The sequence below is a fragment of the Thalassophryne amazonica genome, chromosome 15 (genome assembly GCF_902500255.1).
Source record: "Thalassophryne amazonica chromosome 15, fThaAma1.1, whole genome shotgun sequence".
Lineage (NCBI taxonomy): Eukaryota > Metazoa > Chordata > Actinopteri > Batrachoidiformes > Batrachoididae > Thalassophryne > Thalassophryne amazonica.
In genome coordinates, this window is record NC_047117.1 from 58,827,189 (window position 1) to 58,899,277 (window position 72,089).

Here is a 72,089-nt window from a genome sequence, read left to right on the forward strand (position 1 = left end):
ACTCAACTGTGTGGTCTTCAGTCTAGTATGGACATGCTAGCCAGCATGATGGAGCATATGGAAAGGGAACAGCTAGGGCTGGCCACCACCACCCTGAATGTGGGCAAGAATTCTCTGGGGGCCCTGTACAACCTGGCCAAGCAGCACAAGGAGCTGGAAAGATCCATCAGAGAACTGCACGACTGTCTGAAAGCCAGAATTCCTGATCCTTCCCCCACTACCCCTGAAAGGCCAACCTCCCCATATTCCCCAACTTCTCCCAAAACTTCAGACGCTGAGTAAATGCTGAGGAGCGCGGACTGACGTAATGGCACTGAACACGGACTATGATCTTGGTTCTTGAGTTTGAATTGCGGACTGGTTTCAGAAATCTGAGTGTAAATAAAACAAAGAAGGATATATGTTAGTAACGAAGGTCGGGTAAATGTCTGTCCTTACCATCATCTGCGTAACACAGATAAAGCTAAATGCATACACATAGATATCACATTGCAAAGTTATAAAAAGGGGACCCTTACACGGCGTGTTTGTAGATTTAGTAGTAAAGATGCACCATAGGGACCCCTTTTTCTTAAATTATAGCATGCCTCAAGAGACATGCATCGCCTAAATTTGGCGTCTGGCCAAAAAGGGCATTAGAAAACAAGCTGAAAAAGAAGAAAAACAAAGTGAAGAATGTTGAGAAATGGCCTATAATGAAAACCATTATATGATTGACTAAGGCAAATGACTTAAGGACGGACATAAAGGGAAACCATTTATTGTGTTTATCATTTAACTAGATATAGCTGCGCAACCTTAGAATAGTTTCTTGATTGGTTGACTACATAGTGGTAACGTAGGGGTTATTTGATGCATTTAAAAAAAAATAAAATAAATGTGTGACGCTTTAACAAAATAATATGTAGAACCACGTATAATGGGTTGGAGCCTCTGGTTGAGTGAGACAATAGATGCCAGAAGATGATTGGTTGCACTAATGTCAATGTAAAGCCTTTACTTTGCCATGATTAAGAGGTTGCTGTAACTTGTTTTATGTGGCCATTTTAAGTGCCTTGAATTACACCAAAACTCAATGTTTGAATGTCACCTTGCGTTGATATAATCCGGCTAATTGCTCACCTTGTGTCTTAGTATGTAGGTTCACCTGCACTTCAATATATTTACCGTGTGAAGTATCACTGATATTCATATCCGCACCAGAGTTATCAGTAAGTCGAGTGATGTGTTTTTCTTTTTTATTGCAATGCACAAATGAGGATGTCTTGTCAGTAAACAACCCAAGAGTATAGTTGATGTAATGGGACTCTTTTGAGTCCCAGAGGAGGGACTGTAGAAGAATTTTTAGGTCCTTATTCGAACTATGATGAACTATCAAGTGTCCTGATCCGAACTGTATGTCCTCTGGTTGAACTAGCAGGTGTTCAACCCAAAAAAAAGGGCTCTATTAGTCATTCAGTCTGTCAGGGGCTTTCCAAGGCCTTTTAGGTGCTTTCCCGCAGGCCACGTGCAGGGGCCTTAGGCCAGCTGCACGTGTGACTGAGGCCACGTGCGGGGGGGGGCCTCAGGCCAGCTGCACCTGTGGCTGAAGGTCTTTTAAAAAAATCAGTTGTAAATCCTTCATGTTTTAATGGGAGCGTTTGTCACATTGAAATAATGGCCTAACACCTGCTTAGGGTTCACTAGAGGACGCTTCCAATAGAAAACCATGTCTTGGGAATGAAATAAATAAAAAAGTTGAAGGAGGAGCGATGCCCGCGGGTCTCCAATAAATAGACGAGCGCGGTTGTCATATTCAGTCTCTCTAGAGGACTCAGTTTGTCTAAGCTCTGTGTCGAAGGCTTAAATAAACTTAAAAACTCTGTGCATTTTATCTTGCTTAAGGCTGAATTATTCTAAAGTGTTGTGTCCTTTTCTAGCATATCACTTGCAATTAGTTTGTGTTATCTAAAAGACGTCATCCTGAGAAGCCTAAAGACGAGCCACGACAATTCTTTGCGATTGGTAGCGATAGGGGATTTGATTTATAAAGAAAGTGTGATTTAATTTGTTTCCATGTTCTAACTAAGTTAGCTATGATCGGGTTTTTACTGAATTGTGACTGGTCTATTGGAATTGGGGATAGAACTATGGCAGCAGCAGAAAATGGTTGGCAGTCATCTTGTTCTATGATCAGCCAGGTAGGAGTAGTATCAGGAACTTTGGTAAAAAAAAAAAGCATATGTTCTTAATGGTACATGCCCAGTGATACATAATAAAATTTGGAAGGGCTAGGCCCCCTAATAATTTAGGTTTTGTCAGATATTTTTTTAGTTATTCTAGGAGTTTTGTAATTCCATAAGAAGGGTTGAATAATACTGTCAATTTTTTTTTTTTAAATGATTTGGTAAAGAATATAGGAATATTTTGAAAGATATAAAATTTGTGATAGAAAAATAATTTTTATAGCATTTATTCTTCCTAGTAGTGAGATTGGTAGTGTTTTCCAAAATTCAATCTTGTTCTTTAGTTCTTCCAATAGAGGTGAAAAATTTGCCTGAATGAGGAATGAACATTGTCTTGTGACCTCTATGCCTAAATATGTAAATTCATCCGTTGAAATTTTAAAAGGAAACTGGTTTAGAGTTGCTTTAGGGATGGGTTGGGCAGGCATCATTATGCTTTTCGTCCAATTGATACGATAACCAGAAAATTTGCTAAATAAATGTATTTTATCTAGGACCGCTGGAATTGAACATTTTGGATTTGTGCAATATAAAAGAATATCATCTGCGTATAAAGGAAATTTTATTTATTGTGTTTTGGTTTTATAGCCATGTATTTTAGGATCTAGACGAATGCTTTGTGTGAGTGGTTCGATTGCTAATGCAAATATGAGGGTGGATAACGGGCAGCCTTGCCGAGTTCCTCTGTACAGATGAAAGGAGGTGGATAGGTTGTTATTTATGCATATTCGAGCTGTCGGGTTTGTGTATAGGAGTTTCACCCAATCTATAAATTTGTCACCAAGATTAAATCATTTATGTACTTCAAACAAGTAGTACCATTCAATCTGATCGAACACTTTTTCAGCGTCGAGAGTAAGAATAGCAAGTTCTTTGTATGTGTTCCTGTCCGTATATAAAATATCAAACAATCTGTGAAGATTTGAAGCTGAGCTCCTGTTAGGCATGAAGCCAGTTTGATCATGGTGTATTAGTTTATCCATTAAGGGTGATAGTCTGTTGGCAAGAATTTTAGCATATAATTTCCCATCTGTATTTAGAAGTGAGATGGGTCGATATGAACCCACCTCCAACTCATGTGTTCCTTTCTTGTGTATTACTGTAATTATTGCTTCTGTTAGCATTGTTGGTAATGTTCCATCTACTTGTGCTTGTTTATACATTCTATGCAGGAATGGTGAAAGGATATTACTAAATATTTTATAAAGTTCAACTGGTATTCCATCTGGGCCTGGTGTTTTGCCACTCTTAAGAGAACTGATGGCTTTTTGTATTTCAATTTGGTGAAAGTCTGAATTTAGAAAGTTCAAATCTTCATCTGATAATTTTGGTAGATGACAATTAAAAAAGCTTTCATAAGTCTAAAAAGCTTTCATAATTGGGGGGTCAATGTTGCACTTTGATGTGTACAAATCAGAGTAAAACTTTAAAAATTTTTCATTAATGTCTTTTGGCCTAGTCAATATATTATCTATATTATCTTTAATTTTATGAATAGCCCTATCTGCTTCTGCTTTTCTGAGTTGGTATGCTAATAATTTGTGCAATTTATCTCCAAATTCGAAGTATTTTCGCTTGGTGTATAAAAAGGTTGTCGTTAATTTTTTTTGACTGTATTTCGTTAAGTTCGTATTTTAAATTTGTGATTTTGCTATGGGTAGGGTTTGATGCATTTTCTCGGTCCAAGTTCTGAATTTGTTCTTCGAGTTTCTTACTTTGAATTGTATCTTTTTTCTTTTTTGCAACTTCATAGGAGATGACACAACCTCTCAAATATGCCTTAAAGGCTTGCCATAGGACACATGGAGTAACATCCGGAGTGTCGTTCATTTCAAAGTACAAATTTATTTTTGTTTCGATATAATCACAGAATTCAGTTTCAGTTAACAACTGAAGATTTAGTCTCCAGGATCTACATGGCGGATCCATTCCGTCCAATAGGAGATTAAATGAAAGAGGGTTGTGTTCTGAAATTGATGCAACGTGATATTTTATATCTGATGTAAATGGTATTAATTGTGCATCCAGAAGAAAATAATCAATTCTACTATACGAGTTATGTACCTGTGAAAAAAAGGAGTACTCTCTACCAGATGGATTTGTGAAGCGCCATTGATCTACAATATTCATGGTTTTGAGATAAGAATTCAGGAGAAGACTACAATTATGGAATTTTCTTGTTTGATGATCTGTCAAGATAGGGGTCCAAAAGGGTATTAAAATCGCCTCCTATTATTAATTTTGTTTGTGATAAATCAGAGATTAAGCCAAAAACCTTTATTAAGAATGCAGGGTTATCTGAATTTGGTGCATATAGATTGATCAAGGTTACAGGTACATTGAAAATGTCTCCAATAACAATTACATAGCGGCCATCTTTATCAAGAATTGTATTCCGTTGGGTAAAGGGTACGCCTTTTTTATTAATATGGCTGTGCCCCTTGCTTTGGCAGAGAAAGATGAATGGTATATATCTCTCACCCATTTTGCTCTTAGCTTATTGTGACAATTATTCTTCAGCAGAGGTGTCAAGTAACGAAGTACAAATACTTCATTACTGTACTTAAGTACACTTTTTAGGTATCTATACCTTACTCCATTACTTATTTTTCTGCCTACTTCTGACTTCTACTCATTACATTTTGACACAAGTATCTGTACTTTCTATTCCTTACATTTTTAAAACAAACAGCCTCGTTACTCTTGGCTTCAGTTTAATGTTTATACATATATATATATATATATATATATATATATTTGTTTTTTTTGTTTTTTTTTTCCACGTCATGTGCACCTGTAATCAACTTTTCTGCAGCACGGCTTTGCTTTGAACCGTGAACCAATCGAAGCAGTGGTTCGCAGATTGAAGCAATGCTTCGACCTATTGCTTCGTTTATTCTTTCTTTCTTTCGCTTAATTTTCCCCCGCTAAAACCCTAAAGAGCATACTTCTGTGAGTATTATTTACCATTTATATGTTAAACCGACCTGTTATGGTCTTCTAAAACAGTTGATAGATGTATTTTATAACTTAAAAATGGGAGCGACGCTAACGCGTTAGCATGTCTATGGCATTTTCAATGTTAAAACTTAGCATTAAGCAATTGCAGCTGTCATCACGTTCGGGTGCATTTGTTTTCAAATTGTAATATTTCTTAAATTTATTTTTGTTTATATATTAATAATCTAATGATTATTATATACAATTTTAGAGAAAGAGGCAAAAAGAACCTGAATAGAAACACAACAGAAAATATAAAAGCAACTAACAATGAACATACATAAATAAATACATACATACAGAAATAAATAAGTGTTTCCTGTGAACACCTAGTGACTCTTACACCTCCACTTCATCCCTGTCTTTTTTAATGACAGTTTGTTTCGGTCAAACCATATTTTCAATTTGTTAATTTCTTCAGTGATTTCCTCCAGAACTATCTGCCAAACTAGAAAACTGCTGCATCCTAGTAAGAGCAGAATACTACTGGAATGAATTTGAATAAGGAAAGTTGTGTTTTTTTTGTTTGTTTGTTTTGTTTTTGTTGTGAAGGTGTAGGAACACGGACCCACAACAAGGGGCGCTAAATGAACGGACAATGGATAAGCCAAACAGTAACAATTTAATGTTGTGAAATGCACAACAGAATACAGACAAACACAGTTTTGGTACCACAGACAATTAAATGTTGAGTGACGTGTGGGCAAGCTTGAGGATAGGAGACGTCCGTCTAGAACTGAGCCGGATCCCACAGAGCCTTCACCGCCAACGGATCTGAAGAACACCGGAGCCGCCAAGTCCTGGAGCCCCAGGTGGCCACCGTCTCCAGCTGTCAGACTGGGTGCTGCTGGCAGAGAACAGAAACAGTTTTGATGAGTGTGAGTTCGCACACTCAGTAATTCCACCGTCTGTGTTCTTTTGGGAGGGAGCACCTCCACCTCCAATCACACACTCATGCAGCTCCTGTCTAACCACTTATCTGGTTGGAGTGTGAAGCAAAGCCGTCGCTGATCACACCAAACGCCAATTCCCCAGATAAGGCAACACCACAAGAAAACGATTGCAAAAAGAGTTCAGAGTATTTGTCAGAGTTGAATACAGCAGAGAAGTTACCTCCAAGGTAGCTGATTTCTCGGTGGGGAGGTGGAGTTGCAGTCCGGCCTTTATGGTGGTGGTGGTATGATGTGAATGAGTGACAGCTGGTGCTGATGAAGGTAACAGCTGTCACTCCCGGTTGCTATGACGCCCTCTCGTGGTTGAAGCCCGCACTTCAAGCAGGGCGCCATCTGGTGGTGGTGGACCAGCAGTACCTCCTCTTCAGCGGCCCACACAACAGAACCCCCCCCTCAACGGGCGCCTCCTGGCGCCCGACCAGGCTTGTCCGGATGCCGCCGGTAGAAGTCGGCCAGGAGGGCCGGGTCCAGGATGAAGCTCTTCTTCACCCAGGAGCATTCTTCGGGTCCATACCCCTCCCAGTCCACCAAATACTGGAACCCCCGGCCCTTCCGACGGACGTCCAGGAGCCGGCGCACAGTCCAAGCCGGCTCCCCGTCAATGATCCGGGCAGGCGGCGGCGCCGGTCCGGGGGCACAGAGGGGAGAGGAGTGGCAGGGTTTGAGTCTTGACACATGGAAAACCGGATGTAGCCGCAGTGAAGCTGAAGCTGCCAGCTTCACTGCGGCTGGGCTGAGGACTTTTAGGATGGTGAAGGGTCCGATATATCTGTCCTTTAGCTTTTGGGATTCCACTTGTAGAGGAATGTCTTTCGTGGATAGCCAAACTGCCTGCCCGGGCTGATACGTAAGGGGCCGGGGCACGCCGGTGGTCTGCATGGGCCTTGGCCCTCGTCCGGGCTTTGAGCAGGGCAGAGTGGGCGGTACGCCACACCCAACGGCACCTCCTCAGATGGGCCTGGACCGAGGGCACCCCAACCTCTCACTCCACCAATGGAAATAATGGGGGCTGGTACCCCAAACATATCTCGAATGGGGAGAGGCCGGTGGCAGATGACACTTGGCTATTATGAGCGTACTCAATCCAGGCCAGATGGTCACTCCAGGCCGTCGGGTGCACGGAGGTCACGCAGCGGACGGCCTGCTCCAACTCCTGTTTCATCCGCTCTGCCTGCCCGTTCGTCTGGGGGTGGTACCCGGACGAGAGGCTTACTGTGGCCCCCAGTTCCGGGTCCGGGTTCTGTGTCAGGGCCTCAAGGACAGTCTTCTCCACATCCCAGGTGAGGGTGGCCACGACAGTGGACTCGGGGATGATGGTTTCGGTCGGGTCTGACAGCTCGGTCCTGACTTCCTCTTCGTGCACCCGGGACAGGGCGTCAGACCGTTGGTTCTTTGTCCCGGGGCGGTATGTGATCCGAAAGTCAAAACGCCCGAAGAACAGTGACCAGCGGGCTTGCCTGGGGTTCAGACGCTTGGCGGTCCAGATGTACTCCAGGTTCCGATGGTCAGTGAAAACCGTGAATGGCTCCGAAGCTCCTTCCAACAGGTGTCTCCACTCCTCCAGAGCCTCCTTCACCACAAGAAGTTCCCGATTTCCGACGTCATAGTTCCTTTCAGCCGGGGTCAACCTGCGGGAAAAATAGGCACAAGGGTGGAGAACCTTGTCGGACTCCCTGCTCTAGGACAGCACGGCTCCTATCCCTGAGTCAGACGCGTCCACTTCGACTATAAACTGGCGACTAGGATCGGGCTGCACCAGAACTGGCGCAGTCGAGAACCGGTGTTTCAACTCCCTAAACGCGGCTTTGCACCGATCCGACCAGGTGAAGGGGACTTTTGTGGAGGTCAGGGCTGTCAGGGGACTAACCACCTGACTATAGCCCTTGATTAACCTCCGGTAAAAATTAGCTAAACCGAGGAACTGTTGCAGTTTCCTATGGTTTGGTGGTTGGGGCCAGTCTCTCACCGCCGCTACCTTGGACGGATCGGGTGCGACGGAGTTTGAGGAGATGATGAACCCCAGGAAGGACAAAGAAGTACGGTGGAACTCGCCCTTCTCACCCTTCACAAAAAGCCGGTTCTCCAACAACCGCTGCAGGACCTGACGTACATGCGTAACATGAGTCTCAGGATCCGGGGAAAAGATGAGTATACTGTCTAGATATACGAAGACAAACCGATGCAGGAAGTCCCGCAAGACATCATTTACCAAAGCTTGGAACGTTGTGGGGGCTTAGTGAGGCCGAACGGCATGACCAGGTACTCAAAATGACCTAACGGGGTGTTAAATGCCGTCTTCCATTCGTCTCTTTTCCGGATCCGAACCAGGTGGTACGCATTCCTAAGATCCAGTTTTGTGAAAATTTGGGCTCCATGCAGGGGCGTGAACACTGAATCTAACAGGGGCAGAGGGTATCGGTTGCGAACCGTGATCTCATTCAGCCCCCTGTAATCAATGCATGGACGGAGTCCGCCGTCTTTCTTGCCCACAAAAAAGAAACCAGCACCCATCGGGGAGGTGGAGTTCCGGATCAGCCCGGCAGCTAACGAGTCCCGGATGTAGGTCTCCATTGATTCGCGTTCCGGACGTGAGAGGTTGTACAGCCTGCTGGACGGGTACTCACCGCCCGGTATCAAATCAATGGCACAACCATACGGACCGTGCGGGGGAAGGGTGAGCGCTAGATCTTTGCTGAAAACGTCAGCAAGATCGTGGTACTCACATGGCACCGGCATCAGATTGGGGCGAGACTTTAACCTCCTCACTAGCTGTCACACCAGGTGGAACCGAGGATCCGAGACACTCCCGGTGGCAGGTTTCGCTCCACTGAGCCACAACCCCAGACGGCCAATCAATCCGGGGATTGTGCTTTATCATCCAAGGATAACCCAAAATCACACGGGAGGTAGAAGGTGTTACATAAAACACAATCTCCTCCCTGTGATTACCAGACACCACCAATGTCACTGGTTGTGTCTGGTGTGTGATTAATGGAAGAAGGGTGCCATCTAGTGCCCGTACCTTCAATGGTGAAGGTAGAGCCACTAGAGGGAGCCCGACTTCCCTTGCCCATCTGCTGTCCAGCAGATTCCCTTCCGACACCGTGTCTACCAGTGCTGGGGCGTGAAGAGTCAGATCCCCACTCAGGATCTTAACTGGGATGCGTGCCGATTTGCGGGGTTTCCTTGTGTGCGTGTTATGGCCCACCCTTAGCCCAGTTACTAAGGGCGGGCGTTGTCGTTTAACCGCTTGGGGCAGTTCCTCTGTAGGTGCTGACTCGAGCCACAGAAAAAACACTCCCCGCGGGCCAGCCTCCGTTGTCTGTTATTTGATTTAACTTTGGCCCTGCTCGTGTCCATAGCCTCATCAGCAGGGGGAGCTGTTGCCACATGGGAGTCACGGGCTGTGGAGCGTGGGGAAGGCGGCACCCTTTCGGACCCGGAAGGAAGAGGGACGGCTCATGCCCAGCCACGCCCCCCGCCCTGCTCCCGACGGTGTTCCTCTAATCGGTTATCTAATCGTATAACCAGATCAACAAGCCCATCGAAATCCCGCGGTTCATCCTTAGCCAGTAAATGCTCCTTCAGGACCGGAGACAGTCCATTTACGAAGGCGGCGCGGAGTGCAACGTTGTTCCAGCCGGACCTCGCAGCCATGATGTGGAAGTCGACTGCATACTCCGCTGCACTCCGACGCCCCTGTCTGATTGACAGCAGCAAGTTTGATGCGGATTCGCCTCTATGGGGGTGATCAAAAACGTGCTTGAACTCCCTCACAAACCCAGTATACGTCGTTAGGAGCCATGAATTCTGCTCCCAGAGCGCCGTAGCCCAGGCGCGTGCCTCTCCTCGAAGCAAGTTTATTATGTAAGCCACCCGGCTGGCGTCTGACTCGTACATGACGGGACGCTGTGAAAAGACGAGCGAGCACTGCATTAAGAAGTCCACGCACGTCTCGATACAGCCTCCGTATGGCTCCAGAGGGCTTATGTAAGCTTCAGGGGATGGTGGGGGGGTTCATTGAACGACCAGCAGAATGTCTGTCTCAGGCCTCCGGTCAGCAGGAGGAGGTGCTGCAGCAGCGCCCGGAGCCTGCGCTTCCACCCGGGTGGTGAGAGCCTCCATCCTCCGATTGAGAATCACATTCTGCTCGATGACTAAGTCCAGCTGAGCAGTGAAAGCGGTCAAGATTTGCTGCAGCTCACCTAACACGCCTCCTGCTGACGCCTGTTCACCTCGCTCTTCCATTGGCTGTTCAAGCGATGGTTGACGCCCCTCGGGATCCATGACACTGGCCGAGAAATCCTGTTGTGAAGGTGTAGGAACACGGACCCACAACAGGGGGCGCTAAATGAACGGACAATGGATAAGCCAAACAGTAACAATTTAATGTTGTGAAATGCACAACGGAATACAGACAAACACAGTTTTGGTACCACAGACAATTAAATGTTGAGTGACGTGTGGGCAGGCTTGAGAATAGGAGACATCCGTCTAGAACCGAGCCGGATCCCACACAGCCTTCACCGCCAACGGATCTGAAGAACACCGGAGCCGCCAAGTCCTGGAGCCCCAGGTGACCACCGTCTCTAGCTGTCAGACCAGGTACTGCTGGCAGAGAACAGAAACAGTTTTGATGAGTGTGAGTTCGCACACTCAGTAATTCCACCGTCTGTGTTCTTTTGGGAGGGAGCACCTCCACCTCCAATCACACACTCGTGCAGCTCCTGTCTAACCACTTATCTGGTTGGAGTGTGAACCGAAGCCGTCGCTGATCACACCAAATGCCAATTCCCCAGATAAGGCAACACCACAGCAAAACGGCTGCAAAAAGAGTTCAGACTATTTGTCAGAGTTGAATACAGCAGAGAAGTTACCTCCAAGGTAGCTGATTTCTCGGCGGGGAGGTGGAGTTGCAGTCCGGCCTTTATGGTGGTGGTGGTATGATGTGAATGAGTGACAGCTGGTGCTGATGACGGGTGACAGCTGTCACTCCCGGTTGCTATGACGCCCTCTCCTGCTTGAAGCCCGCACTTCAAGCAGAGCGCCATCTGGTGGTGGTGGGCCAGCAGTACCTCCTCTTCAGCGGCCCACACAACAGTTTTGTTTGTTTTTTTTCCTTCACTAAATGGATGCTGCACTCACTGCAGTTTATTGTCTGGAATAGTCCCAGATTGCATTTCAGAGCTTCTAGAATTGAAACATTTTCATGCAGGTGGTGTTGGGGGGTAATTTTGGGTTTGGGGTCTTGGGCCACATGTAGAACGAATCAGTTTTTAAATTAAGCTTTCAATTCATATAGTGGCATCTAACTTTTTTTTTTTTTTTTTTTTTTTTTTGAAGGTTACTTTATAATTTTATACTTTAAGTAGGTTTTGGAGCACATACTTTTTCCACTTTTACTTGAGTAAAGAGGTCAAGTTGATACTTCAACTTTTACCAGAGTGTTTTTAAACTGCAGTATCTATACTTCTACTTAAGTAACAAATGTGTGTACTTTTGACACCACTGTTCTTCAGATGGGTTTCTTGTAAGAAAGTAATATTGGACTGTAACGATTTTAGATGAACTTTTCCTCTTTTTACAGGGTTGTTACAGCCACGTATATTCCAGCTTGTGAATGTCAATCCCCTTTTAACAGCTTGTATGGTCATTGTACGTCATATTGTAAGTAAATTGGCATAAGAAAAATATAGTTGTTTAGCTGCACTTGAGGTCTATGTGAAAGTAGTTCTTTAGAATATATGTTCCACATTAACATGAACAAAAATACTGATAACAACAAATTATTGAACTTAAACATCTCAGGCTAACATAAATGTAGCCGCAGGAAGGAGAAAACTTGCAGGAAGTAAAGAAAATAAACAAAACAAAAAAGACTTCCCTGTCTGAGTAACTTAACCTACTAAGACTGTTACTCATTTAACCGATAGCTTGTCTCTTCATTCAAAGCCATTTCTTTTTTCTTTTTTTTTTAATAAACAAATAGGGTCCACTTTTGATCGGGGCCTTGTTCAGCGTTTTCGATTCTCTTGCATTTACCCCGTGTCATGTTGACATTACTGCTTCAAAGTAGTATCGATGTTTCCTTTAGTGAGAAGTTTCCCTTTCTGGCACATAAATTAAAAGTTTGTCGGCTTTTAAAAGTGTTTTTAAAGGATTTGACTATGGAGCTATCATGGACGCGGCTTAACCCTTCATCGCTCGCTCCGCCTCCCCGAAATCTTTTTAATTTTATATCTTCTGAACCTGTGGAAACATTACAGCAACATCAAAATTTGTAAAACATGACTTCAACAGAGTAACAGTACGAGAGATCGAGAAGGACACACTGAAAAATAAACAAACTATAATCAACTTTTTAAATTTTAATTTCTTACATCTACAATTATTAGTGTATTATTTTTATTTATTTCTTCCACCAAGCAGGTAATGTGATCATGTGATGCACCTGTTTGTTCACACATTTGAAATGTTATGAATTTTGTTCATATCAGAATTTTGTAAACAGAGGAGTAAAAAAAACAAATCAATATTTGTATGTCTAATTATCCATATATAGAGATGTATTTTCATCAAGACAAACTTTTTAATCATTTCTGCAACTTGTAGAGGACTGCTTTGTGAAATTTGAATGTCAAACAATTTAAATCTTATTAAATAAATATTTTATTACCTTTGCCAATGAAGTTATGTTTTCACCTGTTTGTTTGTTTGTCTGTTTGAGAACAGCCTGGAGCCCACAATTTTTCATATGTTATGATATTTTTACTGAAGATTCAGAACCTGAAAGGCAAGAATTTATTAAATTTTCAACATCATAGGTCAAACGGCGTCAGGAAAAATCTTGGAAAATTTGCAAAATCCCTGTTTTAAGCATTGAATTAATATTCAAAAATTCATAACTGTCAAAAAAGATCAAATTTCTTTCATATTTGAGAGTGTTATGTAATTTGGTATCCTTTATTGACTGACAAAGTTTGATCCAGATTACAGATTTTGTGGCATTCAACATTGAAAACCACATTTAATGTATATGTTACATTATATCTGAATCAAACATGCCCCAGTCACTCTCGTCTTTGAAAGTGAGGTGCAGACTGACACTCACTATCTCCTGACAAAGTTTGATCCAAATCTGATCCAGATTGTGGATTTTGTGGACATTTGAATTTAATATTGAAAAGCCCATTTGGTGTAGATTTTGCATTATATCACAATCAAAACTGCCTCAATCACTTTAATTTTTGTCCTTTGATCCTACGTTGCCCTTTGGCCTCCACACAGAGCCGGCCCAAGGCATACGCCATACTACGCGGTCGCTTAGGGCCTCCACGCCACCAGGGGGCCCCGAGAGCACCGAGACGTTGTGATTAAAAAGTAAATATATACATGAAATTAAAATAATATTGAATAATTTAAACGAAATTGTATTACACTCGAAAAAAATAAATTCATTTTGACAAAATACCAATACTAGGTTAATTGATGCCTCCTGTTGGCTGCTGCCACCGTTGGGCACATTTAGATGCACCGCTTGGGTCAGGTGGTCGATGACTAATCGTGAGGAAAGAAGTGAGTGCAAGTCAAGTCTCAGAAAAGAAATTATCCCTCTGGAGCGGAGAAAAGAAAAAAGAAGTTGGAAGACGAGAAAAAACAACAAGACAAAGGTAGGTTTGCATGTCCAATATTACAATTTTTGTTGTCATTATTTGCGAAATGCTCCGTTCATTTAAGTGCTTTAGGTGTCTTAAAGTCAGAGGCGACTGCTCTAAGACTGCAAGGGAAGCTCAGCTTTCCCTAAAATGTCAAAAAATAAGTGATCAAACATATACTGTTGTGTGTACATGTCATTGACTAAATATGAGCTACAACGCGCTCAACTTTTGTTCAGAATCAGCTTCTTATCACTGGTAACGACGCGGCTTTCCTCTCACTCAAACCCGCAGCTTCACAGTGCTTTAAACAGTGTGGACGCTGAGCGTCCACAGACTTCAATAGCGACACAAAGCATGCAGCGAAACGAGACAAGTCATTGGATAAATGTGTTGGGTATTTTCTCCTCCAAACATTTTTAAAACCTTTAACAAGACAAACAGAGTCAAGAAACACCAGTGAGACAGAAAGTCAAATTTTACACGCGGAGTGCAGTCAGGCTGTACACCAAGGCTACACTAAAGTCTGGCCTGCTTTTCCGCTCTTTTTATTAAGAGACGCCCTCATCACATAAACAAAAAACTTGTCCTAAGGGTGGGGGTGATGACGCAAGACAAGTTTCTTCCCGTAACATAAACGCATACGTCAATAAGTGCAGCTGTAAGGAAGAACACTTTCTTTTACACAGGTCAGCACATCTCGTTCGTCTGTTGCAGTTATCAGCTGTTCTGCATCTGCCTGACGTGTCCTGTCCTTCACACTCCTTCACACTAAGCACCACATCACAACAGTCAAAACGTTCTCTTACTCCCAGTCGTTAGAGGCTGCGAAAACAAAGTTATATTATAATAATAAGTACATCCAGCCCTTCATTCCCAGCTCAGATTGACCCCAGAGTGCTAAAACAAAATTGAATTCTCAGGATTGCGTTAAGACAGGTGCAAAACAGCACATCTCCGTTCTCATGAGAAAGAAGACAAAGCTAAAACAAGGTTGAATAACACGTACATTCTCAGGGTGAAGTGCAAAACAGCACAACACCGTTCTCATGAGAAAGAAGACAAATGTACAAATGTTTAACAGTGATAACATATATACAAAATCTTTAACAAAATGCTGGGCTTTGTCCCGCCCATCGGACGCTCAGCGTGTCTGGGGGTCTATGGAGCAGTGGGCTGGCCTCGGCTGGCTCGGACGCTCAGCTTCTGCATGATGATTGGATGATCTGTCTGAGGCTGAATCCCTTTTTGATTGACAGCGAAATGAGCGAATCAGCGATCTTTTGGTGTAAACATCTGTGGGAGCATTTTTTAATTTTCATTCTGTTCTGAGTTGAACCGGAGGCTTTCCTAATCCTCTTAGCGGCATTTTCTTTGTTAAAAATGACTAGCGACAAATCGAGCTTCTATTTCTGGTGTTTTTTTTTAGCTGCTTGTGTTTGGAGACTGACTTCTATCACTCTTTCTGACTTCTATCGCACTTTCTGTCCCTACCGAGCAGCGGGTGCTGCTGAGCTCCTCCACCGTCACAAAGCACTCACAGGCGGACAAACTTCACACTAGCCTCGCGCCAGTCCCAGCTAGCTAGTTCGCAAGCCGCACATAATGCCAGACAATTTGAATGTTGTGGACCGGATTATGGCGAAGCCATTTGATAGTCTTCCTTACGAAAAAAGTTAAAGAGTTAAACAGCAGGGCAGATCAACTACTCAGATTAATTTGGTGCAAAAGGTGGGGAAAAGTAGCTCAGCTCTCAATGGTTTGCAGGCCAAAGTTAAAGCAATAGCCCCCAGTGCAATGTTTGTGCATTGCTATGCACACACATTGCTGTTATGTTGTGGATTTCTATGTTAATTTTGGAGATTATTTAAGTATTGTATTTATTATTTAAGTATTTAATTTTGATTACAACTTTATTTTTCTGTAAGATAATGTGAATGTCATTTGATTCTATTTTGTATTTGGATATTGAACATTTTGCACACCATTGCACATCTGAAAGAAATTAAACTATTTAACGTGTTTACTATAAATGCAGTCTCCTGCCTGCTGAAGTTACTTTCAAATAGTTAAATTAATGAGCCATACTTATATATCACTCTGTATATATTAACATATTTATGAATTTGCTACCCCTTTAAGGTTAAAAACAAGAATGACACCTGTGTGATGTAAGATAATTACAGATAATGCTAATGATTGTGGGTATGTTACACACATAACAGTGTAGCCTATGGAATAATGAGACATCTGGTGCTGAGGTGACGGTAGGGGGGCCCCCAAATGAAATTCTGCTTAAGGCCCCATAAAGGCTTGGGCCGGCCCTGCCTCCACATTAGATATTATGAGGACTGCTTTCTTCCAACTGCAAAATATAACGAAGATTTGTCCAATCCTGTCTATGGCTGATGCCGAGACCCTGATTCATGCGTTTGTCTCTTCTGGACTGAACTACTGCAGTGTTCTATTTTCTGGTTTCCAGCATTAGGGGTCTTCAATTGGTTCAAAATGCTGCTGCCAGACTTTTGACACAAAGCAGAACGTTTGACCACATTACACAAATTTTGGCATCCCTTCACTGGCTTCCTTTCCCTCCCAGTGACATCAGATTTTAACGTTCTGCTACTAACCTATAAAATTGTTCACGGACTGGCACCTCCCTACCTAGCTGACTTAATTAAACCCTACATACCAACCCGGGCTCTGCATTCTCAGGGTGCAGGACTACTTTGTGCCCCTACTTTCTGTCCGATTCTGTAAAGACTTTCAAGTCCAGACTTATGATGCACTTGTTTTCCCTTTCGTATGGCTAGCATACTGGCATAGTATGTTACTGTGTTTTTTACTCTTTTAATTCATTTTATTAGGAAACAGAGCGTGCCGCAGCTTCAACTTTATCTAAATTCTGTGTCTTTTAGTGAAGCTTAGGGCTAGTGACCTGTGATCACCTTAGTATTTCTTCCTTTTTTCTTGTTGCTTAATACTGACAAATCATACTGTATTTGTTGTCTTTCTGATGCCTGATTCTGTTTTTTTTTTTTCTCTGTTTGAGGTGCGGCTCCATCCAGAGATGGGTGTGGTGTCTGTTTCTGTAACCCTCCTGTCCTGTGCACCGACAACATTTCTGTTGTGTGTTGGGGGGGTTTGGCTGGACAAGGTTGGGTTGTTTTGTGTTTATTTTCCTTCCCAGGTGATTTGGGGCTGTTCTCTGAGGAAAATGTGCTGCAGAAGAGTCTCTCTCCTCTGTTACGATGATTGGCTGCACCTGTTGCATTCTCGTGCGGCTCTCTATCAGGACAATCCACGACACCTGTGATGTTCACGTGCAGATCTGAGGACTTCCAGCTGGTACCAATGTAGTGATGAAGAACTACATTTAAACCAGCAGTGAGTTGGATAAGATTGCCGGAGAATACGACCTTGTGACGACCGTGTGGGGACGCTGAGGGCCGTTTCAGAGTCTGACATCGCGCCTGTGAAGGAGGACGAGGGTGAGAGACAAACGTTGTCAGCACACGGCAGAGGTGAATATTCTGAAAAGTTTATCCGTGAATGTAAATTGGCGTTTATATGCAGCTATAAGTAATTATTGGTGGAAAGTGTTTGGCGTGCTCCTCACGGCAGTGGCGTGCGGATTAATGATCCTCCACTAGCTGTGAGCAGCAGCCTCTTTGAACTAAGTTTTGAAACCAGACCTAAACGTGTAGCTAAGTTTGCCTCTAAACAATATTTCATAGTAATAAGTGTTGAATAATCTCATCTCTGTTCCTCCTTCGCAGAGTACAGTCTGGGAAAGTCACCTGGGCGGGGGTGTTGGCGGAACTTCTGAGTCCTGAACGTTCGGACTCCGACTGTTGAGACGCTGAGAGAGCGCGCCGCCTTTTCACCTCACCAGAACTCTAATTATTTAGTATTTCATGTATAGCACAAAGGGAGAAAAATAAATGTGTTTTCTTTTTGGAACTGCTTCTGATTATTTCATGCTGGGTTCAGTCAGATACTGGACCGCTCCTCAATCCGCGTCTTATCCATAACAATTTCCTGTGTATTTGTTTTGTGAATTGTTTTGTAAATTGTGTCTGTAGCATGGCCCAAGCAGTGGGTCACCCCTTTGAGTCTGGTCTGCTTGAAGTTTCTTCCTGAAATCATCAGAGGGATGATGATGTCTTTTGTGTGCTTGCTCTGGGGGTTGGTAAGGTTCGACCTTACTTGTGTGAAGTGCCTTGAGGCAACTTTGTTGTGATTTGGTGTTATCTAAATGAAAATAAATTGTAATTAAAAATAAATGGAAAAATTTTCTGTTATGGACCTACACCATCAAAATCTGATGTATACATGTCAACCCCTTTGAGGGTCCACCTGTAAGTGAGAAAATCCATAAAATCAACACAAAATCCTTCTAACCTCCAAATCGCACTAAAATCAGTTTTATTACAGTACACACAACCGCATAGCGGTATCACAAAACTGGGTTTTTGTCCACATATTATGAGTTGCCACAATGACATTAAAGTCGGGATCATTAGTATTTCCTCCACAGTTGAATTTCAAACAATAGAGATGTTGTATTCATGCGTCAAGCTGAATTTTATAGAACTGAATGTCAAATTTAGTCTTTTTTTTTTACAGATAAAAGAACTGTGTGTCACTAATGGAAATATATTAATAAAATCATGAAAAATAAATTGAATATAATGAACAAAATAAAACATACCTCAGAACTTCATCAAGTGTATCAAAAATCACCTTGCCAGTGCCGATGTTGCAGACTGGCATGTCGATGATCCTCGACTTTGCCCCTGTGTTAGGGATGGGTATCGATGTTATCAATATCAATACCATTAACAATTCCACTTATCGATCCGATCCCTTATCGATTCCCTTATCAATACATCTTGTGAACTTTTTGTGTACTACAAGTAGGCTTTACAGGTTTTCTGTGTCAGCGGGTCAAAGAGCTTTTTCTTATCGTGCACCCGCTCTGTGGAACTGCAACCGTGAGGCCTATTTTTATTCTCTTTCTTATGAATTTTTATTTTTTAATCGGTTTTATTCTTTTACTTCTGTTTTTAATTATGTATTTGAATTTTTTAATTTTTATTTATTTCAATTTTTTATGTTGAACTATTCTATGAGGTGCCTTGAGACAGCTTTTGTTGCGATTTGGTGCTTTATAAGCCAATTAAATTGAACTGAAATTGATCAACATTTTATTGAGTCTTAAAGTAAATAAATATGAAATTGGTCACTGGATCCTTAAACTTTGGACATAATAAACTCTACATGGTGGATCCTTGTTCTCTGGACATAAATAGGAATAAACAAAATCTGTAGTTTTTTATCAAAAGCATTTCCTTTCAGACATTATTGGCATGAATGTGTTTCCATACAGCTGAGCTGAGCTCTTACAGCTGTGCTGTACGTCAGCATCAGTTTATTTCATAAAGGATGCAGGACGTCTCATTTTGAGAAGAAAAAACGTTTTAGTCGATTGTAGTTTCTTGTCTGTAATACAATGTTTTAAAGAGGTGTCCTTTTATTTAAAGCGGCAGTTCATTTTGAAGTTATTAATTCCGACCGGACTCTGTCTCGACAGAGAGCCGCACAGTGTTTGGACCTGTGTCAACGGAACGGAGGATGATTCTCATTTCTTGTCCGCAACAAGACAAGAGTCCTAGTTAGTGACTTTAATACACACAAAAGTGACTCACGGTATTTTAATGGCTTTGAGAGGGGTTAAGAACCGGACTTGCCATTTCTGAAGAGCAGCGAATCAAAGCCAACGAACTAGTGGATCGAAGCATTGCTTCACTGGCTCACACATCAAAGTGGAGTTGCACTGTAGAAACGGTTGATTACAGACCCGCTGCAGACCAAACCCTGAATATCCGTAAGACTTTATTTGTACGTCCGTATAACTCTGAAACTCGGAAAAATCCATATAATTTATGGACAATCCGTACAGGTTGACATGTATGCAGATGGAAGTTATAATTTTATGCTCGTATGTCTATCTTCCAGTTATCAGTCAGAAACCAAGTGACAAAAAGCAATGACAAATTCTGCATAGCAGAGATAACCGATGTTCTGTGAAAATTATCTGAAAAAGAATTCAAAAACCAAAAAAGATGATAAAAACCTGACAACACCACAAAAAAACTTTGATTCAAGTGCATGAACTAACTACATACTCCTGGCATTTAATCACATCTAATTTAGCTTACGATAAGCAAAACCTTGAAAATGTTTTTGAAGGTAAAATTTTGTGGATTTGGAAACTAGTGTTGGCAGAGGTTTGCACTCTACGAGCACTGTGCTCCAGTTCAAATTAAAATGGGTGTCCCTGTGATGAAGGTTGATACAAAGTGGTTTTTATTCATTGGAGAGATAAATTTTCATTTCATAATTTTTAATGAAATGTTGTCTTTAAACAAATAACAATAAGAAAATATTAACACCAATGATATATAAATGCAATATGAAAAAACATGAATTAAAAAAAACATTAGGAGTTGTCCAATTAAATTGTAATCATTTCCATATCCAACAATAGCAATGGAATATTTGTATGTATCATGCGTATTCAAGTAAATAAAATCAACATTTCTCGAGAATTTGTGATGCTCTGACTCTGATTTGCCGATAGTCGATAAATCAGCCGATATATATTTTTTTAAATGAATACAATGTTCTTTTTTGGACTCTTAACAAAAAAGGTATGAGCTAAAAGCTGAAGCTTTGTCCTCATATTGATTAACTTTTTAACAGAGAAGAATTTTCAAGTTCAAAAAATGCAAAAATGCAATTGGAGCAGTTAAGGGGCTATTCCAACAGGCCAACTAGTAAGATATCACACCTGAAAACGATCTTTGCCATATCACGTGAGGTAAATCTGCCCTATGATTGGATTTTGGAAAACCATGTGACGGTGAACCAATTCCGATTGGACACTCACATTGCGCACGTCATCACACATCTTCTATGAGGAGTACCAAGATGGCCAACGGTGGATCGAAAGTCCTCTGAGTTAACTTTTCAGCAAAAAAAAAGTAAGTTTCTATCTCATATCATTAAAAAGTTATTTACAATTTAGTAAAGCTTAGGTTAAGGGCGAACGGCAGTAATTCCCAGAACCCTTCCAGACGACCAGTGAATCTGAATGTTTCAACCTCTTAGCAGTTCTAGCAGTTTTTCATGCTAGAAATAAGGTCTACACAATGTGGGCTTAATAAAAAGCGTGACCGACGCAATGAAGCACATTTGACACATTACTACATAAACTGAGTTAATCAAACTGAGTTGAACTGAAACGGGAGAAATGTGGGGTGAATGTAATCGCAAAGTTATTACAAACAACATCCTTATAAACTTGTATGCTTTTGTCAGCCGATCAGTGCAGTGTGACAGCGAACTACGGGGGCTGGTGATGAACACATTTAAGCAGGGGTATAAGCAGCTCTCAGTTGAATGGAGTCAGAGCTCCATCTACTGGACAAACGGTGCAAGGACATTTTACATTGCCGACACAAACATTATTTCAGTAACTGTTCTGTTCATGAAAAATTATCGGCGTTCTATCAGCAAAATTTCGGCCGATAGCAAGTACTTTGAAAAGGGCTTATATCGGCCGATAATATCGGCCGGCCGATATATCGGTCGGGCTCTACTCCAGAGCCTGTGCTGTTTTTGTTGGGAGCCATACCTAAAGACCTATATATGCAGATCAGAGATATATACTGAGGGTTGTATTACGATTAGGAAAGAAAATGATCACGGTGAACTTGAGAGATGTAAAACTGCCTACTATAGGTCAATGGGTCCAGAGACTGAAAAATGTCTATATGATGGAACAAATGACTGCAAGTTTGCAGCTAACTATGGATATTTTTGTGCAAAGATGGACTTGTATTTCCCGATACCTGGGTGTTTGATGGATGGAATGATGTGGCAGAATACTGTTGAAAAGCGATACCTACGTGAATTCCTCTTTGGAAAATCAAATTTTCTGTCACTACACCTTATAACGATGTTCTTGAAATTCCCTTGAAAGGCATTTGTTCTGTGATTAATTAAAAAAAAAATCGCAGACAGTGCACCATCCAGTGGTACCCACTCCACTCCAATCAATGCTACATGCTGAGTCTGATCCTTATGCCCAGACTGGCAACTCTAGCTCTTCCCGTTGCCTCATTACCCCGTATATTGAGGTCTACCCAACAGGTCGGGTTCTCCTTCACTGAATTGGGTTTGAGGAAGAAATTGTTCGAGTCATAGGTGACAAAAATCAGTGACACACTCATTGACATAAGCCAGTCATTAAAAGAATTGGTAAAGAAATTCATCTGGAGTTGTTTAAAACAATACATTAACTTAATTTCTAACCATGTGCATATTACTGAATATTTTGAAGAAGAAGAAAAAAGAAGACAGCAAACCCTTTCAGGTGTCTCTACCTGAAACATACTTTAGAGTTAAAATTCCAATTTCCTTTCACACAAACGTTACATATTGTGCAATTAATGACATGAAAACTGTTGTATTCAGTAAATTCTTTTCTGACAGATCCTTGGTTTTTTTGAACATCTTTGCATCTGCCATTGAGGTTCATTATTTGAATTTTGTATCACAACACAGTATTCATTTGATTCTTTCAAAACTTGTTTGACACACTGGGACCTACAGAGAAAAGAAACACACAAAACAAAATTAAAACACAAGCATACAACATACATGCAAAGAAAGCTAGGCAATAATGACAACTGTTTCAGAAACAGTTTCCACATATAAATATATGAAAACATTATTGATTTTCTTTTTTGCAATAAAGTTTAAAAATATTTTTGATTAGTTTTAAAATGTAATCAAAAGGAATTAAACACAACCATCAGATTTAAAGAGGGATGATGCCACTAAAATTATTTTAAAAAGGATCAAAATATGAGGAAAAATTCCAGTACATACTGTTCTTGGGTCAGATGTGTCCCATCCACCCATTCCCAGTCCACTCCATTGTCATGAATTTTAAGACCAATCCAGGCTTTGCTTTTGCTCTGCAGAACATTTGTAGTGATAAAGTCCTGTGTTTTCAAAAGGAGACAGTTTGGAAACAACAGTTACTCCTTCAAGTCATTTGGAAATGAAATTTCTTGTTCTTTAGCTGTCTGTCTCTTTCTCAGATATAGAAAACTCAATAATGTCATTCTGGATCCACACACCCTTGGTTTTAATTCATCTGTGGACATCCCAGAATCTTTTCTCTTTGATTGTTTGGGAGATCAACATCTGACCAGTAAACGTCAGCCTGTTCGACTATAAAACCACAGTGATAAACTCAATTTAGATGGTGATTGTCATCAAAAACAGGTCACGTCTGCACAAATTGCCAAATCAACCACCCTGGGTCCCAACAATAGGTCAATCCCCCCGAAAAAAACACCATAATTCCATAGCCTCATGAGGCCGTAAGTTCTTTCTAGATGATCTTTCAACCTCATATAGTCGAGCAGATAACTGCAACAATCGTTCATTCATGGAAACAAGCACCAAATTTGGCACAAATACTTCCATTACTCTTTTGAAAAAAACAATTGGTCATTTGAACTTTCAACAGGCAACAATTGGGGGCAATTGAAGAATTACACAGGGGTCAAATTAAAAGCTACTCCAATCATACTCAAAACTATACCACATTATTTGTCTGATTACAAAGATTCCAAAAAGGTATAGTTTGGACTATCTGTCACTGAATGTTATGAAGTTATCGGGTAAAAACAAAAAGAATGGTGCAGGGGTCAGAAGTCAAAGTTGCTCTAATTTTGGTAGAAAGTGATGCAAATTATTGGTTGCGTTAATAGGGTTTAAAAAAGGAATAATTTGCACCATGTGTCATGCTTAGGTATCATGTTGAGGTGTACCATATGTCACATGTCATAGAATCCAAGGGACACTGACATTGTTTGACCTTTACTTAACAGACAAGACCATGCCTCTGTCAGGCACACCAAAGCAAACTTTACCGGAACAGGTTTGCATCAATACACAGTCAAACATTATTACATGATTGGCAGTCTTGTCTTTGCATTTACACAAAACTTCACCACGCAATACCTAAAATTTGGATGAAACACTCCCTTAGGTTCCCCTACATCTGAAAGTTGCATAGAAACAACTTGCATACCACAGTGGGAAGTGCAGTATATTACAATAAAGTTTCAATTCAATTTCAATTTATTTTCATTCATACAGCACCAAATCACAACAAAGTTGCCTCAAGGCACTTCACACAAGTAAGGTCTAACCTTACCAACCTCCAGAGCAAGCACACAGGCGACAGTGGTAAGGAAAAACTCCCTCTGATGATTTGAGGAAGAAACCTCAAGCAGACCAGACTCAAATGGGTGACCCTCTGCTTGGGCCATGCGAGGGACACATTTGACAAAACAATTTACAAAACAAATATAGAGGAAATTTTGCCGGTGCACAGGGCAGGAGGGTTGCAGAACACACACCACACACATCTCTGGATGGAGCTGGACCTCAAACAGAGAGAAAAAAACAGAATCGGACATCAGAAAGACAACAAATACAGTATAATATTTCACCATTAAGCAACAAGAAAAACAGAAGAAATACTAAGGTGATCGCCAACCACTAGCGCTTCACTAAAAGACCCAGATTTTAGATAAAGTTGAGGCCGTGGCCCACTCTGTTTCCTAATGAAATTAATTTAAAAGAGTAAAAAGCATAGTAACATACTCTGCCAGTATGCTAGCCATATGAAAGGGAAAATAAGTGCATCTTAAGGCCAGACTTGAAAGTCTCAACAGAATCTGACTGGGCAGGGAGATCATTCCACAGAACAGGGGCATGATAAGAGAAAGCTCTGTGACCCGCAGACTTCTTATTCACCCTAGGGACACAAAGTAGTCCTGCGCCCTGAGAACGCTAAGCCCAGGCCGGTACGTAAGGTTTAATTAGGTCAGCTAAGGAGGGAGGTGCCAGTCCTTGAACAATTTTATAGGCTAGTAACAGAACCTTAAAATCTGATCTCACAGTGACAGGAAGCCAGTGAAGAGATGCCAAATGGGTGCAATGTGGTTAAGCTTTCTGCTTCGTGTCAAAGGTCTGGCAGCAGCATTTTGAATCAACTGGAGACCCCTAATGCTGAACTGTGGTAAACCAGAAAATAGAACATTGCAACAGTCGAATCTAGAAGAGACAAATGCATGAATCAGGGTATCAGCATAAGCCATAGACAGGATACGATAAATCTTTGCTATATTTCGCAGGTGGAAGAAAGCTGTCCTCGTAATATTTCTAATGTGGAGGTCAAAGGACAACGTAGGATCAAAAATTACCCCAAGGTTCCTCACTTTGTCAGTGTGATGTATGAGGCACGAGCCTAAGCTAAGCATTGGTGAAATTGATGCCGATGTCTCACTGGACCAAGAACCATCATTTCAGTCTTATCAGAGTTTAAAAGTAGGAAGTTGCTAGACATCCAGCTTCTCACTGATGCAAAGCAATCTTCTAAGGATTTTATGTGGATGAGATTACCAGCAGTTATCGGCAGTTACAGTCGTGCTCAGAATAATAGTAGTGCTATGTGACTAAAAAGATTAATCTATGTTTGGAGTATATTTCTTATTGTTACATGGGAAACAAGGTACCAGTAGATTCAGTAGATTCTCACAAATCCAACAAGACCAAGCATTCATGATATGCACACTCTTAAGGCTATGAAATTGGGCTATTAGTAAAAAAAAAGTAGAAAAGGGGGTGTTCACAATAATAGCAGCATCTGCTGTTGACGCTACAAACTCAAAACTATTATGTTCAAACTGCTTTTTTTAGCAATTCTGTGAATCACTAAACTAGTATTTAGTTGTATAACCACAGTTTTTCATGATTTCTTCACATCTGCGAGGCATTAATTTTGTTGGTTTGGAATCAAGATTTTTGCTTGTTTACTATTGTGCTTGGGGTCATTGTCTTGTTGAAACACCCATTTCAAGGGCATGTCCTCTTCAGCATAAGGCAACATGACCTCTTCAAGTATTTTGACATACCAAACTGATCCATGATACCTGGTATGCGATATATAGGCCAAACACCATAGTAGGAGAAACATGCCCATATCATGATGCTTGCACCACCATGCTTCACTATCTTCACTGTGAACTGTGGCTTGAATTCAGAGTTTGGGGGTCATCTCACAAACTGTCTGCGGCCCTTGGACCCAAAAAGAACATTTTACTCTCATCAGTCCACAAAATATTCCTCCATTTCTCTTTAGGCCAGTTGATCTGTTCTTTGGCAATTTGTAACCTCTTCTGCACGTCTTTTATTCAACAGAGGGACTCTGCGGGGGATTCTTGCAAATAAATAAGCTTCACACAGGCATCTTCTAACTGTCACAGCACGTACAGGTAACTCCAAACTGTCTTTGATTATCCTGGAGCTGATCAATGGGTGAGCCTTTGCCATTCTGGTTATTCTTCTATCCATTTTGATGGTTGTTTTCCCTTTTTTTCTACGCATCTCTGGTTTTTTGTCCATTTTAAAGCATTGGAGATCATTGTAGATGAACAGCTTATAATTTTTTGCACCTGCGTATAAAGTTTTCCCCTCTCCAATCAACTTTTTAATCAAACTACGCTGTTCTTCTGAACAATGTCTTGAACGTCCCATTTTCTTCAGGCTTTGAAAGAGAAAAGCATGTTCAACAGGTGCTGGCTTCATCCTTACATAGGGGACACCTGATTCACACCTGTTTGTTCCACAAAATTGACGAACTCACTGACTGAATGCCACACTACTATTATTGTGAACACCCCCTTTTCTACTTTTTTTACAAAATAGCCCAATTTCATAGCCTTAAGAGTGTGCATATCATGAATGCTTGGTCTTGTTGGATTTGTGAGAATCTACTGAATCTACTGGTACCTTGTTTCCCATGTAACAATAAGAAATATACTCAAAACCTGGATTAATCTTTTTAGTCACATAGCACTACTGTTATTCTGAACACTACTGTATAACTGTGTATCATCAGCCTAGCAGTGAAAGGTAATCCCAAAACACCGCAATATGTGCCCAAGGGGTGCTATATAAAGGGAGGAAGACAGGGAGCCCTGTGGCGCCCCAAATTTCATGTCACTAAGGATAGAGGTAGTGATATTGTACAAAACACAGTGAGAATGACTGGTCAGGTATGATGTCAACCACGCAAGGGCACTTGCTGTAATCCCAAAATGATTCTCCAGCCTATCGAGTAGAATATGATGATCCACGGTATCAAACGCAGTACTAAGATCTAACAGCACCAGAACCGTAGTGGTGTCAGAATCCATTGCAAGTAGAAGATCATTCACCACTTTAGTGAGAGCTGTCTCTGTGGAATGATATTTTCTAAAAGCAGACTGCAGTGGCTCAAAAACATTATTCTCATTAAGGTGGTCCACGAGCTGCCATGAAACCACCTTTTCCAGAATTTTAGAGCAAAATGACAGATTTGCTATCAGCCTATAGTTTTTCAATACACTGGGGTCAAGATTAGCTTTCTTAAGTAATGGTTTAATCACTGCCGATTTGAAACATTTAGGAACAGATCCAGAAGTTAGTGAAAGATTAATCATTTCCAGCACAGTCGGCCCAAGAGTGAGCCACAGGTCCTTAAACAGTTTTGTTGGTATAGGATCAAATAGGCAGGTTGTGCTTTTTGTACGTTACAAGTTTTGTCAGCATGCCTAGTGAGATACTATCAAATTCTGTAGATCTAGGTAATACCTCAGTAATGGCACCCACCTCAATAGCTGGGTGTAATGGCTGGGTTAAGGCATGCTGGGATATGTTGAACCTAATGTCTTCTATTTTCTTCTCGAAGTAATCCAAGAAATCTTGTGCTGTAAAAGCAGAGTGACTTACAAGTGGTTGTTCATGAATAATTGTTGCCACCGTGTCGAACAAGAAGTCTGAGTTATGCTTGTTTTTGTTGATCAAATCAGAGTAAAAGGTCCGCTTTGTAGCCAGTAGTGCATGCTTATAGTCTAAAATAGCATCACGCCACACGAGGTGAAATACTTCTATTTTTGAACTACGCTATTTCTGTTCTAGACCTCAAACCTTATGCTTGAGGTCACGCAAGTAATCACTGAACCAAGGTGACTGTGTTTTGGGGGGGCATGGTTTTAATAACGGTGGCGCAATCATGTCGAGTGTAGTTTTGAGCGCTGAGTTTAAACTACCCACAAGACTGTCTACTGATTGGGCATTTTCCAAATGTGAAGCTAAGATATGAGGCACTCTAGCTTCAAGTTCAGTCGTAGTTGAGGAGTTGATGCGTTGCCGCAGTGATAAATAAGGTTGTTGTTCCACTAAACACGGCAGCGAAACTGTAAACATAATAAGTGAGTGATCATGTTGTGGCTGGCGTGCCTGGCTGGCTTTTGTGTGTCTTTTGTTTCTGTCTTTTGGTTTTCCTCCCAGGTGGTGCGCATTTGGGACTGAGTGGCTGTGTAGCTGAGTTTATCAGGACCTCACCCTGATCACCTGAGGCTGATCACCTGCGGCTCGTCAGGACTCACAGCTGTGGTGCATCTACATGGATTGGAACATGGTGGCATTTAAGACTGGAGTACACAGTGTGTATTTGCCAGAGACTCGACCTTGTGACCAGACGGGTGAGATCGTCGTCTCGGGAGCCATCTCATCATCAGTGGATGCAGAGAACGTCCAGGTTTGATGCATGGTCTGTGAAAGAGGAGAGGGTGAGGTCTCACGCTCGTCAGTACACTTCCTGAGGTACGTTAGATTTTGTGACTAACATTTATACAGTCAGTAAATGTGGTGTCCCTCACACCTTATTATATTGAGCTGTATGTTGGTCATGTAATCAGCTTCCTCTGCAGTGGAGTTTTGTGAACTGGATGTTCCATGCCTGCAGGGTGGGAAGCTGATTAGTAATTAAGCCAGGAAGTGTTTGCTGTTTGTGCACCTTTGAGCGTTCTCTCTGTGTGTTGAGTGTGGACTCACATAATGATTCCTTCTTTCACAGACTCGGTTTGTCGCGGCCACCTGGGGGGTGTCGGCAGGGTCCTTGGGTCTGAATTGGTTCTGGCTCCGGACCGTTAGCGCTGCTGGGAGTGCACCGCAATCCACCACGCCAGACCGCGCACTTTTATATTTTTTCACATCACTGTTATGTTCATTAAACTCTGTTATCCTTTGTACCATGCTCTGCTTATTTTATACTGGGTCCTTCAAACGCTGGTCGGTTCTCCGGGCTGCGTCTGACACATAACAGATCAGAGACCACTGATGCAAGAGGCATGATGTTAATATTCGTGACAGCAATACCACGTGTGAGAACAAAATCCAGGGTATTTCCACTAATGTGCATCCTGAATGCATTGCGAATCCTGAATGCATTGCTGAAATTCTAATGCATCCACAATTTCCATAAATGATTTGCAGAGGGGATCAGAAGGCTTATTTATATGAATGTTAAAGTCACTGATAATCAGAATGCAGTAGTCGACAAGTTTAAGATGAACACACAAAATTCATCTAAGAAAGAAGTATGGGCCAGGAGGCCTATATACAGTGACAAAGTAATAGGGCTGATTTTTATTCTTCTGACTTGCCAATATGTAGCATCATGGGCAGAGCGGAGAATGAGATGTTCAAACAAGTTATATTTGTGACTCCCAACAGCTAATAAACTAAACCTAGATTTATAAATAAGACCAACACCACCGCCTTGCTTTGCATCACGAGCGACATGACTAAAGGACAGCTGTAGGTTTAAGCCAGGTTTCACATAACCCAATCATATCAAAGTGATAATCCATAAATAGATCATTAATCAACAATGATTTTGATGACAGTGATCTTATGTTAATGAGACCCAGAGTAAGGACCTCAGTGGGGTTGACGGTTGGACTGTTTGTATTTAGGGGTGGTTCCAGAGTAGCATATATAAGATGTCTGGAAGTAGAATTAGGTTTGAGACATTCGGCGCGGGTTGTAGGTAGCAGACATGAAATATTTGATATTGCTGGAACAGTCAATAGGCCATCCTCAATTTCAGCATCATCCAATGTAGTAATGGGCATTAAGTTTGCAAAGCATATCCCTCTATGATTTTTATGGACACGTCTATGGAAACAGGCTACAGTCTCAATGAATTTCCCTCCCTGGCACATAAACTGCACTATCACCATAGTGGATTTTCTGCACTAAATTCCCCACTAAGCTAATGGATTCCACATCCACATTTGTCATAAGCCTTGCAGGGTCTCTAATCACCTGCTCCGTGGCCTGCTGTAAAATCCTAATGTTACCCTCCCTGTGGAGCTCTATCTATGTTCGCAGACAAGATCGCGGCGCCTTCCCCAGTAGGGTGAAGGTCGTCCGGCATCAGCAAGCCACGGGGGTCCCAGAATGAAGGCCAATTATAAATAAAACTAAAGCCTTGCTGTCTACAAAATTGTGCCAGCCACCTATTTAACAATGTCAGCCTGCTAAATGCCTCATCATTACCCCGGGAGGGGAGAGGACCAGAGACTATTAATTGATGCCAACACATCTTTCTGGCAAGGTCACAAGTCCTCTCTATGTCCATTTTTGTGACCTCAGAGTGCTTCATCCTGACATTACTGGTGCCGACGTGAATAGTATGTGACTGTATCTCGTGCCATGTTGTAGGCAGAGTGTAGGCAGAGTTGTGTTTGTCATGTAATGTGTAACGTGAGAAGACAAAAGAACCATGAGCGCACCTTTCTCTAGTTCCTACTTTCTTCTTCTTCCCTAGCAATTTGCTATATTCCTTTACAGAAAAAGGGAACAAAAATACTTTTCTGATCCCAGGTGCATTTTGTAAACATGATTTTTTTTTTTTTTTTTTTTGTCTGTCTCTTCTTACTGCTGCTAGAGACAGATTTCAAGCTTCTGTCCACCAGACTGTTACCACCTGCAATACCTTAATTCTCAGGAGTATCTGTTGTGAAAGTGTAGTGACACGGACCCACAACAGGGGGCGCAAATGAACGGTCAATAGATGAGCCAAAAATTAACAATTTAATGTTGTGAAGGAGCACAACGAACATACAGACAATCTCAGAATATGATTACAGTCAATCCACAAAGGTGACATGTGGGCAGGCTCGAGGATAGAAGACGTCTGTCCTGAGAAGAGCCGGAACCACACGATTTCCGCCGCCACCGAACCTGGTGAATACTGGAGCCGCCAAGTCCCGAATTCCCAGGTGATCACCGTCCCCGACTGTCGGATCTGGTACTGCTGGCGAGAACAAAGACAGTCAAGTGTGGGTGTGTGTACACCCCGTAACAACAACGGTGGGAATGCCACCTCCACCTCTCACTCAATATATTGCAGAGTACCGCAGTGATTCCTCAGGGGAAAAGAGTGCCGTCCAGCACTCTCTCAGCTTCCACCGACAGAGGTACCGGTACTCCTGCAAACACTCACAATATACAAATTATATTGTACCACACAAACGGCTGAGGATATTACCTCCAATGAAGTACGATACCTCGGCAACGAGGTGGCGATGACGTCTGGTCTTTATGGAATGAGATGATGTTGAGTAGATGGGTGACAGCTGTCAAGAGATAATGAGTGACAGCTGTCACCCCCGGCTGTGTCCGTGGCGGCAGCGCCCTCTCGTGCCTGAAGCCCGCACTTCAGGCAGGGCGCCCACTGGTGGTGGGCCAGCAGTACCTCCTCTTCTGGCGGCCCACACACAACAGTATCAGCTGATTTTTAATAGGTTGAATATTCATTTAATCTTTTGTAAATGTAATTGTACTTTGTGTCAGTCCAAAAGAAGACGAATATATTCTGCTGTACAGCAATGTGAAAAGCATCAAACCATTATTAGATTAGTGCTAATAAAAGCTGGATGGAACTCTGTGTACAATTTATTGCATTGAGACATTGGCGTAATCAGTAAGCGAGGGTGTGAGTTCCTGACTGAGTTGGCATAATCTCCATAAATAACTCTCCTGTTCTGAAAATTTTACTAATGCCGCCACCATTGAATAAGACTTCCTTTACCTTTGGTAAGAAATGTTATATTGCCAAACCAAGTCAACATAAAAATTTTTGGAAACCTTTTATTCATTGTTTGAGGTTTTACAGAATACACCTCGGTAAATTATGTGTTGGCATTGTATTTATCTTGTCTTTTTATGTTTGTAGCATTGAGATAATCCAAAAATAGCAGAAAGTAATTATGTTGATTTAATTCTGCTATAATGAGGTTATGTCGAATATTACATGTCTTCGTTGCATTTCCAGAATGCATTGCACCACCCAAATTTCTATATAGTCCCTGAAGTCCATTGGTGCAGGTGTATATTCCAAGATTCCATAGCATGAAGTGTATAAGCGTCTCTGACTCCCTCTAGATAGAACACAATGCCTCACAGATTACTTCCCCAGCCAAGACTAGTACCCATTTCCAGCTGGGTGGACTGGGAAAATGCAAATGAAGTGCTGTGTCCAATGACACAGACAGATAATAGGAATTGACTGCCAATGGCAATAAACTCGCCTGACCTAAAAAAAAAATAATAATAAAATGTACACATACTGCATTGTATTCTGTGAAGACAGCCAGCACAACTCCAGTTTTAACAAAAGAAATAGTCACATCCAAGTACTAGCCAGGGAGCTGCTTATTCAGTGATTTACTATACCCACATATTCCAATTAAGGGTTACAGGGATGCTGAAGCCTATCCCAGCATTCAGGGTGAGGTTTGTATCAAGTTCACAAGTTCATTATGTGATCTCACCATAACTTTGTTTTCTTGAGATAAGGGGGTTACTTAATTTGTTATCTCAAGAAAATAAAGCTTGTGATGACAAAAATGGAGTGTTCAAGAAACTCAATCAATGGATCTTTTGTAATGTTTGAAACATCTTGCCATAGGGCCATCTAGTGGAAAAATATGTATTACATTTGGAAAAAATGAATAAAACTGATTTAAAACATTCTCTTGTATCTGATGTGTAATTTTTAAATTTCTGTATTTGTGTTTGTTAATGTGTAGTTTTGTACTGCGTATCTTGTTTTGCATCATAATTTTGTATGAAGAAAGTATTTATTATGATTTATAGGGAGTATTTGTGTACACTGGGAAATCATTCATGGCATTTTTATTCAGAAAAACAATGTGTTTTCTTATGGGACTGAAACAGTTAGTCTTTCCTGCTCTGGACATTAATCATTCATAAAAAAAAACAGGTTGTTTCTGAAATGGAGAGGTATTTCTTTGACAGAACAGATGAGGGATGACTGCATAGTACTAGGTGTCCTCTCATCTGCAGAGGAGAGGACACCTAGTACAGAGTGCAAGTAAGTATGTAAGTAAGTAAGTATGCAGTAAGTATTTGACTCCTAATACAGAGTGTAAGTATGTAAGTAAGTAAGTAAGTAAGTAAGTATGCAGTAAGTATTTGACACCTAGTACAGAGTGTAAGTAAGTAAGTAATTAAGTATGCAGTATTTGACACCTAGTACAGAGTGTAAGTAACTATGTAAGTAAGTAAGTAAGTATGCAGTATTTAACACCTAGTACAGAGTGTAAGTATGTAAGTAAGTAAGTAAGTAAGTATGCAGTAAGTATTTTACACCTAGTACAGAATGTAAGTATGTAAGTAAGTATGCAGTAAGTATTTGACACCTAGTACAGAGTGTTAGTAAGTAAGTAAGTAAGTAAGTATGCAGTAAGTATTTGCCATCTAGTACAGAGTGTAAGTAAGTATGTAAGTAAGTAAGTAAGTATGCAGTAAGTATTTGACACCTAGTACAGAGTGTTAGTAAGTATGTAAGTAAGTATGTAAGTATGCAGTAAGTATTTGCCACCTAGTACAGAGTGTAAGTAAGTATGTAAGTAAGTAAGTATGTATGCAGTAAGTATTTGACACCTAGTACAGAGTGTAAGTAAGTAAGTAAGTATGCAGTAAGTATTTGACACCTAGTACAGAGTGTTAGTAAGTATGTAAGTATGTAAGTATGCAGTAAGTATTTGACACCTTGTACAGAATGTTAGTAAGTATGTAAGTAAGTATGTAAGTATGCAGTAAGTATTTGACACGTAGTACAGAGTGTAAGTATGTAAGTAAGTAAGTATGCAGTAAGTATTTGACACCTAGTACAGAGTGTAAGTAAGTAAGTAAGTAAGTAAGTAAGTATGCAGTAAGTATTTTACACCTAGTACAGAATGTAAGTATGTAAGTAAGTAAGTATGCAGTAAGTATTTGACACCTAGTACAGAGTGTTAGTAAGTAAGTAAGTAAGTAAGTATGCAGTAAGTATTTGCCATCTAGTACAGAGTGTAAGTAAGTATGTAAGTAAGTAAGTAAGTATGCAGTAAGTATTTGACACCTAGTACAGAGTGTTAGTAAGTATGTAAGTAAGTATGTAAGTATGCAGTAAGTATTTGCCACCTAGTACAGAGTGTAAGTAAGTATGTAAGTAAATAAGTATGTATGCAGTAAGTATTTGACACCTAGTACAGAGTGTAAGTAAGTAAGTAAGTATGCAGTAAGTATTTGACACCTAGTACAGAGTGTTAGTAAGTATGTAAGTATGTAAGTATGCAGTAAGTATTTGACACCTTGTACAGAATGTTAGTAAGTATGTAAGTAAGTATGTAAGTATGCAGTAAGTATTTGACACGTAGTACAGAGTGTAAGTATGTAAGTAAGTAAGTATGCAGTAAGTATTTGACACCTAGTACAGAGTGTAAGTAAGTATGTAAGTAAGTAAGTAAGTATGCAGTAAGTATTTGACACCTAGTACAGAGTGTTAGTAAGTATGTAAGTAAGTATGTAAGTATGCAGTAAGTATTTGCCACCTAGTACAGAGTGTAAGTAAGTATGTAAGTAAGTATGTATGCAGTAAGTATTTGACACCTAGTACAGAGTGTAAGTAAGTAAGTAAGTATGCAGTAAGTATTTGACACCTAGTACAGAGTGTTAGTAAGTATGTAAGTAAGTATGTAAGTATGCAGTAAGTATTTGACACCTAGTACAGAATGTTAGTAAGTATGTAAGTAAGTATGTAAGTATGCAGTAAGTATTTGACACCTAGTACAGAGTGTAAGTATGTAAGTATGCAGTAAGTATTTGACACCTAGTACAGAGTGTAAGTATGTAAGTAAGTAAGTATGCAGTAAGTATTTGACACCTAGTACAGAGTGTAAGTATGTAAGTAAGTAAGTATGCAGTATTTGACACCTAGTACAGAGTGTAAGTAAGTATGTAAGTAAGTAAGTAAGTATGCAGTAAGTATTTGACACCTAGTACAGAGTGTTAGTAAGTATGTAAGTAAGTATGTAAGTATGCAGTAAGTATTTGCCACCTAGTACAGAGTGTAAGTAAGTATGTAAGTAAGTATGCAGTAAGTATTTGCCACCTAGTACAGAGTGTAAGTAAGTATGTAAGTAAGTATGCAGTAAGTATTTGACACCTAGTACAGAGTGTAAGTAAGTATGTAAGTAAGTATGCAGTAAGTATTTGACACCTAGTACAGAGTGTAAGTAAGTATGTAAGTAAGTATGCAGTAAGTATTTGATACCTTATCCCCGTGGGGATAAGATATAAAATACTTGTTAAATAAAATGTTAAAATATTTTTGTTCTCATAAGAAAACAAATGATCATTTTCCCATGATGATTTATCTCATTAGCTTGAGAAATCAGCCGTTTGTTTTTTTTGTTTGTTTTGTTTTTGTTTTTTTTTGTAATATTTAGATAGATTTTGAGATAACAGTGTAATTAACTTATCACACCAAGTTAAAACATAAAAATGTTGAACATAATGGGCAAACATGGTCATTCTTGGCTGCTGGAATATTCTATTCAAATTGTGGTACAAATTTGGTGAGAATCTGTGAAGTAGTTTTGATGTAATCCTTCAAAGCCTATATACAGTGAAATTTTGATCCAGAATCAAGATCCGGATCTGGATCACCTCCAAAATGTAAGGGAGTCTTCCATGTCCTAATATCTATCTGTGGTGAAACGTTCGTCAAAATCCGTGTCGTAGTTTGACATAATCCTGCTAACAGTCAGACAAATAAATAAATGCAGATGATTTTATTATGTCCTTGGAGGGCGTAAATATGTTCTGAATAGCTTCAGTTATTCCTTTTTGGCTGACTTAGGAGAGTGTTATCTTCATGAGCACAGAGTCTGGTGTTTGAATCCCACCGGGAGCCAAAAAGATATACCTTTTTGGCTGTACTTGCATACAATTTTGATGCCAAACTATTTGCTAGAAATTACATCTGAACATTCAACATACACTAACGTCAGATAGGAACCTACTACCCAACCGTTACGAGTGTGTTTAAGGGAGACTCTGGATAACGCGGAAGAAAATGGATGGCTGGATGGATGGATGGATTTGTGTTATTGATGTGTAGCAGTAGGTGGGGTTTAGGCAGGTTAAAGATAGGCTCAGCGCCTGTGGGAAGAGTGTGGAGGAGGTTTGTTGTGGAGAGATGGCACAATGGTAGAATATTGAGGACACCGCTGCAACCATGTGAGAGGAAGAGACTGAATTTTATGCACACTGCAAGAGACTGTGTTCATATGTGTTTTACACCTTTAAAAAAATCTGAACTATAGATCTTAAGTGCAGTCTGGCTGATGGACTGAAGTAGCTGCTGAGGAACGAGGCCGGATGGGGACACTTGGTCGCTGTGACAACAAGAGAAATTGGCCATGAGTCAGCCATGCACACACTTCTCCACCAACAAATAGGTAAGACTCACTCATTCAGGTAAAAAGGAGGTCACTCATGTTAAACGGCACACGTAGGCGGCACTTCAGGTTAAGAGATGGCTAGGCCTGGTGGTCGGGTATTTAATTTAGAGGCTGGCTTGGTGCCGTAACACCAACCATCATGGCCCCTTCACACATAGCACGAATGTGGTTGAATTGCACATGAAGTAGGAGTCGTATGCAATACGTGTCAAATCGTAGCTGCCTCCAATGCCTTGTACACCTGTTGTTACAACTATTTGCACACACCAGCAGCTGAAAGACAGAGTGTGCCCTGTGAGAGGTGTCGGCCAAATTCCAGGTGACACTCACAAACATGTAACACCACTCGCTTGGCACTTTGAAAATGTGTGGCCATTTGTGGTATTAGCACAAAAACAATCAGCAAACAATCACTTTCGAGCTGGCGGTGAAATTTGTCGAAGAGCCCCCACGACTGTGAAGTTGCCAAGTATGCATGTCAGAGTGTCGGCTGCCCCCACAACATGTGTGCATGTGTTTTGCGCGCTCCCCCTCCCCCCAGCAACACGTGCATGCGTGTGGTTCATGCGCCCCCCTCAGGCGAGGCGCCTCTCATCTGATAACAGAGTGACACCTTGGTCTGTGCGCTGAATGGATGGGGGCATGGCTGGCTACCAACAGTTGTTGAGACATCACAGCTGCAGAACATGACACGGTGTTTTGACAGACACTCACGTGTGTGTGTTTGCTGTCCTCACGTGGAAATATATTAAAACATATATCGCTTTTGTGACAAGCTGGAGAAACAGACCGTCAGTTCATGTGGACACGCAGCAGGTTATCTGAATGTCACATCTGTCTGACAGCACACGCGTGTCCTGTGAGAGGCGCAGGACTATATGACAAGCCAACAGTGCAACAAATACGCCACTTTCAGTAACGTAACAGCAGAAATACGCCGTAACAAATGTCGTTTGGTCAGTTATCACGGCACCTTTTCTCTTTTGTAAAAAAAAAAAAATACGTTTATCTGCATGTTGATTTTAACCATGTCACGCTCATGTTATAAGACAGTGATTGTAGGACAGTGGTAAAGTTTCCATCTGGTAAGCGGAGCTTTTGTAAATTACAGGTTTGAATCCCGTGAGTGGCATTTATTTTTTAATTAACCACGGTTATTTAACTGTGGGGTTCTGTATTGCATCCCCTTTTATTTATTATTTCTATCAACCCAGTGATACTGACTAATTATACAGCTGGTTTTTATTTTATTGTTCTCCACATCAGCAGCGTGATGTGGTGTACCACGTCCCAGCTGCTCACACTGTGTTCCTGCTTGTACGACACTGTTGCATGCACAACACCGTTGCATGCACGACCACCGTCACAGCAGGTTTGTTCACGCCTGTCCATCGCCTCGATGTTTTCGTGGTTTGCTCATATGAGCTGGTCCACTGTGATTCGCCCTGATTTGTACTTATTCGTACTATGTGTGAAGGGGCCCTTACATTAGTACAGATAGGCTGCGTGGATCCTTGTCATTTGATTGGTGGCTTGTATGTCACGTGACATGTATTATTCGTACCATTTGCCCTTGTGTTTCAATTACTGTGCAATAGTATACAAATAATGAATGTTTATGAGTTCAATGGTACGGATATTTTCACCTCATGAAATATTGGTACCATTGAACTCATAGACATTCATTATTTGTATAATAGAAGTAGGCAATCAAGTAGTAGGGACACAACGTCTAAAAAAGCCACTTTTTTAATATGTTGTATATTTGTACAATGCCATGGCCATTTGGAGATGACGGCTGTTTTGTTTATGTTCACTATCTCCCTTGAATTTTTCCAAGAAGAATTTCCTCTTCAGGTTGTAATTAATGGGAGGCAATATGGAGCCTGTGTGTGACTGGGCCACTGCTTCAGTTCCTTGTTGTAGTTTTGCATTGTTGGCCCTTCCCATTTACATTGTTTTATTTGCCGTAATGCCTAACAGCTGTATTTCTGCTGCTCAAACCTATGACTGCAACGCATTGTTGAACATTAAGTATTCAGTGAGCACTGTGACAGCTATAGAAAACATTTCCTTCTCCTGTTGTGTGCTCTGATTCCTCACCTGAATGTTTGCGACAACACATGGGGCTTTACCCTACAGTTACATTAGCTGCAAATGAGGACGACAAGCAGTTTCCTCATCGTTGTCCTTTGACCTCCACATAAGAGATATTATGAGGACTGCTTTCTTCCACCTGCGAAATATAATGAAGATTTGTCCCATCCTGGGTATGGCCAATGCTGAGACCCTGATTCAAGTGTTTGTCTCTTCTAGATTGGACTACTGCAATGTTCTATTTTCTGGTTTACCACAGTCCAGCATTAGGGCTCTCCAACTGGTTCAAAATGCTGCTGCCAGACTTTTGAGAGGAAGCAGAAAGTTTGACCACATTACACCCATTTTGGCATCTCTTCACTGGCTTCCTGTCCCAGTGAGATCAGATTTTAAGGTTCTGCTACTAACCTATAAAATTATTCACGGACTAGCCCCTCCCAACATAGCTGACCTATTTAAATAAAATGGTCTGCATTTATATAGCACTTTTCCATCTGCATTAGACACTCAAAGCGCTTTACAAATAATGCCTCACATTCACCCCAATGTGAGGGTGCTGCCATACAAGGTGCCCACTACACACCGGGAGCAATAGGGGATTAAGGGCCTTGCCCAAGGGCCCTTAGTGATTTTCCAGTCAGGCTGGGATTTGAATCAAGGATCTTATGGTCTCAAGCCCAACACCTTAACCACTAGACCATCACCTCCCCTACTTAAACCCTACGTACTGGCCCGGACTTTGTGTTCTCAGGGTGCAGGACTACTTTGTGTGCCTAGGGTGAATAAAAAGTCTGCGGGTCACAGAGCTTTCTCTTATCGGGCACCTGCTTTGTGCAATGATCTCCCTGCATCAGTAAAACAGTCAGATTCTGTAAAGACTTTCAAGTCCAGATTTAAGATGCACTTATTTTCCCTTTTGTATGGCTAGCATACTAGCATAGTATGTTACTATGCTTTTTACTATTTTAAATTAATTTTGGGTGTGGTGTCTGTTCTGCAACCCTCCTGTCCTGTGCACTGGCAAAATTTCCTGTATATTTGTTTTGTAAATTGTTTTGTCATTTGTGTCACTAGCATGGCCCAAGCAGAGGGTCACTCCTTTGAGTCTGGTTTGCTTGAGGTTTCTTCCTCAAATCATCAGAGGGAGTTTTTCCTTACCACTGTCGCCTGTGTGCTTGCCCTAGGGGTTGGTAAGGTTAAACCTTACTTGTGTGAAGCACCTTGAGGCAACTTTGTTGTGATTTGGTGCTGTATAAATTAAATAAATTGAAAATAAATTGAATCATCTTTCACAGTGATGGATAGAAAAGAATCCATCTTAAATCCAAATAGCGCTGTTCAGGTACAGAAAAAAACCTATCCAGCTAAATTCGGATTCGGCCCAAATCCAATTTGAGCGGGATTGCCAACCCCAGTTGGAATGGGTGCAAAGGATAATACTTAGGATCTTGTTTTGTTTTTTCCCCTGGGTTTAAATATAAATAATGTATGTGTGGAGGATGTACAGTTGTAGCCAGAGTTTTGCATACACTCATCATGGGATGAATGTCATGGTTATTTTGGGCTTTTTATGATGTCATACTGTTCTTTTGTCAGGGTGGAATAATTACACAGTATACATCATTAATTACTTTAAACAACAAGAATTGGGTATTTGAATTTGTTTTTGATCTTCTCTAATCTACACAGGGTCACAATTATACATACAGGTCCAAATACACACCCCACTAATCTTCGATTAAATGTCCACCCTCTCAGTCCCTCTCAGGCATCCTCTCAGTCCATGATGATGTAAAACTCCCTTGACTGTAGATAGTGACGCTGGTGTTCCAGAGGATATCTTGGCTGTGTGTTTAGGGTCATTGTCCTGCTGGAAGATGAACCGTCGCCCCAGTCTGAGGTCAAGAGCGCTCTGGAGCAGGTTTTCATCCAGGATGTCCAAACATGATGCCTGGCATCTACGCCAGAGTTCAGTCTTTGTGTCGTTCTGGGTTTCTGCTCTGACATGCCAACCCTGGTTCTCAAGACTAGGCACCTAAGTGGCTCTACTCTTTTTTTTTTTTTTAGATATTTAGATATACTTTAGTATACACTAGTAGAGATCTACCTTAGAATTGGAATGTATAATAGAAGATATACCTTACTGAATTTTCATGCACTGTCAACTGTGGGACCTTATATGTAGACAGGTGTGTGTCTTTCCAAATTATGTCCAATCACCTAAATTTACCCCAGGTGGATTCTAATTAAGCTGTAGAAACATCTCAAGGATGATCAATGGAAACAGGATGCACTTGAGCTCAATTTTGAGCTTCACGGCAAAGGCTGTGAATACTTATGTACATGTGGTTTCTTAGGTTTTTATTTTCAATAAATTTGCAAAAATCTAAAAAAAATATATTTTTTTTCTTCACATTGTCATAATGTGAAATTTGAGGAAAAAAAATTAATTTCATCCATTTTGGAATAAGGCTGTAACATAACAAAATGTGGAAAAAGTGAAGTGCTGTGAATACTTTCCAGATCCACATCACAGATTTAAGTGAATCTTAAGTATATATTTGAGGCTCTATGTATAATTTTGACATTGTGTAAATTAGAGAAAAACCCAAATGAATTGAAATTTGTGTACCCAATTCTTGATGTTTAAAGTCATGTACAGTGGTGTGAAAAAGTGTTTGCCCCCTTGAGCTTTTACATGTTAGAAATTTTTTAGGATATCAAAAACAAAACAAAATTCAGGCTTTGTATATTAAAATTTCTAAAATGATGCCCTTTAAACTCACAGTGAAAAGTAATCTCTACAACATGAATTAAAAGAAATAAAAATCTAAAAGCCAAAATGATGGGGTGAATAAGTAAGTGCCCCCTTTAGTATAGCACATGTAAACCATCACTTTTACATGCGCTTTTCTTCGGACAAGTCAGGGGATGGATACATGAACATTCCCAAGATACTGATTATGTCTTGGACTTTATTTACATGAATTATGAAGAAATACAAACAGGATGGTACTCTATGGTAAATCTGTGTGGAGGTGACAGGTCTCAGATTAGAGAGGAAAGCCACCAAGACACCCAGACACCCCTGAAGAAGTTATAGACTTCTGTGGTTGTGATTAAAGAAATTGTGCACAGTGCACGTTTTGCATTTTGCATCACCACTTATGCCTTGATAGTGGACTTGCACAGAGAAGAATTTTCTTTCAACAAAACAGATCAAATCTATGCTTGAAACTCTGATGTGCCTTCTAGCAAATTGCAGTTGAAATTTCAAGTGTTTTTTTTTTATATATATAAAAACCTCTATACCACTTCATCATGAAGCTGTATAATTGGTGGTTTAGTGGTTCCACTTGTGGTGACATAGTAGGATGATAATTAATTAATTTATTAATTATGTTGGAAATAATTTGACAATAAAGTTAAGACTAAACCAATACAAAAATCTGCTTGTGGTTGGAGTGGAGGGTCTTGTGACACAGCGAGTCATCCGCCACAGGAAAAATGTACCTTTTTTTTTTAACTAAAAATACCTACCACGGAGAAGCAAGAAAGCAAACACGGTGTTAAAAGTGACATTGGAATCCAGCTCACCTCTTCCTCTTTGCTAGATATGACCTCGAAGTGCGCATTATTGTTTTCACATGCTTCTTTGCTTTGTTGCCATTGTTGTGTCTGTTCGAAGAAACAGTCACAGCTGGAGTGAATTTTCTTCCAGCTGCAGCATCTGATTTCTGAATAACAATAAAAAAAAGTCATACACATATAGACAGAAAATGGCATACATGCTGGAAATTTAAAAATTGTTAGATTTGCAGATTCACCTGTGCAACCAAAAATATATTTTCACTATTTTAAAATATAATTGGTAATATTTCCCTCACCATCAAGCTTCTTCTCATTTCTTTCTCTTCTGAGCTGACTGTTATTGGCGATTAACTGGTCTGTCTTTTGCTGTAGACTGGTGTTCTTGTTCTGTAGCTGGTTTTGCTCCTTTATCCATTTGGCTTTGTCTCTATTTACTGTGGAAACAAGGCGAATGAGAAAACATGAAGAAAATATTCTTGTGTCCTTGTACTTAACATGATCGTTGTCATTATCAACATGTAGACGGACATCAACGTATGCATTTACTGCAACAAAGTGAAAACACTCACGTTGGATTCCAAGGCAAGTGATAACAGCCAGAAGAAGACACAGCAGACCCACAAACACTGCTGAAACTCTCAGAAGATTCCTCTTCGAGACAACAAGGACCTCAGTCACTGCAGGTCAAAAATTAAAACATTAAGCCATTTAATCAACATAACATTGTGTTTTAGTAGAATGCTTCAACTGATCAAAGTTTAGTTCACTTTTAAATTGGAAAATATTTTCCAAAATTATTTATACAAATTGATGCACATACAATATACCTGCAGGTCCAGACCCATTCTCATTTTTTCATTGCAGTGGTTTTCTAGTATTCACAGAATATCCTGAGAATGTGGGGGATCCTATCAGGATTTCCCCGTTTTACTTTGTTTTACTAGTGTCTTGTGTTTGTTTCTCCACCAGATGGTGCCCTCAGTTTTGTTTCACACCTGGATCAGATGAGTTACTGATTATTGATGGAGAATTTAAACCCTGACTTTCTGTTCATGAACTGCCAGATTCTTCCAGATGCTTTTTAAGCTCTTAGAATCAGGCCAGATACTTGCATGTTGCATGTCCTTTGCTGTCTGTTGCCTTGCTTTCCTCGTTTTGCCTCGCCAGCTTCTGAAGCCTCGTCTATGATCCAGACAGATACCAGGAGGACCAAACCTGATTGCCACCTTGTGACCTTGACCATGTCTTCCAGCTGTGCACTCAAGATGCTAAAGCTTTCCGCAGCTTAATAATAATAATAATAATAATAATAATTGAATTTATTGTCATTGTTGGTACAATGAAATAACATTTAGAGCATTTCTCAAACAATCAGTGTACAGGCAGTAGTGCATTTCATAAAGTGCAATGAGCTCAGGTTGTAAAAACATAATACACTGCAGTAGGCACTTAAGAGATTAAAACACAACGACATGATGGGCAGAGATAGGTAGTATGAATAGCTTCATTATTGGCAACAGAGTTATTATGGTAGTGTACTTGATGCATCAATGCAAAGTTCAAATCACAGTTATGGCAGTTGGTGTATGTAGTTGAAAAAGTATAATTAGGGATATAATGAGGTAGACTGTCAGTAACAGAGCAAAGAGGTAGTCAGATGTGGGTTTTTGCACCAATGCAAAATCTGGATCATAGTTATGGTAGGTGTGGAGTGTTGGAAGATAGACAGGGGAGAGGGGGACAGTGTTCGTTCAGGAGATGAATGGCTGGGGGTAGAGGGGGTAAGCACCTGCCCCAGCACTCCATCTGGTCCGGCCTCCTTTCTTGGGTTGATGTTATGCAGGCAGAGTCTCATCTCATGTAGCTCCAACATTGGTGCTGTGCTATCCCCAGGGGGCAGGGTAAGCTCAGGTAACGCTGGCCTCCTCCTCTAATTCCCACATTAGAGCAAACTCCCTAATTTCACTGCTAGAGGGCGGGCTACTCTCCATACTCCAGGTACCTCAGTGCAGCATTTTGTTTTATTTATTGTAAATTAATATATTTTCCTTTTATACACCTCTCTGTGTCCAGCTCCCTGCATTTGGATCCATAGTCTCAAACAGTTCGGTTCCACCCGAACCCCAAACCATAACAGATCCCGAAGATACTGGACATCTTGACCGCCCTGTACACTCCTACTGTGTGTACTGACAGACTGACTTCTTCACAGGGAATTCTAAGATCTATACTGAACAAAAATATAAACGCAACACTTTTGTTTTTGCTCCTTTTTTCATGAGCTGAACTCAAAGATCTCAAATATTTTCAATATGCACAAAAGACCTATTTCTCTCAAATATTGTTCACAAATCTGTCTAAATCTGTGTTAGTGTGCACTTCTCCTTTGCCAAGATAATCCATCCCACCTCACAGGTGTGGCATATCAAGATGCTGATTAGACAGCATGATTATTGCACAGGTGTGCCTTAGGTTGGCCACAATAAAAGGCTACTCTGAAATGAGCAGTTTTATCACACAGCACAATGCCACAGATGTCGCAAGTTTTGAGGGAGCATGCAGTTAGCATGCTGACTGCAGGAATGTCCACCAGAGCTGTTGCCTCTAACTGAATGTTCATTTCTCTACCATAAGCCATCTCCAAAGGCATTTCAGAGAATTTGTCAGTAAATCCAACCAGCCTAATAACCACAGACCACGTGTAACCACACCAGCTCAGGACCTCCACATCCAGAATGTTCACCTCCAAGATTGTTTGAGACCAGTGACTCGGACAGCTGCTGCAAAAATCCGTTTGCAGAACCAAAGAATTTCTGCCAATCTGTCAGAAACCGTCTCAAGGAATCTCATCTGCATGCTTGTTGTCCTGATCGGGGTCTCGAACTGACTGCAGTTCATTGTCATAACCGACTTGAGTGGGCAAATGCTCACATTTAATTCTGTTTGGCTGCTGATCAACTCTATGCGAAGGAGATGTGTTGCACCATTTGACACACCAGATACTGACTTTTTCCCCCAGACCCCCACAATAAAGCCAAACTGCACTTTTTAGAGTGGCCTTTTATTGTGGCCAGCCTAAAGCACACCTGTGGAATAATCATGCTGTCTAATCAGCATCTTGATATGTCACACATGTGAGATGGGATGGATTATTTCAGCAAAGGAGACATGCTCACTAACAGAGATTTAGACAGATTTGTGCACAATATTTGAGAGAAATTGAGTTCAGCTCATGAAAAATGGGAGCAAAAAGAAAAGAGTTGCATTTTTTTTTTTTTTGTTCAGTGAATGAAGAATATGTTCTGGTCTGCACTCTGGGCTGGGTGTTGGGTTCAGTTATGGAATCCATCTGGTGAGGAAAGGTTCAATGACCTTAACTATGCAGATGCTGCTGTGACCTTTGTAGAATCAATGGATGTCCGATTATGACTCTAAAAGCTGAGTGTCTGGGTTCATAACTGTCCTGATCAAGACTAAGGGCCCTGTCCCACTGGCATTAGGAGGATTTGCATATGGATTGCGCACAAAATTGGCCCATATTCACCTAACATCCACAATATCCGTGTAACATGCCTGTATGAGTTGGCCGTCATCCGAACACGCTCGTGATCATCCGCAGAGGCACGCATGTCCGCAGCCAGGATTTTTGAGCTGTTCAAAAATCTGGATGCGGATAACATCCGCCTTACATACTCCATATACTCAATTCATACACAATACATACTCACTCTATGCGCTGTATATCTGCCGTTAACCGCTGATATCTGCAACTGACGGGGATTTGCGGCTTGGCAGCGGACTGTGACAGTGTGTGAAACAGATATTTTGCGTGCCCATCATGTCCACATCACAAACTAAAATAAGTTGTAGCGAATGCATACAAATTGGTCAAGAATAAAGCGTTTTTAATACATCTGCTTTTCAGCTGATTTGCGGACAATCTGTGAATGCATAACAAACACGTCACGTAAACCCAAAGTACTATATGTGGCAGAAAGTGACATACCTGCCAATCAGTGCTGGTCCGGCTGTGTAGATCCACAAAGACGTAATAGCTGCTGCAATCCAGGACTTTTATTTAACACCAACAAAAGGAAGAGTTTCTGCCACAACTCACACTGAAGTCTGTTTTCTGTGACACTCTCAAAAAAAAAAAACACCATCTTACACCCAGAGCAGCTTCCCCCCTCCGGCTCCCCAAACTCAAGAACAGTTAACCCTCACAAGACAAAATGAACAATAACTCTGTGATCAACTTGTCCAAGTCCAGCAAATGCTCCAGAGACTGTATTGTTGGTGTGAATAGTGATGCCGAAAGGAGCGAGTGCGCTTATTTTATGACCGCAATGCAGATGCCGTGCATGTGCAACACATGCGTGATGCATTCATAATACACCCGTAATACTGCCGTGATAATCTCAATGTGTCGGATCAGCATCCTCACTATATGCGTTATATAACCGTGATTGTTCATCATATATTCGCTGTATATTATTAATATATCCATAATTCATACTGGGACATTTGTCATTTTTGGCCCTTTTTGTTGCGGACGACAACGAACGCCCGTAATTTGTGTACTCAATTCATGCGCAATTGATTCTCTCCCCAGTGGGGCAGGGCCCTAAGATTCAGGCTATCAATGACTTTCTGGGCTCAATCATCAGCAGTGTGTCTCTGTGTAATGAAAGTGTTGAACATGTTGAGATATTTACTTATCAGTGACATCCAGGTGTTTGGGAGTTATGAGGTCAAGAGACATTGGGGAAATCCTTATCCAGGTTACCCTAAGTCAGATTGGTGCATACATTGGTGCCGCTCATTCCTCCAGAGCTCATGAACAGAATGCTGCAGCTCCTGAGAGGACACCGGCTGGACGTTTTGTGCAGTAACTCTCTCGTCAGGTCCACGATCACAGACTGCCGTGCGCTGGTGTAGGAGGCCAACAAATTCTTCCTGGCCAGCCAGCACCACAGCATGACAGCAGCCCCACTTGCGCCATCATACACAGAAGCTCCACACCACACACCAGCACCACCCGCGGAGGAGCTGCATCTCTCCTCCACAGCAGCACTCACAAACCTTCTTCTGCACTGTATGAAAACATTCAGCTGGTCAAACGAAGTCAAACTAAACGCTAACGTTACAAAAACTAAGCAAATGATAAGAAACCATCAAGAACAACAGCAAAACTAAATACGGACAAATTGAGGTTTCCGACGGGATTTGTTCAAATTTTTCCACAGTTTAAAAAGTCCTGAAGAAGCGCCAGCTGCAGGAACGAAGCTGTGCAAAGGTTAAACATATGCCACCAAAAGTCACCAAAAGTCCAAATTTCTTTTTCGTTTGGGCTTCATTGTCCTTTGTTACTGCCGTGTGACCTTAACTCAGGACAGGATGATGTGGAAAAATCTTGTGTCAGCGCCATCATCAGCTGAGGATTGACGGAATGGCAGAAGAAGAAGGAGAAGATCCTCATTGGGTTCTACTAGAAAATCAGCATTCAGGTGTGAATGCAATGGTGTTTGTACACATTTTTGCACACACAAACCTTTAGCAAATTGGGCCTTTAATCTACATCGCTGCAGTCCACTCAGCTGAAAATGAGCCCCAGCCTTGGCTGGGAGAGGAACTAATGACAGATTGGTGTCCCATCAGCGGGAAGTTGTTGTCTCTCATTCATTTCATGCTTGAGTATCTGGGGATATCAGCTCAATGAGCCTCAGGGCCTTTATAGAGCTGACCTCATAAAGGATTTTTAGACACTTGTAGATTACCATTATTATTTCCTCATCCCTTCCATGACTCATGGACCATTTTGCCAAAATGTTTCATGATTAATATTTTGTTTCAGCAAGCACAGAGAGGCAGAGCAATCATATAAACTCCACCTTTCTCGGTTAGCAGAGATTATAATCCCCACCTCCACCTGAAGAAACGTTACCAAACACAACCATAATATAAACTAAAATTAAAAACTAAAAGGTATGAAGTGTGGTTTACTTTGCAGCATAAAGAAACATCTTACTGGTCATTTTTGTTGTGCATACCTGGATGCTCAGGCACTGAAGGTCCTGGTGTATTTTGTGGGATGCCATCCACCCAGGGGTTTTCATACACCGTGAGACTTTCTGCGCTGACATAGATGCTCACAACTCTTTCTTCTTTGTTGCTGTCCTCATCAAGGTGAGCCTTGTTAATGACACCAGGTGTAGAGTATATATCCTCTTCCATATCTGACTATTTATATTCGTTTCTTGCACCTATCAAACAATACAAATGCTATTTAATATTTATTTTCACTGCTCTGCGTTGCTGCGTGTATGTCAATTTCTCTTTTCTGGAACAAGTTGGACACACAGTCTCCTCATATAAAATAGGAAGCTTGTGTAAAAACAGGAAGTTGGGGATAATAGTTTGGACGTTTCATTCTGCAGGTTTAATGACATTTGATTTCTAATGTCTTCACAAACCAGAGATAATCAATCTGTTGGGTTTTATGGCCCTGCAATAGACTGGCACGCTGTCCAGGGTGTACCCTGTCTCTTGCTCAGTGACCTTTGGAATAGGCTTCAGCACCTCTGTAACCCTTAACTGGAATAAACTGGTTTAAAAAAATGGTTGGCTGTTAGGATTTATTGTCTTTTAAAATTTTCTAGCAAAAAGATACATTTTTCAAATTTGACATGTAATAGCCATGATTTCTGCACTACTTAATGTCATTAATACACTGATTGTAATTCCACTCTGCATGACGCATAACCTATTCCCCTTCATTTAAACATGAAGCATTTCAATTGTCCAATGTCTGGAAAAGTTTGCGCTACTCAAAAATCTTGGAGAAAAATCACCACCCTAATTAACATATCCAAAAATGCAGTTTCTAGCATACTAGCAGTGGTACCCTTCTTGAAATGGGTAAAGAGTAATTATCATGTTGTAAGCATTTTTCATTAATTTTTTATTTATTTATTTATTTATTTAACCCCACCTTTGGAATCACTAACAGAACTGTTGTTCAGTCTTTTAAAAGTGCCATATGGTTGTGATAAAACTATCAAAATTGTGCTTTTTCCTAACGGTGTTGCCAGTTATTGTTACGATATTTATGTATTCTTGTTTTGTTTTTTATTTTATTGTTTCATGTTTTGTGTTGTATTGACTTAGTCATGCCATGATTTCACACACCCCAATAGCTACAGTAGGTGGTGTTAAGAACCTCTAAATCTGGTTTGTGATCAACCAATATTTACTTATTTATGTTTTAAGTTCATTTTCAAACTGTGGATGATGACCTGACCAAGGCATTAAGGAAAGTGCCTTAAAGTAGTGATTCATGTTGGATATAATTCAAGTGTCTTGAAAATACCTCATCTTTTAGAAGTCGCTAACATCACATCGCATGATGGTAATGGCTAATGTTAGCATGGTGAATGGGTCCTTTGTGAGCATTTTTGTTTTACAGTCTGTAATAATATGGCTTGTGCCATTAATTGGCCTAATGGATATATAAGAGGCGTGTGCTGCCCCAGACAGCAAATGGATCGGGGCCGGATGTAGTCCAACATCTGGTACCAATCCTAAAAACAGATCCAGTCCAGACAATTTTTGCACCTTGGCCCAGATCCGGCACAGCACCGGGCTGTGAAAACTCTGCAAGTTTTATAAGTCTGCGTACACTGATCTGTGTGTTACAGATACAAATCAGTTTCCTCGGATCCACGGAACTTACCCCCATAAAACTTGCTTGTCCTAAAGAAAAAAAATCGCTTTGCGATAAGCATTTAAAAAAACCTCAGTGACGATCATGATTACAGAGTACACACTAACATCCCCCCCACCACCACCACCCCTCCCCATGATGAAATCCACGCATCCCGCAGGTTCACAGAGTTTTCACAGCCCTGAGTTTATAACCGGTAATGGATCGTTTCTGCCAAGTACAGATAAAACTGCTTATCGTTATGCTAACCCCATGTTCCTGCCGTGATGTGGACCACATCTGTCCGAGCCAGATATGGGCTGTAAACGGTTGGTCTTTTATGGATCCGGTTCAGATCTGGTCCGGATCTGTTCCAGAACTGTAAAGTAGAGCTGTGCCGGATCTGGGTCAGGGTGCAAAAATTGTCTGGACCGGATCTGTTTTCAGGATTGGTACCAAACATTGAACTACATCCGGCCCAGATCCATTTGCTGTCTGGGACAGTTTTCCCTACTATTGATCTAGCATCTGCATACCACCAAATGCCACTGCATCCTGAAAGTCATGATATTACAGCATTTATCACTCATGATGGACTTTTTAATTTCTGCAGAGTACCGTTTGACCGAGCTTCGGCCCCTTCTGCCTTCCAGAAAATGTCAATCATCCTTGCAGGTTTACCAGGTGTACAAGCATACCTGGATGACATAATCTGCTATGACGCTACACAAAAACAACATGAAAATCTGCAGAGTGCTCCAGGCCTTTACAGATGCTGGACTCAAACTAAACCTGCAAAAATGTAAATTCAGCCAGCCTTCTCTCAACTACCTGGGGCAGAACATTTCAAAAGACAGACTCCACCCTGACCAGGACAGACTCACTGCTCCAGTAAAAACGTGGTATTGCCGAGTAGAAAGCAATGAATAATCAGGCGCCATGCAGGTTGGCTTCACTTCTCCTTTTTACTTTTTTTTTGTTTTCTTTTTTTTTACACCACCCTTTACAGCTCAGTAGCTCCCTCTTGCGGTCGCTTTATGTAATAACAACACAACGCTGTTTCACTATATTTTTCTGAGCAAAAGTTTGATTGGAATTAATCAATGTACATAATGTATGCTGGTCCTGGTCAGAATTATTGGCACATTTGTATTAGACAAGAGTTTAAAAATAGTTCAGGAAGAAATGCAAAGAAAGATTTTATGTCATCAGAATATGCATGAAATGAAAACTTACTGAACAACAAAACACTTTCAAATAATGAAATAAAAAAAAAAAACAGAAGTAAAATGTGCATGACATGTATTGGTACACTTGCTGTAAATCACTTTTACTTTTTTTTTTTTTTTTTTTTTTGATCAATGAACATTTTTAAGTCCCTGAATATATTTTGGACTTTGCATCAATCATTAAGAATTGCAAACAGTATCATGTTTGGTAAATATATATATATAGGAGGGCAGTTTTCAAAAACTTACTACTGAGGGAAGCCACCAAGACACAACAACTCAGAAACAGTGCAGCAGATAACATTGAAGTTCAGCATTGAAGAATCAAATCCACTGAGTTGTGTTTTGGACCATGTTTCTGACACACAGTATCAAAAGTATCAGATATTTTAGGTCCCACAGTATGTACAAGATGAATCATTTATTTTCTTGAGCTTAGTAAATAAGTTTCAAAAGACAACCAAGCAAATCATATTAATGTTGCTGAAGAAAGAAAAAAAAACAGGAATTTTTTTGCAAAGAGAAGTTGCAAATTTACATTAATTTGACATTGATCAGTTGTAAATATTCTGAATTTATCTAAATTGTTGACGATGTCAAAAAAACAAGAATTTGAAATTTGAAAAACAAGAATGTAAGCTTGATTTAAGAAGGATAAAAATGATCATTGATCTTTTATGGACTTTGGATTTACTGCACTCCTGCAGCTCTGCCACAGGTGAATGTTGACGTAAGCAACTGCCTTTCTGATGAGTCATTTTAGAGCTTTTCTTTACATTTCCTGGTAAATATGCACACATGCAACCAGTGTTGTGAAAGTAACTTTGACAAGTTACTTTTTTAGTTACTTTTTTAGTTGCTTTATACAGGTGCTTTATGCAGTTACTTCATTAGCAGCATTATGCATTTACTTTATTAGAATCTACCAAAAACTTGCAACTAATAAGTAATGTAACTAATAAGGTAACAAGTAATCTAACTTGGTTAAGATTGAGCAATCAGCAAAGTAACTCATCCGCAAAGTAACTAATAGTTACTTTTCTGGGTACTAAATCTTAAAAATAACCAAATTAGATTATGAGTAACTTTATTAATTACATTCAGCAGCTGCTGACAAGGTGTCCACAGCTGCTAATGAAGTAACTGTATAAAGTAACTGTAAAATATAACTGTATAAATTAACTAATGAAATAACTTTACAAACTTACTTTCCTCCAACACTGCATGCAACTCTGCATGCTTCCCAACTTCAGCATATTCAGTGACCACAAAATGCATTTTACTGCTGTTTTCTGTATAAAACTGTTTTTTGATGTTCAGTCTGTGATTATTTTTTTAAAGAGCAAACTTACCACTTGACCCATTAAAATCTTTTTAGTCCTGAGTGAAAAGTTGAACCCACAACAATCTAAAAATAGATTTGAGGTTCAAAAATGACACAATTATCCTTTAACATTCAGCAGCCATATCCATCCATCCATCCATCTTCTACCGCTTAGTCCAATTAAGGGTTGCGGGGGGCTGGAGCCTATCCCAGAAGTCATAGAGCGCGAGGTGGGGTATACCCAGGACAGGACGCTAGTCTGTCGCAGGGCCACAAATAGACAAACAAACACAGACACACCCACATCTATGGACAATTTTTTAAAGATTCCAATCCACTTAACCCGCATGTCTTTGGATGTGGGAGGAAACCGGAGCACCCAGAGGAAACCCACGCAAACACGGGGAGAACATGCAAACTCCACACAGAAAGGCCACTGGAATCGAACCCACCACCTTCCCGCTGTGAGGCAACAGTGCTAACCACTAAGCCACCGTGCTCAGCAGCTATATAACCTACTTTATTATCCATGACAGCAACATTTGAGTTGTTGCTTTTTATTTTGTAATGTAACACAAAATCATACATTTGATTTTACTATATATATATATATATATATATATATATATACATACATGTGTGTGTGTGTGTGTGTGTGTGTGTGTGTGTGTGTGTGTGTGTGTGTGTGTGTGTGTGTGTGTGTGTGTGTGTGAAAGGTTCAGATGTAAAAACCCAGTTAGTCCCAAACATCAAATTGTTAGATGAGGCCAACATGCACTTAGCTGCTTCAGTATCTTGCAATGTGCAAAATATTAATGAATTTGAGTATTTTATTTACATTTTGTTCATGTAAATCTGTGCATTTACTAATGCCTTTTCCTTTCAAATTTTCATTTTTATGTGTGAACCCTTCATGTGTCCAGCAGACATTTTCATGGTGAAGTCACCACCTAGTGTCAGCAGGTCTCAACAGCAGCTAAAGAGAACAGCCACTTGGGGGTCCACCCTGGACAGGTCACCAGTTTATTGCAGAGCCAACACACACACACTCACACCTGCATTCAGTTTAAAGATTCCAATCAACGTATTAGATCCAAATTCACAAAAGTAAAACAAACATACAACAGAGATTAAAATTAAGTTAAAGTTTGTTATTTTGGGCTTTTAGGAATCAGAAACAAATTCTGACTTTTAATAAGTGTTTAAATTTGTTAAAAGAAGGAAAACAAAGTTATGAATCAGCACATTCAGTTTTAAAGAATTGGACAGAAATTGATACTCCAATCCATGATGCAGAATCAATATCACTGTTTGCTTTTAAAATCAATTTATAAGTTAGATTTGATTAATACACATAAGCACATACATGGGTGGTTGTTGTGACTCGTGACATGAGCTTTTTGTCATTCTGTGTGTCAAATCCACAAAAAAATGAATGAATTTATCAAATGCAGGTTTATGTAAACATACAGTTTTTATGTAATTAATCATCCACTTTTTCACAGTTTTCAGCCAAACATGACAAAGCGCAGGTGGTGTGACTGTCCCAATCACATTTCAGGAAGTTTAAACTGAAATAAAATTAATATAATTCTCCTCAGTTCAGGGCTGTGTGTTGTGAAAGTGTCGTGACACGGACCCACAACAGGGGGCGTTAATGAACGGACAATGGATAAGCCAAAAGTAACAATTTAATGTTGTGAATCGCACAACAACGTACAGACAATAACAATATGGTGGACTGTCAATCATACACCAGGTGACGTGTGGGCAGGCTCGACGATAGAAGACGCCTGGCGAGAGAAGAGCCGGATCCCACACAGCTTCCACCACCAACGGAGCTGAAGAACACCGGAGCCACCAAGCCCTGCGCCCCAGGTGGCCGCTGTCTTCAGCAGTCAGACCCGGTACTGCTGGCAGAGAACAGAGACAGTCCTGATGAGTGTGAGTTGGCACACTCAGTAATCCCACAGTCTGTATACAATTAGGAGGGAGAACCTCCACCTCCAGCAACAATTTCACCCGTGCAGCTCCTGTTGGTCTCTTTCCTGGATGGAGTGAGAGGCGAAGAACGTCGTCCTCTCACTGTCCGCCAATCCAGCCTCTGACAGAGCTCGCAGGAACACGGCTGCACACAGAACAATGTTTTGGACAACAATAATTACAGCAGAGAAGGTTACCTGAATGGTAGCTGATTTCTCGGCGGGGAGGTGGAGTTGCAGTCCGGCCTTTATGGTGGTGGTGATGACCAGTGATGCCAGTAACGCGTTACTCTAATCTGACCACTTCTTTTAGTAACGAGTAATCTAACGCGTTAATCTTTCCAAATCAGTAATCAGATTAAAGTTACTTCTCCATGTCACTGTGCGTTACTATTATTTGTCATTGTGGGTCGATAGCAGCATTAAACTTGATCTGTGGGCAGGAGGTCGGGGTTCGACTGAACTGCCCACTTTAAGCGAGCTGTGAGCTTTTCATCCGCGTTTTTTTGCAGCTGCTCGACTCGTCCTCACCTCTTAAAGGGCGGTGATCAGCACACCTGCACTGAGCTTTACGAAGACATTTTATACTTTTTTCCTCCTTTATTTAGAATTCTGAGCTGAGCTGCTCCGTATCGTCTCGTTAAAAACAGCTGATCCTCGGCGACGCATCAACAAACACTATTTTCCACTCAAATGCACCTAAACTCTCTTTCTGAGGACCACATGATGTGAAAACGCAATAAAACGTTCTTACCTGTAAATCTGGTCACGTTTTCTGTATAAATAAATGTTATCCATTCTTTGTGCTCAAACGCCAAAGCAGAGGCGAATCCAGATGGAATGGGGGCGTGGGGCAAGGATGTGCCCCCCCCACAACACCTCTAGATTAAAGGTCCAGTTTTGAAGCCGTTTTTTACTACAACTACTAATACTGCTTAAAATAATAATAATTTTGACAAGTAAAATGTTTAGAGAGTTTAAATGTTAGAAAAATGTTAGAATTTAATAGTTACATTTATAAACAATGTAGGTTTGAAATTGCAAGTTTTACTGTTACAGTGCTGTCAACAGTTAAATATGAGGTCAAGAAAGAGGTCTTTATTTTACTTTTTATAAAACAAGTATTTATTTTCATTGAAGTCAAGAAAGGGTGACTATAAAGTAAGTTTTGGCAAAACAGGTATCATTGTCATGTTGACGTGGGTTGTTGTCGACAGCTGGGAAAGTAACTAAAAAAGTAACTAGTAATCTAACTTAGTTACTTTTACAATTGAGTAATCAGTAAAGTAACTAAGTTACTTTTTCAAAGAGTAATCAGTAATCAGTAATTGGATTACTTTTTCAAAGTAACTGTGGCAACACTGGTGATGAGTAGTGGATGAGTGACAGCTGTCACTCCTGGTCGCTCCGACGCCCTCTCGTGCTTGAAGCCCGCACTTCAAGCAGGGCGCCATCTTGTGGTGGTGGGCCAGCAGTACCTCCTCTTCAGCGGCCCACACAACACTGTGCTCAGTGCCTGAAACGTCATGTGGTGTGACGCCACACTAATGCAGTTTTTCAATTATTACTTTATATATATATAAAAACACGACAAAGAATAAAGATCCACATTAGTTTATTTACACATTTCTTTATTTACATATTTGTTTATTCGCATATGTACACTGTGGCCACTGGAATCATCTTGTGGAGGCCATCGTTCCATGGACCCGGAAGCCATAAAGACACGTGTACTCAGCTTAACCCCAGTTGCTGAGAAATCTCGCTGGGTTTCTGCAGGCAGAGAAGGAGAACAAAGTTCATACTGTTAGAATGTGTGACGTTCTGCAGGACAGCAGGCTGCTGCCTTGTAGTAAAAATCGGGATTAAAATTGAAGTCGACAGATAAAATACTGCAGTCAAAACAAGATCAGTTTCTCTGAACTCACAGGAAGCTCAAAGGTCTGAGTCGGATCACCGTCCTGACTGTAGGTGAATTTGCCCAGCAGAGTCCCTTCTTCCTCCTCAGTGACCATCCCCTGAGAAAGACCGAGAACATGTGAGAAAAACGAATGGAAGCAAAGTTGAGAATGTACCACGAGCATAAGGACAAGAACTCAAAAATGAAAAACACTACAGATTAGTAAAGTGATCTCACAGTACGTGATTTTGGTCATTTTATTGTATTTATGTAAAACATAAAAATAGTCAAATTTAATGTTAGCTTAGGCCCCCGTTACTGTGAGCATAACCATTACCTTTTCACAATAAAGCACCTTACTGTGTTCTGAGGTTGTTTACAGTTTAAAACCAATTTGTTTTTCCTTTTATTGAAAAGAGTCACAATTAACTATGTTGCATATGTTCAGGGATGGATTAAACATAAAATAATTATCAATCAACTACTGAATCAAAATTCATTGTAATATTAAAAATAATTAATTAATACAGTTCCTAATGTGCCATCTATACAATTTTTTAAATACTGAAGCAAATTCAACGGCTTCAATTTTTCAGATTTTGTTAGCAGTCAAAGTTACTTTGATCTGATGGCAACATTTCAAAATATCTGAATTAAACATGATTCCCACAGTTCAGTTAACACTGTGTTTGTTAACACATTAACAGCATATCTATGAGCAGGGAAACAACAATTCAGCAATTCTCTCAGTAAATAAATTAGTCTTGTGTAGGTCCACATTTCTTTTTTCTAGAATGTGTGATCACTTACGTAGATTTCGAAGTCTTTTGGGGCCGAGTCGATGTGCCCACTGGGGGAGTTGCTGCGCGGCACGTGGTCCAGTGTCACGTGACTGATTCTGACGGAGTGTGAAAGGGAGATCAGAAGTGTTCCTTTTGCACCCTGGAATGGCCAACACCTCCCTGGGAACAGCACCGAGTGGCCCTGAAATAACAGAGCAGGAATCAGACCCAACAGTAAACAATCGATAATCTTTACCATCAATATCTTCAGAGAGAAGTTGAGAGGAGAGGTGGAAAAAGGAAAAACAAAAAAGATTTTGGTAAAAATAAATAAATAAATAAATAAAAACATACCTGGATAACAATGCTTGGACTCTGTGAGCTGCACCGCCGAAAGAAACCAATGAGACGCCCACAGCCTGAACCACCGTGGTACGTCTGAGAACTTCGGCTTTGGACCACCCTGGAACCTACCAAGAGTAAAACAACCACTGATTCAATGTAAAGCAAAATAACCTTCACCAAAGAAGAAACTACATAAACTTTGGCAAACAAAAGCTATGAGGAAATTAAAGTTTTAATTAACAAACAAAGTCATTCAACAGGATAAAGAAAAATCAATGAAACATAATTGTGATCATGAACATCATTAAAATATTGAGCTTTCAATGATTTCTCTGAACTGTTCATTTTGTGGGATGTAATGACTCTTCAACATACATCCTTAACGATAAAAATATCTAAAGTAGAATTTGGTGCACAAGTTTTAATTTGTTGGTTTCATGGCACAGACCTTTGTTTTAGGCAAAGATCAGACATTTTTGACAGGGTTGAGGTCAGGATTTAGTCATGGCCGGTCCAAAAGCTGAATGTTAGCCTGCTTTATCTGTTGCACAATCAGCTTTGATGTGTGTTTGGTGTCATTCTCCTTTTGGAACACCCGATTGTGTCCATGTTCCAAACATCTGTGTGATGGTTTGAGGTTGTGTTGAAGAATCCTTAGCCAGACCTCCTTCTATGTGTATGTAAACATCTGACCACAATATGAATCCTGTTTAACATTTTCTCACAATCACAAAAGTCGTGTCAAATGAGTCCAGCAAAGTTATCACATGAAATTTAACTAAAAATACTCAATACATCCAGCCGAACAGACATTTGTAGCACTGGTGGCCACAGAGAGAATCAAACCTGCAGCCAAATTCTGATGATCGGAGGGTTTTACTAACCTAGAGACTCCAGGGCAAAGTCGGCCATCCTGTCGGCTGCGGGTCGTCCACAGCCTGTGGAGCACCGCTGGTCACGCAGCCTGATCTCATCGTGCTCCTGATGAAGATATAACATGCAAATGGCCACACACCAAACAAAAAGATTAAAATTACAACATGTTCCATCTGCCTGTAAAACGTTCATCACAATTTAATGACAAAGATTTGTGTAAAAGAAAAAATCTCATTGAAAATCTCTTGTGGTTGGAAATTAATGTTGAGGCCAAACATCTGTGTGATGGTTTGAGGTTGTGATGAAGAATTCTTAGCTAGACCTCCTTCTATGTGTATGTAAACATCTGACCACAATATGAATCCTGTTTAACATTTTCTCTCAATCAGAAATTTGTGTCAAATGAGTCCAGCAAAGTTATCACATGAAATTTAACTAAGAATAATCAATACATGCAGCCCGAACAGACATTTGTAGCACTGGTGGCCACAGAGAGAATCAAACCTGCAGCCAAATTCTGATGAATAAAGTCACGTGACTAAAACATAGAGGGTTTTAACCAACCTAGAGACTCCAGGGCAAAGTCGGCCATCCTGTCGGCTGCAGGTCGTCCACAGCCTGTGGAGCGCCGCTGGTCACGCAGCCTGATCTCATCGTGCTCCTGATGAAGATACAACATGCAAATGGCCACACACCAAACAAAAAGATTAAAATTACAACATGTTCCATCTGCCTGTAAAACATTCATCACAATTTAATGACAAAGATTTGTGTTAAAGAAAAAAATCTAATTGAAAATCTCTTGTGGTTGGAAATGAATGTTGAATATCATCTCTCGTGTCGACACAACTTCTAGATCCACCTACCCTGATGCGCTCAGCGATCCACCTCTCCAAGGCCTGTTTCAGCTCAGGGGTCTGACTGTCGGCGTCGAGGACAGAACCAAGTTCGGCAGGATGTCTCTGCTTGATGGGCAACAACTCCTGGGACAGTCACAAGACAAATAAAGTCAAGGTCTTGTCTTCATCTTTATAATCAATGATAATTTAATGAATACATTTTAATATCAGAGCAGTAAAAAGATCTGAACTTGTATATTTTGTACTTCACTTTACAAGTTGTCATTTCACACAAGTGCTGCCAAACATCAAACATAATTTTGACCTGAAATAAGGTGACTCTTACAGTCCTCTGACTGAGTCTGGATCCACTTACTGAGCTGGTTTATAAATTTGGATTCATATGTTGTGACTGTCACTGAGGTTTCCTTCAGGACAGCCTGATCTGATTCTGAAATCAGATTCTGACTTTCTTCAAAGTATTATGTTTGTTAGTTGTAACTTTTTTGTTGAAACATTTTTGACACAAGAATTCAGCAACAATGAACACGAGATTTTCCCTTTCGAAAGTGTGTCCAAACTTTTGACTGGTACTGTGTGTTATTTTTGTTTTGTTTTTGTGTGTGTGTGTGTGTGTGTGTGTGTGTGTGTGTGTGTGTGTGTGTGTGTGTGTGTGTGTGTGTGTGTGTGTGTGTGTGTGTGTGTGTGTGTGTGTGTGTGTGTGTGTGTGTGTGTGTGTGTGTAAAACTGTGCACCAACTCATCACTTCCATCTCGGTTTCACATGGAGGTGTGGACACTGGAATCTGCCACGGCTTAGTTTGCTTACATAATGTGTTTCAACAACTTAGAATATTTATTGCAAAGATCTACGACTTGAATATTTAACTTGAATATTCACTTTTTCTTCCAACTGTTTTTTTTTACCAACTATGTAATGAAACTGCATCAGATTACAGCTTCAAAAACTGACCAAAGAATTGAACTAACATTTGGTCAAGACAGCGTCAACAGCATTAACAAAACAATTATCATAATAATTTTTCAAAATCAGCTGTGTATTTCTTGAAAAATAGTATACAATCTGTTTCTTACCAGAAGACAAGTGAGCAGTTGTTGCACAGCAACAGGCAGAATGGCTGAATCCTGGAGACAACAACAGAAAAAAATTATGACCAAGAACATGAAATATAATCCTCACATTAATCAGCATTTCTTCCAATAAACTGCTGGAAACTTTGAGAATGTTTGCTGGCAGTTCTGCACTAAAAACAAAGTTTATATACTGAATCTCTTCCTTACTGTATTTCTATATTATGAACAAGAACAATGAACACTTCTGAAACAGGATGTAATATTTCAAAAGTTCAAAATTCCTGAAAGTCCTCAGAATTTAAGTGACTTGTGAAATGAAAAACCAATTAGTTTTATAACCCAGTATAAAGCAGGTTTCAAATTAAACCTCACACAATCACCCCTCCTACAGTTGTTGTTGGAGGTTATAAAAGTGCATCATCTGCAAACAGTTATACCCAGTAAGATTTTAAAATACTCAAAATTTCACATTATATGCATCTAGACATCCATCAGCCAGCATCAATCTCATCAACACACACAAATAATCAGTGAGATTCAGATATTTGCAGGTGAAGCTTACCACTGCAGATGTATCCTTCATGGTGCTGGATTGAAGAGGTGCAGGAGAAACGGGTTCATTCTGGTATTCAATTTGAAGTTGAGTCCTCCTGTCAGTGAAAAATGGGAAGAACCACCAAACACCTGGAGAAAATGGGGAAAACACTAAGAATCACAGAGGAAAAAAGAAACCAAGTACTGCTGTTCAAAATTTAAATTGAAAAAGTGAGGAAAAATGTGACAGTGGAACCTGGAGAAGTTGGTGGAATTTACTGGAAATTAAATCAACAAATGGTCTGCAGTCAACACCAAAAGTAAAGTTGTGACAAAAAATGACTGATGCCATTTTCATCTTCAACAATGTTCACCCTGACAGTGTCGCTCATAATCACAGCTTCACAATTTTAAGTTCATGCACAGCCATCAGCAGTGAAAGTTTTGTGAGTTGAACATTTACTCCTTTTAGTTATATAGAGTTTGAGTTTTCATGTGAATCATCTTTAAAATCCACAGTTGTATGTCTGTGTGAAACACACTATTGCTTTATTTATTTTTGCACTAAACTGAGCTATAATGACACTAAAACTAAATGTTTTAATTTTAGTTAAACAGGAAAATGCAATTTGCATTTTAACAGTTTTATACATTTGTGTAGATTTTTGCAAAATAAAAAGTTTCCCCAACAAAGTATTTGTGATGAGCGTCGACATTTCTGCAAAACTTGTATTTAAGTGGAAATTAATTTATTTTGAAACTGATCTGAAGACTGGGGGGCACAGCTGCAGTTGCAAAGCTAAGTATTGATGTTACTTACTGAGAAGGATGAGGATGAAAAGAAGGTTGTGTGCCTTCTTCATTACAGCTGCTGTGAAGAAAAGACAAATAGATTTTTTTTTAAGAATAAGTTCCCTTTAGCTGCAGAGTTGCATGTTCAGATTCATGAACTCAGAATTATGGCTGCCATTGTGTTGACGTGAACTGATGTCAGTATTACCTTTGTAGTGGACAGACACAATGTCTTCATCACCGTCAGTCTGGCCGACAGTGACGGGCGGCTTGGCGTTAGCAGGCCTGCTGTCGTCTCGAACAGGCAGGCGGGCCTTACGAGTGCCACTCTTATTGTTGAAAACCCTGGAGAAGTGTGGGTAGACAACATGAGAACTCATAATATGAGGAAAAAGAAAAGAAAAAGGCTGCCAAGAGAATATCACAATTAAAGTTACAAATCAGAATGACATACCTGACAGGGGTCTCAAGGACTGAAGCACTTGTCATGTTCTTGGAGTCTCTGTCCTCATCATAAATATAGCAGCTCTTAGACATGAGGCGGAGACTTCTACGAGTCATGACTAGAAAGAGAGAGAGAGAATAAAATGACATCTTACTTCAGTACTTCACAATTATCAATCAATCAATCAATTTTTTTTTATATAGCGCCAAATCACAACAAACAGTTGCCCCAAGGCGCTTTATATTGTAAGGCAAGGCCATACAATAATTATGTAAAACCCCAACGGTCAAAACGACCCCCTGTGAGCAAGCACTTGGCTACAGTGGGAAGGAAAAACTCCCTTTTAACAGGAAGAAACCTCCAGCAGAACCAGGCTCAGGGAGGGGCAGTCTTCTGCTGGGACTGGTTGGGGCTGAGGGAGAGAACCAGGAAAAAGACATGCTGTGGAGGGGAGCAGAGATCGATCACTAATGATTAAATGCAGAGTGGTGCATACAGAGCAAAAAGAGAAAGAAACAGTGCATCATGGGAACCCCCCAGCAGTCTACGTCTATAGCAGCATAACTAAGGGGTGGTTCAGGGTCACCTGATCCAGCCCTAACTATAAGCTTTAGCAAAAAGGAAAGTTTTAAGCCTAATCTTAAAAGTAGAGAGGGTGTCTGTCTCCCTGATCTGAATTGGGAGCTGATTCCACAGGAGAGGAGCCTGAAAGCTGAAGGCTCTGCCTCCCATTCTACTCTTACAAACCCTAGGAAATACAAGTAAGCCTGCAGTCTGAGAGCGAAGTGCTCTATTGGGGTGATATGGTACTACGAGGTCCCTAAGATAAGATGGGACCTGATTATTCAAAACCTTATAAGTAAGAAGAAGAATTTTAAATTCTATTCTAGAATTAACAGGAAGCCAATGAAGAGAGGCCAATATGGGTGAGATATGCTCTCTCCTTCTAGTCCCCGTTAGTACTCTAGCTGCAGCATTTTGAATTAACTGAAGGCTTTTTAGGGAACTTTTAGAACAACCTGATAATAATGAATTACAATAGTCCAGCCTAGAGGAAATAAATGCATGAATTAGTTTTTCAGCATCAGTCTGAGACAAGACCTTTCTAATTTTAGAGATATTGCGTAAATGCAAAAAAGCAGTCCTACATATTTGTTTAATATGCGCTTTGAATGACATATCCTGATCAAAAATGACTCCAAGATTTCTCACAGTATTACTAGAGGTCAGGGTAAGATCCAGAGTAAGGATCTGGTTAGACACCATGTTTCTAAGATTTGTGGGGCCAAGTACAATAACTTCAGTTTTATCTGAGTTTAAAAGCAGGAAATTAGAGGTCATCCATGTCTTTATGTCTGTAAGACAATCCTGCAGTTTAGCTAATTGGTGTGTGTCCTCTGGCTTCATGGATAGATAAAGCTGGGTATCATCTGCGTAACAATGAAAATTTAAGCAATACCGTTAACCTCAAATTAACAGGCTGCAGATCATTTTTTTTTCAACTCTGTTGCCTTTTTCAAAATACTGATGTTTTTTTGCAGGTAAAGGGAAGTTACTCCAAATATTAATCTGATTTGGGTTTCATTTTGCACAATTTTTATGTGATATTAAGCAACATAAAATACTATTAGCAGTAAGAAGACTGATTTAACTGCACTTTTAACACAGGGGCACTTTTAATGCTTTTTCAAAATGTTCAGTTTCTTATAGATAATAAATATCAAATATTTTAGATGTTCTTGCACTTTATTTATTTTTTATTTAGTTTTCTGCATTTATTTATTCATGTTTTTAACATTATCATTAAGATTTTAGATTACAATTTGTTCATGTAAATGGGGAGTCTTCTTCACAGACTAAGGTTAATTATGGAGTTCCACAAGGTTCTGTGCTAGGACCAATTTTATTCACTTTATACATGCTTCCCTTAGCCAGTGTTATTAGAAAGCATTGCTTAAATTTTCATTGTTACGCAGATGATACCCAGCTTTATCTATCCATGAAGCCAGAGGACACACACCAGTTAGTTAAACTGCAGGAATGTCTTTCAGACATAAAGACATGGATGACCTCTAATTTCCTGCTTTTAAATTCAGATAAAACTGAAGTTATTGTACTTGGCCCCACAAATCTTAGAAACATGATGTTTAACCAGATCCTTACTCTGGATGGCATTACCTTGACCTCCAGTAATACTGTGAGAAATCTTGGAGTCATTTTTGATCAGGATATGTCCTTCAATGCGCATATTAAGCAAATATGTAGGACTGCTTTTTTGCATTTGCGCAATATCTCTAAAATTAGAAAGGTCTTGTCTCAGAGTGATGCTGAGAAGCTAATTCATGCATTTATTTCTTCTAGGCTGGAGTACTGTAATTCATTATTATCAGGTTGTCCTAAAAGTTCCCTGAAAAGCCTTCAGTTAATTCAAAATGCTGCAGCTAGAGTACTGACAGGGACTAGAAGGAGAGAGCATATTTCACCCATATTGGCCTCTCTTCATTGGCTCCCTGTTAATTCCAGAATAGAATTTAAAATTCTTCTTCTTACTTATAAGGTTTTGAATAATTTATTTACTTATTTTATTTATTCAATGTTTTACCAGGTAAGTCAATTGAGAACACTTTCTCATTTACAATGACGACCTGGAATAATCAGGTCCCATCTTATCTTAGGGACCTCTTAGTACCATATCACCCCAATAGAGTGCTTCACTCTCAGACTGCAGGCTTACTTGTAGTTCCTAGGGTTTGTAAGAGTAGAATGGGAGGCAGAGCCTTCAGCTTTCAGGCTCCTCTCCTGTAGAACCAGCTCCCAATTCGGATTAGGGAGACAGACACCCTCTCTACTTTTAAGATTAAGCTTAAAACTTTGGATCAGGTGACCCTGAACCATCCCTTAGTTATGCTGCTATAGACTTAGACTGCTGGGGGGTTTCCCATGATGCACCCAGTGTTTCTTTTTATTCACCTCTTTTTGCTCTGTATGCACCACTCTGCTTTTAATCATTGGTGATTGATCTCTGCTCTCTTCCACAGCATGTCTTTTTCCTGATTCTCTCCCCTCAGCCCCAACCAGTCCCAGCAGAAGACTGCCCCTCCCTGAGCCTGGTTCTGCTGGAGGTTTCTTCCTGTTAAAAGGGAGTTTTTCCTTCCCACTGTCGCCAAGTGCTTGCTCATAGGGGGTCGTTTTGACCGTTGGGGTTTTTTTTGTAATTATTGTATGGCTTTTGCCTTACAATATAAAGCGCCTTGGGGCAACTGTTTGTTGTGATTTGGCACTATATAAATAAAATTTGATTTGATTTGATTTTTAACATCATATTTTAATTGAGTGAATGTCAGCAGCTGTTTTTTGTTCTGTAAAAGGTACAGAAATAACTTTAATAAACATGGATTAAAAACAGCAGATTTTTAAATAATTTGTCAGTGTCTTTGCAAAGTTTGATGTATTAATGTTGTAGTACTACAGTCTGGAAGCTTTTCACTACACACTTCACAAAAATCTGTCATCACTAAACGAATAAATTAGCTCACAGAAGCTAATAAAACAACAAACACGAGTGTTAAAAGTCTGAATAATTTACCTGGTTGTGATGTGAAGGAGTTCGAGTGGCTGGTTAACTTTCAAAGTCTGTCAGGAACAAACCTCAACTTCATTAGAGTCTACTTTCTTTTAAAATATGAAGTTAGCAAACTAAAAAGTTTTCAGTTTGTGTTGATAAAACCCGCAGACTGATAAATAAAACACAAGAGTGATGCTCAGACGCTCCAGCAGCTACCAGTGTCCAACTTATGCTAACAAGTGAACAAAAACACACTTTGAAGACAAATTCATTCACACGTCACTAAGTAGCTCCCTGCCCCCCTCCCCTGAACAAAACACACTTTGTATTAAATATTAAGTTATTTAATCCGCATAATACGTCATAAAGAAACTCGCGTCAGGTGACACCTCCTTCCCCGCGAAACTAACTTCCGGTGACACCGCCCCCTCCCCCCGCGAAGCAAACTCACACTTCCGGTGACCCATAATTTATCCTTTAATTTCTTTATATGATTATTTATTTATATTTTTTATATTTATTTATTCTTTATTATTTAGGTTGCATTTAAAATTTATTTTAAAGTCTGTGTAAACTGAAGTCATGACTAAGCAGTTAAAGATGAGTGAGTGATTCTGATTTCCTTTGTTTTTCTTTCTTATCATATGCCCAGATTTATTTATTTTATTTATTATTTATTGATTATTTATTTATTTATTTGATTATTTATTTATTTATTTTAAATCTGTGGCACATTGATGTTTGTAAATGAATGTTCAATAAAGCATGAAGAAAATCTTAAAAACTCTCAAACTTTAGTTTCTCCAACTGCACTGTTTATTATTTTTTTTCAGTTCATGGTTCCGTTTTCCACTGTGTGTGTGTGTGTGTGTGTGTGTGTGTGTGTGTGTGTGTGTGTGTGTGTGTGTGTGTGTGTGTGTGTGTGTGTGTGTGTGTGTGTGTGTGTGTGTGTGTGTGTGTGTGTGTGTGTGTATTTGTTTTGACCTAATTACTTGGTCTGAAATGCAGGGGTGGTGGCCACATGGTGAGTGTGCTGGTTTTTAGTGTGTAAGATTCGCAATTCAAACCTCACCCCTGCCACATTTCTCCATGTAACATGGAGTTGCGTCAGGAAGGGCATTCAGTGTAAAACATGCCAAATCAGCATACAGATCCACCTTGGATCTGCTGTGGTGAGCCAGAGTGAAAAACAAGGGAGCAGCCGAAGAGACTTCCTACTTGGTCTGAAATGCAGGAATGGATGGATATTAAATTAAATGAAGTTGACCACACAAACCATGCAATATCTGTAAGAATCCATTAACCATGACTGGAAAAACGTTTTTGTGTTATCATTCATATTCTGTTGTGTGTTGGGGGGGGGCGTGGCTGGATGTTTTGGTGTTCTTTTCTTTTCTTTGCTCTCCAGGTGGCATGAGGGCTGATTTGTCTGTGAAGAAGGTGCTGGCTGAAGAGTCTTCACCCTCATCAACATCATGGAAAGCACCTGTGATTGGTGCTCACGTGCAACCTGGACGACTTGCAGCTGAAGCAGATAATTGGATGGCGTTCTGCATTTAAGTCATGTGTGATTCAAGCAGAACTGCCGGGAAATCGACCTTGTGACGTTCGTTTGTGAGACGCTGAGGACCGCGCCTGGGTTTGACACATCGAGCCCGTGAGGCAGGGAGGGGTGAGGACACATGCTGTCAGCACACACGAAAGGTAATTAAGTGTTTAGGTACTTGTTGATAGTAACTTGGTGTTTTGTTACACAGTATACTGGAATTGTAAAGAGAATTGCGCAGTTTGCTTCTCACTGCTGTGGCGTGAAGGATAAGTGATCCTCCACTTGTTGTGAGAAGCTGCTCATTTGCATAAAGTAAAAAAAAAAAGGACACTGACCTGAGTGTGTTGCTGGCAGCGTGTGTTTATTGGAAGATATAGTTGTATCTGTTGACTTACCTCACCGTCTCTTTGCTTCACAGAGAATCAGTTTGTCGTGTCCACCTGGGGGGTGTTTGGCGGTGGTAGGAAGTCCAGGAGCGCCGGCTTTAATCCTTGCGGGCGCTGGAGAGCGAGCCGCGGATCACTCCACCAGAGGGACGTTGTTTTTTATGTTTTTACACTTTTAAACACAGGTGTATAATAAATAGTTTTTGTTTGGAACCGCTTTCTGGTTATTTTTAGCGCTGGGTCCTGTCTGACGCAGGTTCGCTCCTCAATCCGCGTCGACACATAACATATTCTCTGAAAGAAAAAAAAAAGAGAAAAAAAAAGTCTAAATCAAAAATTCTGCCAGGATATATAACCTTATGAGCACAACTGTAAGCTGCTTCTGTTTGTTGTTGTTGTTGTGTTGTCTCTGTCATTTTGCACTGCTCTTCAGCTGTTGTAACATTTTTGCCCAAGCAAAATTTCCCTGCAGGGACAATGAAACATCTGATATGATTGATTGGTTTTGAGTGCCTTGCAGTTTTCCAGTCGTTCTTTGCTTTAATGTTGATTCATTCCCTGACAAACAAATTTAATTTGTAAAAATCCTTGTATTTTCTCCCCACATTGCAGAAAAAAACAAACAAATAAATAAATATATATATCAATTTTTATTTTTTAAGCCCTGTGCAAACCTGTATCATGCCGACCGTCTGCCCAGGCTTGTCATTTAAAAAAATTACCGGTGATTAGATGGAACAAATTAACAATGACAATTTTGTACCACCATCCAGTAACACAAACTATTTGATGGCCACACAAGCTATCAAGCATCAGCCCCCTCTCCTATTTCTTTCTTAGTGACAATTCTGTTAATGACAAGCACAAGTATTTTTAAATCTGCAAAGAAATGTAAATTCCAGTTAACTGTTAAACATGAACTTCAACATGATTATGTCCAGTCAAATGAAAAATGGTGTACTTTACTCATTTTTTTCATCCATAACTGTTTCTTTCAGACATACAGAGGAACTATGTCAAAGATGTAAAGCAATGCAGTTCACAGAAACATGATGTTTGCATTTGCAGGGTGAAAGAGGGTTGCATGCACATACGTACACCACCAATCAAAAGGTTGGGCACACTTTCTTATTCAGTAGAATACACTGAATGGGAAAGTGTGCCCAACCTTTTGAGTGGTATTGTATGCTTTACGAAAGACAGTCCTTATTTAAGAAGGTGTCAGTGTTTTTCTGAGTAATGTCTCCTACCATGAGGCATGTTGGGGCTGGAAGGCATGGGTCTCATTTTGCAGCTGACAAGACGGAGGCAAATGGTGGTCACACCAGATACTGACTGGTATCCCCCCCCAATAAAACAAAACTGCACCTTTCAGAGTGGTCTTTTATTGTGGACTCTGAAAGGTGCAGTTTTGTTTTATTGGGGGGGGGATACCAGTCAGTATCTGGTGTGACCACCATTTGCCTCATGCAGTGCAACACATCTCCTTCGCATAGAGTTGATCAGGTTGTCAATTGTGGCCTGTGGAATGTTGGTCCACTCCTCTTCAATGGCTGTGTGAAGTTGCTGGATATTGGCAGGAACTGGTACACGCTGTCGTATATGCCGGTCCAGAGCATCCCAAACATGCTCAATGGGTGACATGTCTGGTGAGTATGCCGGCCATGCAAGAACTGGGACATTTTCAACTTCCAAGAATTGTGTACAGATCCTTGCAACATGGGGCCATGCATTATCCTGCTGCAACATGAGGTGATGTTCTTGGATGTTGGCACAACAATGGGCCTCAGGATCTCGTCACGGTATCTCTGTGCATTCAAAATGCCATCAATAAAATGCACCTGTGTTCTTTGTCCATAACAGATGCCTGCCCATACCATAACCCCACCGCCACCATGGGCCACTCGATCCACAACATTGACATCAGAAAACCGCTCACCCACACGACACCACACACGCTGTCTGCCATCTGCCCTGGACAGTGTGAACCGGGATTCATCTGTGAAGAAAACACCTCTCCAACGTGCCAAACGCCAGCGAATGTGAGCATTTGCCCACTCAAGTCGGTTACGATGACGAACTGGAGTCAGGTCGAGACCCCGATGAGGACGACGAGCATGCAGATGAGCTTCCCTGAGACGGTTTCTGACAGTTTGTGCAGAAATTCTTTGGTTATGCAAACCGATTGTTTCAGCAGCTGTCCGAGTGGCTGGTCTCAGACGATCTTGGAGGTGAACATGCCGGATGTGGAGGTCCTGGGCTGGTGTGGTTACACGTGGTCTGCGGTTGTGAGGCTGGTTGGATGTACTGCCAAATTCTCTGAAACACCTTTGGAGACGGCTCATGGTAGAGAAATGAACATTCAATACATGAGCAACAGCTCTGGTTGACATTCCTGCTGTCAGCATGCCAATTGCACGCTCCCTCAAATCTTGCGACATCTGTGGCATTGTGCTGTGTGATAAAACTGCACCTTTCAGAGTGGCCTTTTATTGTGGGCAGTCTAAGGCACACCTGTGCACTAATCATGGTGTCTAATCAGCATCTTGATATGGCACACCTGTGAGGTGGGATGGATTATCTCAGCAAAGGAGAAGTGCTCACTATCACAGATTTAGACTGGTTTGTGAACAATATTTGAGGGAAATGGTGATATTGTGTATGTGGAAAAAGTTTTAGATCTTTGAGTACATCTCATACAAAATGGGAGCAAAACCAAAAGTGTTGCGTTTATATTTTTGTTGAGTGTATATATATATACACACACATACAAGTACACAGTGGCGCAAATAAGTATTTGATCCACTGTTGATTTTGCAAGTTTTTCCACCTGCAAAGCAGGTACACTTCAACTGTGAGAAACAGAATCTTAAAAAAGAAAAGAAAAGAAAAATCAGAAATCACTGATTTTTAAATAATTTGCATTTTATTTCGTCAAGAAAAACAGACCGTAATATTTCGTACAGAAACCTTTGTTTGCAATTACAGAGATCAGACATTTCCTGTAGTTCTTGACCGAGTCTGCACACACTGCAGCAGGGACTTTGGTCCACTCCTCCATACAGATCTTCTCCAGATCTTTCAGGTTTCGAGTTTCAGCTCCTTCCAAAGATTTTCTGTGGAGTTCAGGTCTGGAGACTGGCTAGGTCACTCCAGGACCTGAAATGCTTCTTACGGAGCCACTCACACCAGCATGCTTTTTATTCACCCTGGGAACACAAAAATGTCCTGCACCCTGCAAACGCAAGGCCCGAGCTGGTACATAGGGGCTTACCAGGTCAGCCAGATAGGGAGCAGCGTAAGTCATCTTGTGTTTTCTCCATCTTCTTCTCTAATATATAAAGCTGACTGTGCATGTGTGTGTTTGCTATACACAGCCACAGTAATTAAGCAATCAACACCAAACTTGGTATGTTGACTGGGGGCACCAGGGGGAGGTCACTGTGGCCCTTCGGTTGAAAGCGTATGTGCGCGAACACACACACATGGTCAGCCTTAAGCTCTGGTCCCACCGAATAATAAAGTCATGAATAATGAGCACGGCATGGATGTGTCAGAAATTTTAGTGATTATTCGAATAATGAGCCACGTATATGAACATTGTACAAACAATTAAAAAACACCAAGTGCGAGTGATTGCGTCAGAACACCACATCACAGTGCAGCTCATCTGATCAATGAAAATGAGATGTTAAATGTTGTGAAAGTGTAGGAACACGGACCCACAACAGGGGGCGCAAATGAACGGACAATGGAGTAAGTCAAATAACAACGCTTTACTGTTGTGAATGTGCACAACGAATACAACCAATCACGGAAATGGACAACAGTCAATTCACAAAAGTGTCGTGTGGGCAGGCTTAAAGATAGGAGACGCCTCTCCAAGGTAAGACCGGAACCACACGGCTTCCTCCGCCACAGGACCCCGGGAATACTGGAGCCGCCAAGTCCCGAACTCCCAGGTGGCCACTGCCTCCGCGTGTCGGACCTGGTACTGCTGGCGAGGAACAAAGAACAGTTAGATGGGGGCGCGTTTGCACCCAGGACTCCGAACAGCAGGGAAGTTACCTCCACCTCTCGTTGGAACAGTAATCCACAAACTAAGCACAAATCCAAAAGGATACACTCCGTCAGCTTTGATATGTTACCTCTCAGGTAGAAACGATATCTCGGCAATGAGGTGGAGATGCCGTCCTGCTGATATACCCCACTGATGATTGCCGTCAGCTGTCTCAGGTGATGGGTGACAGCTGTCACCTTGGCTGCTCCCGTGAGGCGGCGGCGCCCTCTGGTGCCTGGAGCCCGCACTCCAGGCAGGGCGCCCTCTGGTGGTGGTGGGCCAGCAGTACCTCCTCTTCAGCGGCCCACACAACAGGACCCCCCCCCTCAACGGGCGCCTCCTGGCGCCCGACCGGGCTTGTC

General features: G+C 40.7%; 1 protein-coding gene across 1 annotated transcript; it reads right to left on the minus strand.

Annotated features, from left to right (window-relative positions):
* Window positions 1-22,470: 22,470 nt before the first annotated feature.
* On the minus strand, window positions 22,471-48,608 carry LOC117526600 (natural killer cells antigen CD94-like). Its single transcript, XM_034188659.1, has 6 exons — window positions 48,374-48,608; window positions 42,893-43,000; window positions 42,620-42,757; window positions 42,330-42,469; window positions 22,791-22,910; window positions 22,471-22,509 (listed from the first exon to the last, which is right to left on the minus strand). Exons 1-6 carry the CDS (start codon window positions 48,555-48,557, stop codon window positions 22,471-22,473), a joined length of 729 nt encoding a protein of 242 aa, XP_034044550.1. The 5' UTR covers window positions 48,558-48,608.
* Window positions 48,609-72,089: the final 23,481 nt, after the last annotated feature.

Coding starts and splice junctions, on each gene's coding strand:
- LOC117526600 (XM_034188659.1), bottom strand. CDS start 48,557: ATGGAAGAGGATATATACTCTACACCTGGTGTCATTAACAAGGCTCAC. Junction 42,758..42,892: donor CACTTGCCTTGGAATCCAAC/GTGAGTGTTTTC, acceptor TTGTTTCCACAG/TAAATAGAGACAAAGCCAAA. Junction 22,911..42,329: donor TATCTAGCAAAGAGGAAGAG/GTGAGCTGGATT, acceptor TTGAAAACACAG/GACTTTATCACTACAAATGT.